Source organism: Phyllostomus hastatus, unplaced genomic scaffold (assembly GCF_019186645.2).
Source record: "Phyllostomus hastatus isolate PE091 unplaced genomic scaffold, TTU_PhHast_1.1 phas_contig_348, whole genome shotgun sequence".
NCBI lineage: Eukaryota > Metazoa > Chordata > Mammalia > Chiroptera > Phyllostomidae > Phyllostomus > Phyllostomus hastatus.
Genome location: NW_025333860.1, coordinates 10,402,583 through 10,474,671, shown reverse-complemented (window position 1 = coordinate 10,474,671; position 72,089 = coordinate 10,402,583). Strand labels below are relative to the sequence as shown.

The window sequence follows — 72,089 nt, the reverse complement described above, 5'->3', positions numbered from 1 at the left end:
CAGGGAAATCAGAGCTTCCTATAAGAGGTCCTCCCCAAACCCTGTGTTTCTAGTATTTCCCACTTCTCTGTGCATCACAAAAGAACCTTTGAGTTCAGAGAGTTGAGATATTTTTACTTCTAGGAGTTATATTAGTACAGGTTACCAGGCCATTTTAGCACTATGAATAGAAACAGTCAGTAGGTGACCACCTGTGCTTTCAGGAAGATCCAAAGAGAAGTTGGGGAGGTGCCACCAGAGGGCCAGCAGTGCTGGGGACAGCATAGATTGGATTGGTGCACTTTCTCATTAGCTCAAAAGGTTGGGCAAGGCTGTTAAAATGCCCTTCCCTTTACAGAAGGGAATGCTAAAACCAGAGATTGTAAACAGTATTCAGGGAATTGCAGTGCTAAAAAGAGGCCAAGTTCCCTATTTTAAGTATGGAGGCAGCACATCAGGTATTGATGTAGCTGATTTGTTCTCTGTGTTAGCCCATCTCCATTTTGAAAAGTGTTGCTTGAGGGCTAATGAAACTTGGTTAGTTTTATGAAGTAGGTATCAGAGATCTTGCCTCAATGGTGAACCAACTTGTACCTGCTTGGGGAGAGCCAGTTTTGTGTGTGTCTTCCCAACTCTGTGCTCAGTGATATCATGTTGGTATCTTGAAATGGGCCATAGAGGAAGTATTTACACCATGGAAATTGGCAGTCTACAAATCAGAGCTAGTTGTCAAACATTTGCCAGCACACAACTGTCTTGAGAGATTTCATTTTAAATGAACAAACTACTTTGGACTAAGGAATTCAGTTTTTCCTGAGTAGATCTGCTTTATGCCTCACAATCTTTGTCACTCACCTCAACTTCTAGTGACACTCCTATTGTTTGCCTCAGGTTAAAGCTCCCTCTCCCCTCTTGATTCTTCCAGCACTTTCCATCTGCAACAGTCTTTGGACATTCATGCCTTTACCTTGTTTGGGTTTGTTGTTGTCATTCATGTTTTGCTGAATTCCCTCTAACTAAAATGTGAAGGAGGAGAGAGTGGGTGCTATTTAGGGGCATCAGCAATGGTGGCAACAACAGCAGATGGGGTTGGTTCAATAGAGAGCATAAGAAGAGAGGAAAGTAACTGGAAAGGTATATGAACACATTTTAAAGTCTAGGGGTGGGGAACAGCCATTCAGTATAAATGATGTGAAGCAGAGGACTTTGTGGGTCTCATTCTGAGAATATTCAAATGTTCTCATAATGTGTCTTTTTTATGAGGCTTAGATAGTGATTATTTAAACAATCGCTGTTGGCTCCCAATAAAAAAGGCTTAAAGAGTGTCTTCTATGGATGGGAGAGGAAACTGTTCAAGAAGTAAATTGGAGCAAGAAACTATTACTACCCATTTGCCGTACATCCCAGGAGATTCTTCAGGAGACTTCTGGAATGAAAAGGTGGAGGGAGTAATAGCTAACTCTAACAGCTTCTGCTGTTTACCTGCTGTGTCAGTACCTCTGCTATCAGGAGGTTTTCCTTCTACCTTTGTCTTCGTCACTCTCCTCTCTATCCACACTCCTACAGGTATCTGGAGACTTTTCTCCCTGGTGCCCAAAGAATCCCCTTTGAGTTACACTCAGAGACTGTGTCAGGGTTTGGCTTTTCTGGTGAATGTGGGCCTTTGGGGAGATTGGTTGTCTTGAGGAATGTACCAGGGCATCTGTCTGTGGGGTGGAGGGAAGGTGGAGGAGATGTGTAGGAGAGGAGAGGTTAGTACAGGTGCTGCTGCCACCCTGGGACTGCCATCTTTGCTCACAAAGGCCCTGGAAGAGTGTGCTGCTTTTGTTCTGCCTCCTCATCCTTCTGGCCAGATTAACCAAGAATCCACTAATATGTGGAAAACTCTATGAAGACAAGAAGATGAGTGAGGGGAATAGTAATAATAAAGAGGTAAGGACAATAGAGTGGGTTTATTTTAAAAGCACTGTTCTTTCCCTGGATGAGCCTTTTTGTCTACCTGGTGCCCTATGCATATGGTATGGAGATGCTTTTTTAAAGCAAATACTGTCTGTTGTGCAATGTCGAACTTTTCCACATCACCATTTTAAACGTGTCAGTAAATTACATTGTGCACCAATGTGCTTGTGCAAGTGGAGTATTACTTTGAAAATACTCAGAGAAGGAAGAGAGGATACCTGACATGCTGATGCTGGTAACCCAGCCCGTGCTGGGAGTGTGAGCCGGGAGCAAAGGGGAGAGGCCACAGGGGTAGTGCTATGTTGCCCTGGTAACCAAACTATTGTGCAAGGCTAGTGAGGTTGATTGGCAAAGGGAAAAGCCCTCTTACTCCCTTCCAGCCCCTGGGTGGGGGTGGGACCAGAGGATACAGCCACATGTGTCAGCCACAGGTCAAGATGGTGGCAGAGGGAGGTACTGTGCTGGAAAGAGACTTATCAGTCAATCCTGGGAAAAAGACAGGATTGGTTGGAGAGCTGGACTCTCCTGGAACACATGAAAGTTTGGGCTGGGAGATAGAGACTGAGAAAATGGTGAGAGGAGTTTGCTCTTGGACCCACTTCCTGGACATACTGGCTGGTGGGCTTGTGGAACTGATTGGCCCTGGATGCCACATGGCCAAAGGCAGTGCAGGCCACACATGTGGACCCCAGGAAGGAGTCTAAAGCAGGACCGTGAAAGGGAACTAGCTAAACCACCTGGATGACCATGCAGTTGCCACCTGCAGTTCCCAAAAGACGATATTTTTACATGGGAGAAGAATCTCTGGATGTGGTCTTGTGTTGGTCTGGTAGAGGATGTCTGGGTTTTCTTCTGGGTTTCCAGAGGGAATGATCTTTGAGGCAGGAGCCTGCCACTCTTCCAGATTATGCAGCTTTTGAATGTAGACATCTTTCTTTTTTCATCAACCTCTGCTTCTGGAATTTGCCTATGGGTGGTTGCAGTCAGCCGAACCCCACTTTCATTTGGTAACAATGCAAGTTATAGACAAAGACATTTTAATTTTTTTAGTTAATAGTGAATTAGCTTTCCCACCTCTACCTAATAAATGCTGAACAAATAGTAAAAGAATATTGGTAGAAGAGACGCTAAATTATTAGCTTATTCAGGGTCCCCACATGTTTTGACTTGGTCCTATGAATGAATGAATGAATGAATTGTGAATAAACATCACTAATGTCAGCCATTCCAGCACTAAAACCTAGAGGAAAAAATATCTCTAGTTTTTGAATGAAGGCAGTAAAATTGTATGTGTGTGGGGGGAGGGGTAATAGACCAATATGTCAAAATAGTTGCTCCTCTCTTTTAAAAAACACCTTGGAATCTATGCTTAATTTTGATTTAGGCTAATCTTTTACATCTATCTGGGTTAATATACCTACATCAAGATTTGAAGAAACCTAATTCTCCACAAACACAGATTCTTTGCTTGAGTTTTTCTTTTTGCCTTTATGTGATCACAGTGCTAGGAAAATGACTAAGACCTGGTGTCTCTTTGTTCAGGCATCTGGATCCCTAACACCATAAACTAAAGCATGCCCTGAAGCACAGGGTATGACAGACACAAGGGCTTTTGACGTCAGGACATACGATCCTGTTTCTGCGTGTTCCACTTAATTGGGCAGCAAACAATGTTTCCCTTCTTCCTCATGATCTTCTGCATTGCTGTGGAAATCCGAGCAAAATTGTGATAATTGCTATGATTGTGCACTTGAAATTCCTGAGCTCAGTAATGATGAAGAATGGGTGGGAAGCTCTTTGTGGTTTTCATGAAATTGAATAAAAGCTGTTTGGGGGTCTGGAACCAGTCACCCAAGATGTGTATCTGTGATATGCAATTGTTTTGTTTTGAGCTAAAGGCAACTTTAGCCACAGGCTCAAGAGAAACTTCTGCCCCTTCCTTTAACTACTTAGCAGAACACGACTTAGAGGCCTTGACATAATAAGAGATTATCAGTGATAACCTTTTGGACACAATCAAATGGCAGGGAAACTTTCATTTACTGAACATCTGCTTTTCTTATCGTCCTGTAATGACCTTTCAGTGCCTCCAGGAGCATTATCTCATCTGTAGCTCGGGATGTCTTACATACATCAATCTCCCTCTCTGTATCCGAACCCTTCCTGCATGTGGTGTCTCTGACCCTCTCATATATGTGGGGTTATCATACATATGTATGTACTAAATTTGGTTATTTTTCTCTTGCTAATATGTCTCATGTCTTATTAGATCAGCCAGAAAAACCTTGATGGTACAGGAAAGTTTTCCTCAACACCTGGAAAGATAGTGGCAAGTTATTTTTTTTTAATTTATTTATTTATTTTATTATTTATTTTAATTTTATTTTAATCATTGTTCAAATACAGTTTTCTCCCTTTACTCCCAACCCTCCCCACTTCCCTCCCATTACCACCTTCCCCCTAGTTTTTGTCCATGTGTCCTTTAAGTTTGTTCCCGTGAACCCTTCCCAATGTCCCCTGAAATTCCCTCTACTCTCCCCTGTGGTCACTGTCAGCCTAGCAGTTGGTACCAGGTACTACACAGTTACATGTTCGAAAAAATACATTTACCAGTGAAATTCTTCTCTCTATATCTATGTTGCCATTAGGGATTGTTCTGTTTTTAACTCCTAAAAAGAGCCCATTGGGTCAAATTTTAGCAGATTGGTTCATGTACAGCTATCACCAATGTCTAAGAAGGAGTTGGCTTTCTAATGTAACGCTATATGGCCTATGTATGTTTTAGACTATGGGGAAAAATGGCCCCTAAATGGTTCTCTAAATTACTATACCATCATGCAGTTGGAATTATTTTGCTGATGGTCAAGGAAATGGGACAAAATCCCTTATGTCTAGGCATTTATGTCATTATACAATAAAGATTCAGCAAGGAAAGGAAACCACTTAATGATGCAGAAAAGGGAAGTGGCTTCCAAACCCCTCTCTAACAGACTCTGGAAAGTCTCTTTAATGCTCTGAACCCAGGGGACACAGGAAGACTTCCCCCTTCACCACTCCCACTGCTAGATACCCCTGAATAGGGCCCAGAGAGACAGCAGCCTCACCTCTGTATAAAGAAGGAATGGTCTCCCCCTCAAAGACCTGCCAGGGCACCCAATTTGGCCAGGGAATGTCCCTATCTGGAGCAAGACAGTGCCCTTAGAGGGAATACCCTATAGGCAGAATAAACCAGGAAGGCCAGCCCACTGGCTACTATTGAGCCCATACTCTGTTTTCCACTTCAAACTCACTGAATTGGAGGAATTTCAACCCCTCATATAGGGAGGATATTCAGAAAATGACAGACCTTCTCACATTCACTTTTGCTACTCATCCTCCAAACAGGGCACATGTATGGGCTCTCCTTAACATCCTGCTAATGGCTGATGAAAGGTGGCTAGTTATGAATGAGGCTGAGGAAAAGGCTCAATGCCTCCATCAAGAGAATCCCAATGGGAACCCCGACCTAGCCAGGACAATTCCCTTGATAGAGCCCAACTGGGACCCCAATAGAGGAGACCTAGGCTTCCTACAATATTAAAAAAGGTGCATATTGGAACGGCTTAAGAAAGGGGTGCCTAAACAAAAGTGCCCAAATATGATACAGGCCATTCAACAAAAACCAAATGAAGATCCTGCTGAATTTTTAGAAAGAATTTATCAAGCCTATTGAAGGCACACTGAGGCTTACCCACAGGAACCAGAAAATGTCCAGATGATAAACATGACTTTTATTGGGCAAAGTTTCCTGGATATCAGAAGGAAACTCCAACGTTTAGATGGGGGAGTGAGAATGAATCCCTCCCAGGTGGTGGATATAGCCTTTCACATTCATAATTCCTGAGAATCAAGGAAGTTAGAGCAGGCCACGCTGTTCTTAGAAACAGTGCAGGAAAACCAGAAGGAGAGGTGAAACCTGAGAGGAAGAGGCAAGACCCACTAGGTGCCAACTAATGTGCCTATTGCAAGGAGGAGGGCCCTTGGAGAAAGAACTGCCTGAAACTCAAAATGAAAAATGGAAAGGATGAAAACCCTTGCCAAGAAATTCTAGACAGGAAAGAGGAATCTCATGACAAATGGGGAGGCCCCATGGCACCCCTATTTCCCCACAGGAGTCCTGGGTACAATTTACAGTGGGAAATACACTAATTGATTTCCTTGTAGATACAGGAGCTACATATTCAGTGCTAAATACAAAACTAACCAATAGAAGTTCAGCTGCAGTGATGGTTACTAGAGTGACTGGACAATTACAGAAAACAAAACAGGTGTTCCTTCAACCTGTAGAATGCCAGCATGGGGATCAAAACCTTATGCAGGTTTCTCTACATGCTAGACTGCCCCATTTTATTCAGGGCTGAGACTTTGTTTGCAAATTTCATGCGCAAGTAACTTTTTCTCCTGAGAAGCAGCAATTTGTGTGGAAGTCCCACTGGAACATGTTATCTGCTCTAGGTGCTCCTGACTTGCCTCAGAGGACCCAGAGGTAAACTCTTTTCACCTGAAAGCTATGAGCAGGTTGATCAAACTGTGTGGGCTTACGGAACCCCAGGTGGAGTGGTTAATGTTCAACCTGTAAAAATTAACCTAAAAGAAGGGCACAGATCCCGTGGAAAAGACAATACCCCCTTAAAAAATGAAGCTTTATAGGAGATTCGACTGGTATGAAAGAAATTCTTAAAATCAGGATTAATTTGGCCATGCTGGTCTCCCTATAACACTCCCATTTTGCCAGTGAAAAAGCTTCATCTAGTCAATATGAATTTGTACAGGATATTAGGGCCATAACTGACATTGTCTAGGACATTTATCTTATGGTGCCCAACCCTTACCACTTTGTTGACCACAGACGGTGCCTGGAGTTAACAAATGGTTTTTGGTCCTAGACCTGGAGGACGCCTTTTTCTGCATCCCAAGATAAACAGGCTCAACTATTTTTTACCTTTGAATCACAAGACCCCAAAACTAAAGCCACACTCCAGTGTGGTTGGACTGAATATGACAAGCATTTAAGAATTCCCTGCCTATATTTGGGGAAATATTAGCAAAAGACTTAAGGGGTGCTTCAATGGACCTCATTAGGCCACACTTTAAGGGCCCTCATTTGAAAAGGACCATCCAGAGGATTATCTAAGCCTGTCAGATATGCTCCTAAAACAATCCTAAGACATACCCCAATGGAAAAGGGAGTGCAACAGAAGGGTTATGCCCATTTGAAGATTGGCAAGTTGACTTGTTACAGGTGCTAAAACCAGAGGAAACTTTAAATTTTTATTAGTTTTTATGGATACTTTTTCTGGATGGGTGGAAGCATACCCCACTAGAACTGAGAAAGCAACTGAGGCAGCCAGACTTCTGCTTATAGAAACAGTCCCTAGGTTTGTACTTTCTCACAGAATTCAAAGCAACAATAGATCATCATTCACTTCAGAGATTTCCCGGAAGATAGGACAAGCACTACAGATTCAATGGAAACTACATGCATCTTGGAGACCTCAATCTACAGGAAAGGCTGAGAAAATGAACCACACAATAAAGAAGACGGTGGTGAAAATATGCCAGGAAATGCATTTGAAATGGGACCAGGCTCTTCCTATTGCCTTGCTCCAAATTAGGGTAGCACCCAGAAGTGGGCCTAAATTAGGCACTTTTGAAGTAGTGTATGGAAGACCCTTCCAAATCTCTGTTTTAGGAATGCTCCCATTAGATTTAAAGCATGAATTAAAAATCAAACAATATATACAACATTTAGGGCAAACACAATTTTGCAAAAGTTTGCTCATTGCAGGTCCATCTATCCATCTGGTGAACCCTTATACTTATTCCATCCAGGAAACCAAATCTTACTAAAAACCTGGAAGACTCAAGGTCCTGAATAGCAATTGGCTGAGTGATGGACCATTTCCTGTGACATCCTGCTGACAACACACTCTTTCCTAAAGCTCATGGAAATCAAGCCTTGGATCCACCACATACAGATAAACCAGGCACTGCCTGAGGAGGACTTAGATCTTGCTGCTGTTGATACTGCAAGGAAAAGCTGGACTTGCACTCCTGAAGGAGATTTAAAATTCCTCTTTTAGAAAGGGACAGCAGCTCCCCAAACTAAGTAACAATGATTACTTTTATTTTATTTTTTCCTTTATTTCTTTTGTTGCATTCCCCAGACAGTGGTTTCCTCAGCAAATTCATTCTGTTGGAGTAAAGGGGGATGCCACCCAAAGCCTCATTCAGGGCTAGTTCATGGGGATCCTTTAATCTCTTTCTGGTTTCTGACCCCTCACTAAACACTCGACAATTAGTTTGACAATAGGTCTCACTTTGGAAGCCTTTCTGCAACCCTGCTTCTTGAAACATGAAGCAGTCTACCAGCTTCACTCATCCAGCAATTCGGGCATTGTGTACACGTCTTCCCAGAAATGGCCAGGGGTGACCTGGACTTTGCAAGGTCCTTCTCCCTTGTGTAATTTCTTCCCTCCATTCCTTACCACCATACCCCTTCCCCTGTTGGATAGTAAAAATCTCTGGACCCGGGGTTAGGTAAGACAGTCCTTTGCCAGCAGCAGCAAATGTTACAGAAGAATGAGACCTTTGTTCATTTGCCCTTGTAAGAATACAAGGGTCCAGAGTTTTGAAGGGGGTAGTTAATACTGACAGCCTGGCCAGGCTGCAGGGAGCAGGAGGAGGGCAGAGAACGGGAGGGGCTGCTGGAGGAGATTATGCACCGCCTGAGGCGGTTACCAGCTAGGTAATCAAGCTGGTGCCTTGTGAATGCCCCACCTCCACTGATCAGATGTGTCCTGCTCTGGGTGAAATATCTCCCACCCCCAGAAAAGATGGTGGCAGGAGGAAGTATTGCAGTAAGCACATGCAAAACTAGCAAGATAATTGGATAGAGGAAAAGCCCTCTTGCCCTATTCTGGTACCTGATTAGAGATGGAAACAGGGAAAGGCAGGCACATGGGCCATGGAGGTCAGAATGGTAGCAAGGAAAGTAAGGGATGTGCTCTGACCCACCTGGTGAATGTACCTTCTAGCCCTGGAAGCTGCATGGCCAGTGGCAGTGCCAGCCACAAATATGGGGTCTAGGAGGGAGTCTGAAGCCAGACAGTGGCCGGAAGAAAAGTTGAGCCACCTGAGGTTCCCAAAGGATGGTACTTTAAATGGGAGAAGATACTTTGGACCGCTGCCTTTAGTTTTGGTCTGGCTGAGGATGGCTAGGTTTTCCTCTGGGTTTCCTAGAGGTGATGAGCATTGAGACAAGAGTCTGCCATTCTTCCAAATCATGCAGCATTTGAATAAAAACCTCTTTCCCTTCTCCCACCCTTTTCCTCTAGAATTTGCCCGTTGGTGAAGACAGGCAGCCAAACCTTACTTCAGTTTAATAACATATTGATATGTGTGAAGTACTCTTTCACTTGCATTTGTTGGAAAAGGGCATATAAGTGCTCTTTGGGCTCCACGATGTGCAGCATTCTAACCAGTTAGCCCACTGTGAAGGAGAACAGGTTGTAGGCAGAGACACTAACTGGCTTGACTTGCAGCCTCTCCCTGCTGTAGCCCTACAGCTCTGTTCAGGATTAGCTACAGAATTTGTGGGACTCATTATGTTACCAAACTAAAGCATTCTATTCACCTGTGCACATCAATGCTCAATCAAACATGAACAAGAGTTTGCAACAAAGAAAGTAGAGGATTATTAGTTGGGGAAATGGTACCACCCTCTGGAGTCATGGATAAGCTAATGCTAAAAGACCTGGCTCCCCGATGGCTTCCAGTGCATGCATTACCTAGGTAGATGATCATTAATCATGGTGGTTGAAGGAGCTGGGGTCCTGGGCTCTTCTCATTGGTTGGGGGCAGGTAGGGAGATGTTGCTTATTGTATCAGGTTCTGAGGTCAGTCATAGCATTGTTCTTTCTGGTTTTGTAAGGGTGTGGTCTTTCTGGTTTCATGGGCCTGGGGCTGAAACACAACTGAAGTCAAGATGTTATCTTTAGCTGGACTGAGACTCTGTTTCTGTGGTCAATAGACCTGAGGCTTTGTTCTTAAGACAGGTTGATATTGACCAGAATCTGTTGTCCTCTAGGCTTAATGATAAAGGAAGGAAATGGAGTGACAGAAAGGAGAAAGGGTCAGTTTAAAAATGGAGTTTCTGTGCAGTTACAGTTACAAAATAAAAAGGCTGGATCCCTTGTTAAAAAATTTAAGATTTCAAGGCATCCATAGTGGATCAGCAAATCAAACATGGGACACTAGGAAGAGAGGGGCCCTGTGTGATTCAGAGGTCACAGGGCTATAAAGCCGGCCCTGGCTCTGACTCTCCTAAATCAGAATGTCTTCATGCCATTACCTGGAAGGGGACCTGGCCCTGAGTGGGTCTGCCTAGGGCCAGCCCATAGAGTGTGGGTTTTTGACTGTATGTAGGAAAGATTTCACACACTAGTCCAGGTGACTTTTAGAGGATGTTTATTAAAGCTGGGGACAGTACAGGAAGGGCTTAGGATATTGGAAGCAACAGGAGAGCCTAAGCAGGGTTGCCTTCGCTCTCTGGAAATGTTTTAGGATACAAACGGGCCTTGGTGGGGCTGCTTTAGCTCACTAAGAAGTCAGAGAAAAGGGGTCCTTGGGGAGACTTTGAAGGGGTTAGCCCAGGATGAGAGCTTCCACTGCCCATTGCTCCCTCAATGCAAGGCTCCTGGGGTCCCTAGGGTTTAGGAGAAGCATGCCTATGGGGAAGGAGAGGGGGAGGGGGAAGGAGAAGGAAGGTGTGCTCTCAGGAGGGAGCATGTGCCCTGCCCAGGGAAGAGGTTTTAAAGGATGGGAGTTTAGAGGAGGTCTTAGGGGAGGATCTCAATAGAATATTCATCAGCTTTGTGTTGATGTGCCAAAATGAGATTAATTCCCTTAACTTCCTCTGTCCTTGAGCGTGGTTGGCAAATGACACTAATTGGATTTCTGCTATCTATCTCCCTGAGTAGGGTGATTTAAGCTATTTACCCTCTGGTTGGGGAGAAGTGCAAACCATTTACTCTTAAGTGTCCTTGATTTAGGGAAGATAGGATTTACTAGGTGGCTGCAAACTGCTTGTTTAACTATCTGTCTCTGTTTCACTATTCCGCTTGCCCTGGCTTTCTGGCTCATCTCACTGGGATGAGAAAAGAAGGGCCCTAATCCCCCCCCAGCACAATTTACAGCATGTGCCAAATGTTCACTTGGAAGAGCTGATGTTTCGCTAAGGGCCCAGGGATTCATTTCTCCCAATTTTGGTGAATGGGAGACAGAGAAACTTGGAGTGAATGACTAGGTTGCCTTGAATATCCCTTCTAATCCTCAGAGTCCATTACCTTGAAGCCCTTTGCTGGAGGAACTCATGTCTAAGGTGCTGCATCTTCTTTATGCTCTTCAAAAATTGAGAATTACAACTTTACCACTTAATAACAATTTGACCTTGGACTGGTGATTTATCATCTCTGTGCCTCAGTTTCCTTGTTTGTAAAACAGATAATACACACCTTCTAAGGTGGCTGTAAGGATTAAATTAAATGAGAGATGTGAACTGTTCAGGAGAGTTCTAGGCACACAGTCAACTCTCAGTAAATGGGATTGTTATCACTATTATTATGGTATCCCCTTGCATTTGCAAAAGTGTGTGTGTGAGAGAGAAGCTTTCTTTGTGTACTACCCACTCAGGTCCTGGCTACCCAAGTAGGTCTTCTCTGACTCTTTTTTTTCCCAGCTTCTTCCAGCTTAACTCTTTTCAAATGTAGAGTCTTTGAAAAGATGAAAGTCCACACACTAACAAAGCCACTGCTGCCAGCAAGGTTACCCAAGGAGAAGCAGCCTTGTCCTCTGGGCATGAGGAACAACGTGCATTTATTCAGACCCTTTGGAGGCTGGCAGGGCTACGCTGAGCCCATGCATATTCCCTTCACAGCCTCTTTCCAAGCGGGGTAAATGGAGTCTCTTAAATTCTTGACTCAGCTTGGAGGGGTTGTCAAGATTCATCTGTTGGCATTGCTGGTGACATGAGACCGTTTCACAGACCCTGTTCTGTTTGGAGCAATTGGCAGGCTCTAGCTTCCTCTTTCTAGAGAGATGGAGTCCCTGTCAGTCATCACTCTGTCCTCTTGCCTCACACACTGGGCATGGAGTCACTGGTCTGAGTCAGGTCCCTGCAGCATTTTAGGTCAGGGTGCTGAAATCTTTTTGAAATCTCTCTGCTATCCACACCTGCTCCCTCAGGATGGAAGGAACCTCTTGGACCCTGTAGACCTCCCCACTCCATTCCCTGGAATTTCCATTGCCTGTGAAAGCCCAGCCTGGCCCCTACCATTCTGTCACTGTGGGATCTTATTTTTTTGCCTCCAGATCCTTCAGGATGTGATCCTTCTTTCCATGAAAGAGGGCTTTATTTCAGCAAATTAACTTCATTGCAACAAATATTCTGTACCTTTGCTTCTGTCTTCTGAGTCGAAGGGTCATAGCAGATTTGTCTGAACAGAAAGGAAAGTAACATTTGTCAAGCAACTTTTGGGTTCCCAGCACTGGACTAGGGTTACTGTTATTTATTCTGGGTAGGTGAAAATTATTTCATTTTGTCATTGTTGTTTGTGGGGAAACTAAGGCTATTTCAGTATGTTGCCCAAATGTGCATAGCTAGTAAGTGGCAGAGCCAGCATCTAAATGCAATGCTGAGTCAGTTATCCCAGGTATTGCTCATTGCCTGATCAGACTAGCATCCTCAAATGGGAACATTCATCCTAACATGTGGGGCATCAGCTGCGAGGTAGGCACATGTTCTGTGCACACAGGCAGGGAGGGGCAGGGAAGGGCAAGCCTGCTGGCATGTCTGCTCTAGGGACATGGGTTTCTGGAGGTTACAGAAGTCCCCAGAGGTGTTCACGAGCACTTGGCTTTCGTTAGAAGACAGGATGAACATGGGGCACAGAGAACCTTGGGTACTGCCTAAACGTGTGGTTCCCTCGTGATTAGTTAAAAGTAAAGAAGCAACTAAAAGTCAAAAGTTCTTCTGGAGAACTGAGGGCCTCTACTGAGATCCCTGACAAAGCTCACCAGGTGACAGCCAGCACTAACTTGCTAGTCATTTTGGGAGTGGATTCTCCAGCTCCAATCAAGTACCCCAGCATGTCACACAGCACAGAGATGAGCTGCGCACCAAGCCCTGCCCAAATTATGAGTTCATCAATAAAATAAATGATTGTCATTGCTTTAAGCTACTAAGTGTTGGGGGTATTTTCTTACCCACCAGTGAATACCAGGATACACGCATTGAGGCCCCAGTAGAGGGACACAGATAACCCATGGAAATTTGGCAGCACCATGGTAACTTGGCAGGACAAACACTCGGGCCTCTCTCCTCTCCTGCCTGCTTATCTACTGCCAGTGGCCTCCACTGGATAAACCCAGTGAAAGCCAGAGGACAAGGAACTTGTTGATGCTGTCCTTGTAGGTCAGCACCCTGGGAGTAGTGCACAGAGATATCTGGAGGGACAAATGGAAGATGTCCAGGACCGGCACCAGGCAATTTGAAGTAGATGTCTTGGCATTGGTCCTATTTGATAAAACTCAACAGCCCAACAGAGCATAACACAAACCTTCAATGACAAAAGCCAGCATCAGTTTTATAAGGTAGCCAGGTATATGATCAATAAACCAGAAAGGAGAAAAATTTGCTGAAGACATTTCTTAATCAAACAGGTAGGCTATAAAACACAGTGATACCCCATGAATGCTGGCCCCTCAGGAGCAGTGCTATGGGTGAGCTACCTGCTCCCCAACTTCCTGAGTGGCTGTCTGAGGGGAGCCCTTGGGAGCATGATACCCAGTGGAGGAAATGGGAATAATTTGGTTAAGGAGGAGAGAGACCCCTTCCAGGGACTGAGAGCCCCAGGTGGAAACATCCTGTGTAATTTGCACAGAATCAAGACTGGTGTTACCTTGCTCCTCAGAGGTGGGTGACAATGAACTGACTAGTTTCTGGAGAGATTCCTGGAGCAGTACACAGAGAGGGAGGAGCCCACTCAGATCTGCCTTTGGGAGGGTAAGACGACCACTCACTGGACTCTGGGGCCAGCCCACAAAGCCAGAGTGGTTCTCACTCAATGTCCAGCAGGAATTTTGTAAACTCTAGTGAGTGGAAGCTTTGGAAATCGCCCTGGCTTAAAGGGAGGGGGAATGATGATTAGATGATGATTAGAGCTGCCCTTCGGGACTTTAGCTACTTGGACTCAAATTCTGGCTCTGTGTCTTGTTAGCTATATAACTTTACTTAACTCCTCTATGACTCATTTTTCTTATCAGTGAAATGGGAAACTAGCACATAGGTGCAGCTTTTGTGAAGGGAACATGAGCTCACACTACATACTGAGGCAAGCAACAGGATGAGTAGTTTAAGAGCACAGGCTCCAGAGCCACAGGCCAGGGTTTGAATCCTGACTCTACCACTGATGATATGCATGATGTAGGGCAAGTTATTTAATTTATCTGTCTTGGTGTCCTCTATTTTGGTGGTTATGACGGCACCTCTTTCTTTGGGTTGTCACCAAGACTAATGAGTTAATCTATGCAAAGGGTTTAGAGTGGGTGGTGGCTGCACTTGGCTGCACTCCCTCAGTGGTGATGAGCACAATGCCTGCTACATCCCAGCGTGGGTGTTTGGCATGTAGTAACTGCAAAAGTATTTGCATTCTGCTGGGAGCACAGACTGGAGGGAGAGACCTACGTGCTCAGTTCAGATTCAGCAGGAGATCCCAAACTGCCCTGCTTCCAGGTTGGAGGCTCTGTGGGTAGCTGAGCTAACTATTCCCACAGGTGTGGTCACAGTGGCTTTTTTTTTTTTTTGCTCTGCTCCAATCATATCTTAACTTCTGGGCTGCGCACTAAGCCATTGCTCCCCCAGTGACACTCTGAGACCCAGTTGGGCTGGAGGGGGCTGCCACTGTGAGTGTGTGGAAACTAATGGCTTACCAGGAGCTGGGCTTCCCTTCTGCCCCGGGGCTTGGTTGTGAAATAAGGCACATGAAAAATGGTAGTAATAAAGAAGACTGTTCTTGTAGACAATGCTTCTTTGTTTCCAGGTAAATGATAAGACTTAGGCCTAAGATCCTGGGGTCTGGAATCTGAGCACCTGGAACCCACTCGTGACACTGCTAACCCCCTGTGCCTTACAAAGGCCTCCTCACAATTTGCCTGTTCAAGCCTGGCTTGCTCGGGCAGGAGGTGGCTGAGACCCACAGCAGCTGCAGGTAAATACCCCAGAGCAGCATCCACAGTAGAAAAAAACTTCAATCCTGGCCCGCGCTGACAGGCTGGGTGAAGTCCCACTCACACTTAAGCTCTGTGGGACTCTTTTTGCAAAATGAAGGCAGTATTAACTGATTTGAGGAGCATCCCGAGACTAAGGAAATCCTGCAGAAGAGCTAAGGAAAATCAGGTGGTGGTGTTTATTGTGCTGACAGAGCAGTTGTGCTCATCTGACATTAGGGCCTGGGAGCCATCCTCAGGTGGACAGCTCTCCTTTCTGCCTCTACTCCTCCCCTCCCTCCCTGTCCTCACCCTTCTGCAGAGACCGGGAGGATCTCAGGAATATCTGCCCCTTGGGCTGGTGGAGGAGCAGGATTTCTGGGAAGCCTGACCTGCTCTGGGAGTACAGCGGGTTTTCCTTTGGGGTGAGTCCAAAGGGCTGCCCTCATCCTCACCCAGGCTGACCTGGAAACACTGCAATCCACAGATCATGGCCTGTTTCTTAGCTCTGCCCTTTCTGTAAGATGCCATTCCTCTTGAGAGGGCAAAGCTACTGTTTCAGTCTTATATACGGCGTGATGAAAGAGGTGATACAAAGCACAGCAAATAAACTTATAATTTTTAACATCCAGCTGAAGACCCTGACTGCAAAATCAAGCCATTCCTGTTAAACTGCCATTTTTGCAGGTAAAATGTGCAGTCAGCCACCAGAGGGTGCCCATGGTGCTCTCTGAAAATGACCCAAACCTGAAGAATTAGAGGAGAAAGAAAATTTCCAGTGCCTTTAAGACCAAGACAAAATATAGCTCACCCACACCTGATGTGAACAGATGTGCAGGACAGCTCAGGAGCTGGAAGAAGAGCCAGGCTGGGAGGGACAGAAACTGCTTGAATTTTAGCTCAACAAGTTGCTTCTTGATTTTAAATTGGCAATTGCAATAGCACTTTGAGGATTGGCCCAGGGCGCATTTTCATTCCTTGGCAAAACTCCCTTTCCCACCCTTTCTCAGTCCATGTGTACAAAAAGAAAATGCAAATCCATGTAAATATTAGCTGAAACCACAGGCTTCTTGGAAGGCAAAGCTCCTACACTCCTGCTGCTGCTTTAAAAATAAAATCCTACGATGCCCCCTGGCTGGGTGGCTTGGTTGATTGGAGCATTGTTCCATATACCAAAAAGGTTGTGGTTTGATCCCAGGTCAGGGCACATACCTAGGTTGTGGGCTCGGTCCCCAGTCAGCGTGTGTACGGTAGTTAAGTTATCAATGTTTCTCCCACATCAGTGTTTCTTGTTCTCTTTCTCTCTCTTTAAAAGCAATAAACATATTTTGGGGTGAGGATTTTTTTAAAAATTCTATAAAGCAAATAAAAGGACAGAGATTTCCCAAGCTACTGCCTCTGCACTGGGGTGAGGCTGCAGAAAGAAGACACAGTTCTCTGAAGAGATGGCCTTGTGTGGAATGTGCCTGGAGTGAGAGGAACAGAGGGACTCCTACCCTGTCCCCAGCAGCGTCTGGCAAGCCGGCTCTATCTGGCATCCCTGCGTCTCCAGGGTCTGGCGCAGGGACTGACACACAGCAGGAGCCTGGATGTTGGTTGAACAAATGAACAAATGAATGAGAAGTGAGCTGGAGTGGGTGGGACACTGCCTGGGCTGGCTGGGAACTTTCACTGGGTGAGGGCAGAATTGGGAAAGGTGTGGGTGAGGGCAGAAGGGCAATTTTTCAGGGAGGAGAGGTCCATGTTCCGTCTTAGCTGCCTCTGCCTTAGGCCTTTTAGGTGGGTATCCTCGACTCTAGGGTAAAATGTTTTGACTTTGTCCTAATGCTGGTGAAATTACCTAGTGGCCTCATTCATTCATATGGTCCACTTGTCCACAGTTTTTGAATACCTGATGGAGACCCTGACAGTTATCCCTTGTCCACATGCAGGTGACGCCTGTCTGTCTTCGCCATTCTTTGGTGAACTGAGGAATAAATGATGGAGGAAGTGAGCGTATTAATATACTGGGCAGGAGTTTTGGCTCTCCAGATAGCCAGCCAGTGAGGAACTGGACTTAGACACGGGTTGCCAGGCAATTGCACCATTCATCTCTCTAGAGACGGGCAGGCAATATGTGTGTATAAGCTGTGTGTGTGCGAGTGGGAGTGTGGGCTGTGATAATGTTTTGCCATTGCAAGGGGTTTACCATTTATGCAGCCCTTTGGCGGCACAAAGGACCTCTTACAAACGAAGAGGAGAAGAAGTGATTAACATTTGAATTTAGAAATGCCTGTAGTTTGGGGACAAATTATTTGACTTAGGTTTCTGCACTTCCAATTTGTCACAGAAGGAATTATGATGTCCATGCCTTATAGGGTATGAAGCAGTCTCTACATGCTCCTGTTGTAATATTTCTCCCCTGGGGTGCCTTGAGTGATACTTTGGGAGGTCTTCAGATGAACCAGGAGGGATGCCTGACTTGGAAAACAGAGAATGGTTTTAGGAATTGGCCTGTCTCTCTCCTCTCCGGCCCATGGCTAAGTCTGCCCATCTGATCAGCACTGGAGGATCATCTTTCCCCCACCAGGCAGAGGGGATGATTTCTAGGGCTCTGACCCTTTGGTTTGCATAGCTCACACTCCTGAGGCCTGATGACTCTCGGGTTCTCTCTGTGCAGTGGCCCAGCAGGGTCCCACACTTCATGAGCTCTGTGATGGCAGAGGCATGTCTTCTAGCCCTTTTTTATTTCCAATCTGCAACAGGCCCTAGCACAGCATTGTGTATTCAGGGTTAAACCCTGATGAGAGGCTGCTAGGACAGGGCCTCAACACATCAGCTAAAGCAAAGGAAAATTTTCTAGAAAGCTAAGCAGCCTTGTAAAAGAAATTTCATCAGGTTATTTTTTTTTGTTTTTCATATGTCTTTTTAAAAAAATATATTGTACTGATTATGCTATTACAGTTGTCCTATCCCTCCCCCTTTATTTCCCTCTACCCTGCACACCTCTTTCCACCTGCGTTCCCCACCCTTAGTTCATGTCCATGGGTCGTACATATAAGTTCTTTGGCTTCTACATTTCCTATACTATTCTTACCCTCCCCCTGTCCATCAGGTTGTTTTTGTTTTTGGTCAAAATAAGATTTTGGGAATAAAATAATGCACTTTTGAAAAAGGAAATTAAAAGAAACTGGTAACTACCACCAAAAGATGCCCATATAGTCTCTTTCTTTGCCAGAGCTCTCTGTCAAGGAGGTTCTTCATGCAGGCCAAAAGATTGTGGGGTTTGGATGTCAACAGAGAGAGTAGAGAGCAGTGAACTGTTTACTTTGGAGACACTGATCCTGCTCATGGTGAGATTGTGTCAAAATTCCTGCTGTTCCTTGGTTTGTAAATGCACTGCTCTGATCACGGCCTTTGTCTTCATGAGGTTCTCCCATGTCTGCAATTCTCTGCTTCGATCTCATAAGAATACTTGTCATTGGCTTTAGGGCCCACCCTCATCCAGGATAATCTCATCTAAAGATCTTTACATTGGTTACATCTGCTAAGGCCTTAAACTAAGATCATATTCTGAGGTTTTGGTGAATATATCCTTTTGGGGAACATCATTCAACCCATTACAAACAAGGTGTGAATGTGTTCATATTATTTAACTGGCGAACCATGCAGGTGCTTAAATAAGCAAAAAAAGCAGGGGAAGAGAGTGGAGAGAGAGATATTTGGTGAAAACAATTGATATTTAAACAAATGAAGTCCTTGTGAAAAAATTGTGATTTATGATCGTTTTAAATTTCTATTGAAATAGAAAAAAATCATACTTTCGGTGCCTAGGGTTTTAAACATATTAATCAGTATAATTAGTGAATTATAAGTTGTTCATTCAGTCTAGTTGGAAGGTAGAATGTGTGAGAGTCTTTTTTGTTGTTGTATAAAGGCCAGTGGTGACCTTAGCAGGAGCAATCAACATAGTACTAATATCAGTGGGTTGGGGCTGAGGTTGAATGAAGGTAAGAAGATTGTTCGTGCAGATATCTTTGACAAGAAGCTTGATTGATAAGTGAGACAAAGATTTAGGGGTCTCTGAGGTGTGGTTTGTGATCTAAAAAGGTTAATTAATAATCTGCTGATTGTGTTTGAATGCTACAATTAACTTTACCCGCTGTCAGAACTTCTCAGAGATGGTATCCACTGATCCTGTCTCCTAAGCAGTGCAAACTGTGGTTGCTGACCAGGCCCAAAGCCTCCTCCCTGGTGCCTGCATGCGCTGGGTAAAACAGCACCCTGCCGCCATGCTCACCCAATAACTTGACACACTCAACACTTACAGTAGCCTGAGCATGCCATGCCAATGCCCTTTCCATCTGCTGTGTAAGCTAGTTCCCCTGCCTGGATGTCTTTCTTTTTTTATTTTCTCTATATCTTTCAAAATGCAGCTAGAATATTCCATTTGTTCTACCCTCTCCCCACGAAGTTGCACATTTTTTAGAATGCCCAAAGCACCCTTAAATTATACACATATCACTTATCACTGTAGTATGGAATGGCCTAATTTTCTGCCTCTCCCATTAAAATAATTGAGATTAGGATCCCTGCCTTCTTCCAGTCCTCAGGTCTTCACCCAGTATTGGGTATATAGTATGGGTGCAATAAGTGTTTATTGAGTGAGCCATGGTCAGTGTGGTTCAGTTGGTTGGAGCATTGTCCCATAACCAGGGGTTTGCGGGTTCAATTCCCAGTCAGTGCACAGACATGGGTTGCAGTCTGATCCCCAGTCTGGGTGTGTACAAGAGGCAACCAATTGATATTTCTTTCATACTGGTGTTTCTCTTTCTACTTTCCTCAAAAAAGAAAAAAGGCCCTCAGGTGAGGAAAAAAAGTATTTATTGAATGAATAAGTTCGTAATTAATATGTTACCAAATGCTAAGTGTGTGTGAGTGGGAGCACTGTTGGATATCTAGCATAGGAGCTAGCCAGGAGAGAGAAATGGGACAGACCTCTTGTTAACATCCATTATGCACTTTCATTGCTACTAGAACCCAGGTTTTGTGCAGGTATCTACCCTATTCCAAGCAGCCAGTTGCCTTAGAGGAAACTCACACTTCCCCAGCCAGGGGTGAGTTTGATTGTTCTAAAAAGGATCACATTGCTGTTGTCAGTGATTGCTCTGGGAATGGGGATGCCACCCAATTCTGGCCAATGAGACACAGGAGACTTCTGAGAAATGTTTCTTTCCTTGTAAGAAAGAGGACAAAAAGAGATGCTGTCTCTTCTTTCTCAAAGTGTTGTCATGTCTAAAGAGGATACCTGGAAGTCCCGATGCCATCTTGCCATCAGCCTGAGAATGGAGCCGATGCCTGAGGATGGCAGAACAGAAAATGCCAAGAGCTGAATGTGTAATGACATGGCCTGGCTGCTGGAACTGCCTACCTAAGCCCCTGTCCCTTGAGAATTAGTTATCGAATTTCCTTATTGTGAAAGGCTGAATCTGTGTCTTTGACATAAAGCCAAAAAGGATCCGAATTGAAACAACTTGTCATACAGTAAATATTTATTAAATAGAACTTGATTTTAAAATTACAGCCTTAGAAAAAGGGAGTTTGTTCCCCTGTGACCCTGTTATACACTAGAATTTAGGAAAGTAAAGTATGGTATTCCTTTGGTCATGGCCTTATAAACCCGAGGTTATTTTATTTATTTGACTATGATAGAGTCTATTTTTTTTTCTGGAAAGTTAAGAAAAATATGGTTACCAGCTATCTGAGGGAAAGTAAACAAATTGTCAGATACAGATAGAAAACCTCATTTCTATTGGATCACTGACCCAAAAGGAAAGTCACTTTGGGAGATGCTTAAAGTTTAAAAAATTAAAGTACAATTAATTTTAGTTAAGTTTTAAAATTTTAAAACAAGGTGCCAGTAGCACATGAATAGAGAAGTAAAACAGAATAGAGTCCTGGCATGGTAGCTCAGTTGGTTGGAGTGTCATCCTATGCACCAAAGTGTTGCAAGTTCAAGCCCCGGTCAGGGCACATACCTATATTATGGGTTCGATCCCTGGTCAGGGTGCATACAGGAGGCAACTGATTGATAATGTTTCTCACATCAATGTTTCTCTCTCTCTCTTTTTCTCTCTCTCTCTCTCAAATCAATAAAGTAACCTCAGGTGAGGATTAAGAAACAACAGAATAGATAATCAAGAAGTAGGCCCAAATACATATAGGGATTTTGCCTATGATAAATGCCTCATTTCAAATCAGTGGGGAAAACTAGAAGTTTTGTCAATACTGTTTGGACAACAGGGTATTTAGCCAAATACCCTGTTTATTTGTTTATTTATAACAATAAATAAACAAATAGGAGCCAGACCTCACACCCTACCAAAGAAATTCCAGATGGGTCACAGATTTTAAATATAAAAATGTTAAATCATAAAAATATGAAAATAAATATAAAAATTTTTCTCATTATAATTTATGACTAAATAAAGCCTTTAAAATATGATACAAATTACAGCAGTCATAAAATGAAAGAATGAAAAATTCAACCACGTTTTTTAAAATGTCTGTATTCAAAAACAACCATAAGCAGAATCAAAAGTCAATGGACAAATTGGAAAACATTTGAAACTTGTTACACAACTAACAGGAAAAGAATAGAACTACTATATGACCCAGTTACCTCACTTCTAGGCATTTATCTGAAGAATATGAAAACACTAACTCAGATCTATCTATCTGTCTATTTATCTATTCCTATGTTAATATCCCTATGTACATATCCCTATGTATACATTTTTGTGTGTATATATATACATCCCCATGTTCATTGTAGCATTATTTATAATAACCAGGACATGGAAACAACCTAAGAATTTATTGATCTGGAATACTACTTAGCCTTAAAAAAGGATGCAATTTTTCCATTTGCAACAACACAGATGGACCTTGAGGACATTATGTTAAGTGAAATCAGATGGAAAAGGACAAAAATCATATGATTTTATTCATACCTGGAAGGTAAGACGAAAAGAAAACAGAAAGAAAGAAGCAAATGAACAAAAACAAAACAAAACAAAAACCTTATAGATACAGGCAACAGACTGGCAGTTACCAAAGGGGAAGGGATGTGGGGGAAAATGAAATGGTTAAAGGGAATTGAATGTATGGTGGTAGATGGAAACTAGATTTTTAGTCATGAGAATACTATAGTTATATGGATATTGAATTATAATATGGTATGTATGGAACTTATATAATGTTATAAATTGGTGTTATTTCAGTTAAAAAAATAAAAAGAAAGAAAAAGACCAATAATACAATAGAAAGATGGGTACAAGATATTGTGTTAAGTGATATGGATTGGCAATTTGGTAATATCTATCAAAATTACAACTATACATAATACTTCATTCAGCTTTTCTATTTATAGAAATTATTTATAATAATTCTATTAGTAGTTTTATTAAATTATAGACATACTCCTATATGTGGAATTCACTTGTTGAATACAGTTAATAAATGCAGCATTGGTTTGTAATATCAAAAAACTGGAAATAACAGAAATGGTCATCAATGAGAGAGTGGTTAGACAAATGCTGCTATGTTGATATAATGATTACTAGTCATCATTAAAAAAGATTGAGGAGCTCTTTGTCTATTGGTGTGAAATGATCTCTCATACATATTAAGTGAAAAAAAGCGAGGTACAAAATAGTAAGTTAACATTTGTGTAAATAAAAGATGGCAGAGGATGCCTTATGCAAATTCTCCTGTATATTTCTGCAAGGAAAAGTAGGAAGTTGGGATGGTGATGCCTCTGGAGGGATACTAGTGCATGGCTGGAGGTGGGTAGAAGAAAGACCTCACTGTGTATAATTGTGTACCTTTGACTTAAGACTTATGAATGTATTACCTATTCCAGTTCCAAAATAAATAAATTAGACTTAAAATAGATTTTGAAAGAAAGAGAAATAGAAAATCCTCAATGCAAATCTGATTCAATAAATGCAGCACACTCATACCCATGAGTAGAGCTTAGCATTTCCTCCATTTGTAGCTCTCTACCAAGCTCAGGTAGGCTGGGGCTTCATTTGCCATCCTTTATCTCCTTCCCCAGCACTTGCTATTCCCCCCTTCACCAACTTGAGACTGTCTGCTAGGGATTCACCACTATACTTATGTCTTCATGCCCAGGGTGTAGCACTTTTTCTCTGGTGGGCACAACTGATGAGTGCAATTGTTTGTTGGAGAGTGGAAGAGGAGTTGAAATACTTTTGGGAAATTAGACTAAGGTAGAAGAAGAGGAAGCAGGTCAGGGCAGAAGGTTTTCATCTGTAGAGCATTATAACAGGGTGGGTGAGAGGATGTGGTAATAAATCACAGAAGGGAGGAAAACCACCTACTTGCTACACTTCAGCGGAATTTTTCTCTTCCCAGAGCTCTATAGTTGATACTTTATTAACATCAGAGGGAATTTGATGACTTGTCATATTCAGTCCTGACTATTGAAATGAAAAGGAGAAAAAAAATGAAAAGTATAGAAATGAAAATCAATTGCATTCTTTAATTTTAGCCTTTCCATTCCCGGAGCATATTGAGTACTACTTTGGGTTCTTTCATTGGTAAGGTTATTAATAACAAAGAGGCAAAGTATTTCACATTCCTAAAGAATCTTTCATCTCAAAGGAGCCGGTGTAATTCACTAATTCAGTTACCTGAACTACATTTGGTAATTATTTGAGGATCACTTCACCCAGGGGTGAATTTCAACGAGTTGTATGACACAGCCAATAGTCACTTCATTCTCCAGTCAGTGCAAAAGAAAAATGAGTAGCTAATGGGGATGTCCTCCTAAAGGATTTGCCCAGTGAAAACTTCAGGGAGATGAATGCTGAAAGAATGTAATTAACTGCCCAAAATTAATACCTCCAACCTTGCTCAAGGTTTCCTGACCTTTTTACTAGAGTCAAGGTGGAGGGGTGTCTTATCTCAGAAGAGGACTAAGAGACCTGTGAATAGCAGTCTCTCCATTGCTATGTTTTTTGAGTGATTATAAATGGTATTGCATTTTAAATTTTTTTCACCATTAGAATATGGAAATATAATTAATTTTTCTATTGTTACAATTGATTTTTGTATGTTGATCTTGCATCCCCAACCTTGCTGATTTCACTTATTAGCTCAATAACTTTTTTTAAAAGATTTCTTGGGATTTCTTTGTAGACTATAATGGCTTCTGCAAGTAAGGGGAAGTTTTAGTTCTTTCTTTCTTACCCATATACCTTTATTTCCTTTTCTTGCCTTATTGAGCTGGTTAGATAACAGTTGAATAGAAGTAGTGAGAACAGACATCCTCACAGACATCTTTACCTTGTATCTGATCTTAGGGGAAAAATTGTCTTTTACAATGAAATATAATGTTACCTGTAGGTTTTTTGTAGATGTTCTTTATGCAATTGAGGAAGTTTCTTGTTATTCCTAGTTTTCTGAGAGTTTTTAAAAATCATTAATTTTGTTGAATTTTATCAAATGCTTTTTCTGCTTCAGTTGATACAATTGCAGTTTTCCTCTTTAGTTTATGAATATAGTGGGTTACATTGATTGATTTTTGAACATTGAATGAGACTTGCACCCTGTGAACAGCAGTCATTCCAATACTACCTAATTTTGAAGTTCATTTATAAGTAATAGTGTCTCAGTTATTTGACCCTATTTTGTGAAGAATAGGAGATAAGAAACTGAAACTCTTCCAGCCAAGTACATGTGTCTTGATCCACCTTACTGGATCCAAAAAGACTTCTTTCTCTGATCTATTTTCTACTATTACCCAGAGGTCAGGAAATGGCTGCCAGAATGACGGCTGCCCAATATCCATGAGATTGGTCATCAGGGTAGCATGAAATCTTAGCCAATGGCTAAAGGTCACGTTTGTGGGAGCATGCTCATCAGTCACCACTGCCCCAGAAAGAATGACCTCCACCTCCCTCTGCCTGCTGATGGCACATGTAAATTTTAATGGCAGAAGATATCACATCTTCTTTAGATATCACATCTAAAACCTTAGCAGAAAAGGAGTCAGGACAATGTGCTTTTAAGCTTTCTAACCTATATGATCCACAGAAAAAGGTGGAAATAGGTACTGAGGGCCAAGAGACAATATTTAGTGTTCCCATCTGTCTCACTGAATCCAGCAGGCACCAGGACCTTCCATCTATTTTACATAATTACTCCCCCAAAATCTTTCTCTTAATTTTTAATGTCATCTTTCCTATTTTATTTCTCCAATTATCATTCAAAAACCCACTCAGAAGGATATACTTGTAGAGGCCAAGTTGGGGTGGGAGAGAAGAATGGGAAAAGAAAGAGATAATTGTAATGCAAATAGAATATATTCTATTTTAATGATCAGTTTGAATGAGCTGTTTGTGTGGAGATGTTTGAGAACATGAGAAAGGGAGTCAGACAGAGCCTGATGATCCCCAGAGAATCTGGATTTTGGCAGCTGGGAGTGACTGGAATGGGTACATATGGGTTAGAGATGGGGTATGAGTGAGCAAGGGTTAAAGACAAGGGCTCATGAGCAATTTGTGGCTCAGCAAAGGGACATGACCCTAACAGAGTGAGAAAACAGACAGGCAATGATCACACTCAGGGAAACAGAGCCAAAGACTTGAGCAGAACAAACGGCAGCTTGATTGGCAAGTCAAAGTTGAAATCCAAGTTGGTTGAGAAAGAGAATTTGGAGTTAGGGTTTGGGATTGCTCTAGGGGCTGTGATTGTGTAGACACCAGCCCTCCGCCCTCAGCTGTTTCTTATCTGAGTTGGCATAGTGCAGGAGAGACTTCTATACTCAAAGGGCCCTGGGTGTATCATTTCTGGGGGGTTGAAGCTACTTCTGTAGATAGGTGAGGGGTTCAGCGGGACAAAAGCTAATTTCCAAGGTTCCAAGATATTTGTGGTTTAGTTCTTTCCCCAGGGACCATGTGAGACAAACTGTCACAACGCACCTTGTATAGAAATCAAGTTGTCTGAAAGGCCCAGGACTTTTTTTATTTCTTCTTTTCTTTTTACAAATATCAGATGAAAACTTTTTCCCATGTGGAGGGCTACTGACTCCTTGAGTAGATAAGTACCCTGCATCTGATGGGACAGAGAGGTCAGGGTTATGGCAGGTGACAACAGCCAATGAATGAAAAGATACCTTCCTAATGGACACAGCTCCCTAGATTCCTCCTCTTTAACACCTCAGAGAACAGCTGTGCACAGCTCTCAGGTTCATTACTTATTCTTCAAGGGGTTAGAGCACAGCATGAAGGCAGCAGGGATGACTAATTTTATTCCTGAATGGATCAGGACATTTTGCACTGCTCAGTGGCCCCAGACTGATCCTTTAGGTTGGTCTACAACTGGGATATTGGTCTAGAGAAGGATCCAACTGCCATCACCAGATCCATGGGCAATGTTGGAAAAATATAATTTCACAAGCAGTGGTATGCCCCACGTGTTCTTCTCATATGTGAAGGACTAAACTTTCCTATGCTGGTGATTTTCAAATTATTTAAGCCTTTAAACTCTTTTTTTCCCTTCAAATGAAATCTTATTTGGAAACTCAATTTTAAAATCAAATAGAAGAGGAAATGTTCTGGTTGAATATTAGTAGAGTTCAAACACCCATGTATTTACCCCTTCGCTCCTGTGAACTACCTCCAAAAAAGTTTTTAGGGCTTTAAGAAACAATTTTAAAACCACTGTATAATATATTCTTTAAACCTGGTTAATATTTTTACTCAGTTTTAGGGAGGAATAAACTGAGGACAAAGGGGCTAAAAAACTTGCTTTGCCAAGAATATGCCATGAGTTTGTATTAGTCAGGATACTTGGCTGATCTGAAAATTGGTGTAAGTTAGACAAGGCTTTATTCTTCTTTCATCTAATAAGATGTGCAGAAGGGGGCTGTGTACGGCTAGTGGGGTGATGCCATGAGCTTTTGGGGACCCAAGTTCTTTGCAGCTCACTGTTCTACAGTCCCTCAGATAGATCCTCACCCCATGTTTATAGTCTGTTTTCTGGAGTGCTAGCCATTTGATCAGCATCCGGAAGATGTAGAAGAGGGACAGAAGGGCCCACCCTTCCTTTGAAGGGGGCTTTCTGGAAAGCCTCAATTTCCTTTACTTATATCTCCTATAGGTCATTAAAAAAATGGGAATCCTGTCACTCCAAGCAATATAGGAACTCTGTCAAGAAGAAGGAGAGAGTTGATGCTGGGTGAGGAACTAATGGTCTGCCGCAAATATGATGCCCATACCCTCTAGGTGAGCACATGTCCTGGATTTGTGCCAATTGCAAATAATCGACCTGTACTCCTTATTAACCCCACAAAGTCAACATTTTAGCACCTGAATGTATGTTTTTTCTATTCAGAGAGGCTCAAATATCCTTTTTTAGAGTCATGTGTCCTGAGTTTTATTTTAGAAAATGAAGTATTTATATAATAACCTAGTTTGTTATTTGCCCAGATTGTTGACACCTGTAATTTAAAAAAATACTGTACATATTTTAAATTCTCTTCAGGTGCCCAACAGGAAGGTATAGGTTACTAATACATGGGATTTGTGACCAAGAATGGGACTCAGATTATCCTTCAGGGCACACTGATCCCCACCCTTTGACATTTTGCCACACAGGGGTCTTTACTAATTTCTCACTGAGACATTACCATTCTCCAGGTGCTTTCCTGTCTACCCAAAAGGTTGATGGGGGGATATTGGTGCCTGGTGGGCCATCACCACCTGTGGTGTGATTTGGAGGACGAATACTAACCATGAACTAAAAAGATGTGGACTGTGCTTTCCCCCTTCCCATGAGCATAGCTATGACCCTCAGATAAGCTACCTCATTTCTCCAGGCCTCAGTTTCCTCCTCAGTAAAACGAGGGGTTAGACTAGATGAGCTTGTGGACACTGCCGAGTCAAACATTTTGATACTGTGTCTCCTCCTCCTGTCCCCCTTCCTTTGACCTAGTTTGGATTGGAATGCAAAGAACAAATGCTGCCAGTCCCTGGGCAAGGACTTACAAAAGTCATCTGTCCCTTTTCCTCCACCAGGAAGAATTATAGTAGAAACTGGCTTCTTTCTTTAAGTTTTGCTCAAGAAGATTTGCTTTCCAGAGCTCTGTTTCCTAATGTAGGTCTTTAAATGAAATACCTCCAGTTGTAACTTAATGCCTGTTTGCTCTTGACCTGTTGATTATATGATTCTCGTCTGGTTGTTCATAGCAAAACTTCAGACAAAATGAAAATTGTAATGGGGTAAAGAACATTTTTCCAGAAGAAGGTATGGGATCCAGATTGCTCATTGTCTAGTCACGAGTGCATTTATTAACTCATTCACTCATTCAGTCCATCAAAAACCTGGGTGCCTGCTGTGTGTAAATCATTGCATGGAAAATATTGGCTCCCACACTGTCCTGGCCTATATTGTAGATAAAAGTGCCATATGTGCCATGCCTTGCCCCATGTACATGACATTCTTATTTAACCTTCACAACAACCATATGATGGCATCTGTCATGGAATTCTATGCTTTTTCTGCCACCTATTTTGAATGGAGAGGCTGCACAATACTCTTTTCCCTAATTATTTATTTACCTAATTTTGGGGGGGACCTATTATGTGCTAAGCATTAGGGAAATAACTAAACAAGACAGACAGGGTTTCTGACAGGCATGCCAATCTGTAAATCACAGTGTCCTACCTACTCCTAAGCGCATGACACAAGCCTGGCTCATCATGGATCTTCACATCTCTTTTGAGAGTGACTGGGCCAGGGTTGGAAGTGTGACCCAAGTAGGGCAAGTTAGAGTCCTTATACATACGCCATGTGGTCCAATTTCAGTTGCTGGAAAAGAGAGGACTTCCCTTTATTCATCTAAGCTCAAGATTCAGGTACGTGTGTTACATACTCCACTATGATACCTTCTAGTTTCATAAGCCAATAAAATCTTTTTTTTGTTTAAGCTATTGGTTTGAACCATATGAAATTACCATTTTTACAGATTGGATATCAACAGTTTCACCTAGTTTAACCACATGGTTTGAATTTCTACTGCCTGCAATTGAAAGAGTCCTGACTAATACGGTATTGTTATCTTCAACTTAGATGAGGAAAATGAGGTTGGCAGTGTTTATTTGCCCAAGATGATTCAGCCACTGAGCATAGCAAGAACTGAAACCCAGGTGATTTCAAAGTCCATGTTCTTGATTACTCTGGCTTGAGTCCCATACAGTCAGAGAAGGCTTGAAGAGAAAGACTGCTGTTCATGTGTGGTCCACAGGCAGTTTCCTGTCAGTAAAGTGTTTGCTATTGGTCCGCGAGGAGCTAAGAAGTACCGAACAAGACTGTAAACCAACTATGTCATTAAGCACACTCCTTAGTTCAGCTGACATTTTTTAAAACAGCAAGCTTTGTCAGTGAAGTAAGCCATGTGCTGATTTAGATTCTGGTGCAAGCTCCTTGTCGTGGACGGGCATTGGGCTGTTTTGGGGACTGGCACTGAAAGGAGCACTGATCTAGAGGACCTTTGGGTTTGCTTCCTAGGTGACAACCATCATCTAGCCCAGGGGTGTCCAAACTTTTGGTGTCTCTGGGCCACACTGGAGGAAGAAGAGTTGTCTTGGGCCACACATTAAATATACAAATGCTAATGAAAACTGATGAGCAAAACCAAAGTTTTAAGTCAATTTACAATTTTGTGTCGGGCGGTATTCATAGCCATCCTGGGCTGCATGTGACCTGCAGGCCGTGGGTCGGACACCTCTGCCGAGCCTCTGGGGACTTCCACGGGAGCCATGTTGATACCCTCAGACCCCCTTTTCTGGTAGTCGTAACTGATTCACTCTGGTCATTTGTTTGAGCCAAGCTGGACCAACACGATTTTCTTATTTAAGAATATGTAACCTTAAAAAAAGGAAAAAAAGGAACCAGAAGATATTAGTTGCTGAACTGTAAAAACAGCAGAATAAGCCCAGAAACTCTTGTTTGCATGTCTCTTGAATTGCTGTGGTCCTTGCACTTCTGAGGTGTGCCTATTCATATCTTTCTTTCATTTTGTAAGATTACTAATAATTTAAGTAAATTCTTTTTTGTCTTATGCTAGCCAGAGTAGGTTTCCAAAGAACTGTAAATAATTCTATTAAAAATATAGGGAAGGCAACATGTTCATGACTCAGAATTTTATTTATAATTCATTATTTTATAGTCTACATAAGGGCGTCCCCCACAAACCCAGGTAACTAGAATAGCCAGAACCATTGTTACCTCAGCTGGAAGCACCACAGGGAAATGGAAATGAAGATGAACATAATCAATTTTCCCTGATTAATAAAGACCCTGATGAAGACTAAAAATGCTTTAGTAAACTAATAATCACCCTTCATGTGTTTAATTACATACAGATAAATAGAATCCACATCAGTGAATGCACTCATTGCTAACATTGACAACATTAGTTCCTCAGGGCCACAGCACAGACATCTGCCCATCCGTCAAAGAATGACCATTTGCCCTGGGAAAACAAACATCATCTCATACAGCTAAATTCAAACATGGGATTTTGAATTAAAAGTTATTTTTGGAAAAACATGTAATGGAGACACAACCTGAATTTTCTTATGGCTTGGCCACATCTTTTTAGAAGCAAGATTTGATTTTTAAAAATATTTGGATGTATCCTGAGATCATCTCATTATTTGAAGTTGCAGCTGGTGATTGATGCAGCCCCTTCCAAGTCCGTGAAGGAAGTAGTGAAAATGCAGGTTTGACAACGGGAAGGGGCTGCATCCAGTGACAGCAGAAGGGGAAAGGAAGCCAGTGCAGGGCACCTGCTGCTCTTGCTTCAGGGGAGAAAGAACAGTGCTGGGAGGTGTTGGGGGAGGATTCATTAGCTTGACGCTTTCATCATTTATTTCTGAATCCAGAACAATTGTCTCCTACATACTTACTTCTGTAATGGGTTACAGTCCCCCCTCTGAATGGGTTAACCTATGTTTAAAGGGCATCTAAATGCTAGTAAGGTAATTATTAATTCCTTTGCTCTTCCTATTTAAAAATTAAAGTGCTTAGAGTAATAGATATCTCTGCCAGTATAGCCAAGAGGATCACCTACAAATGCTCTCTGAATAGAAAATACTTTGAACCTGAGATTCAGATATCTGTGCTCATAATTCTCCACAATTAAAACCTCTTTTTAGATAGTCTCTGTTTAAAATCTAATGATTTAGGTGGAGAGTTCTTTTTTCTTAATTGTGTTGCTGGACATATATTAAGGATAATCTATAAGATTCAACATGATATCATATATCCAGTATTTTTTATTGTACTAAATTTCAGGGCTAATTTAAGTTTAAACTCTTTATTTTGGGAAATCAGTAACAGCAACTAATTAGCACATCTCATTCTGAATGTATTTGCCAACCAATTTCTGAGACTCATTTGCCTGTTAAGAGATTTTATTGAACATCGGCACCACAGACTCTCCTTTTTTTCTAGTAAACAGCCCATGCTTATTATCTTATTACAGGAATGCCACTGGTTAAATCAGGCTCTGAATATAAATAGCCATATTACTGCCATCAGGCATCAATGTTTATTTAGTGCCTGTGAGTCATGCATACCTCTTTGATCAGGTTTGGAATGAGCTGTTGCAGTTTTTGTTCAAAAAGGTTATTTGCAAAGGCTACAGAAGTATCCGTTAGATTAAACATGAAATCAATTAGTGTGGAATTTTATCAGCCATTTCTGCCACCAAGCACCAGGTGTCAAGAGCATGTGCAAATGAGGGCTGAACATAATGAAGCTGGGGGGACAGCTTAGGAGGGAGATTAGAAAAAATTCCAAGAGGTCCACCATGCTCAGGGAGGAGGATAGGCGGAATGAAGGTGGAAGGAAGGAGAAAAGGAAGAAAGGAAAGAAGGAAGGAAGGAGGGAAGGAAGGAGGGAAGAAAGGAATATTGAAGGCCTGTTGAATCATCTGGAACTCTGGCAGTTGCATGAAGCATATCCCATTGCACAGTAGGTGGAATGGGAGTCAGGTGACCTGAGTTAGCCTGAGCTCTGCCCCGCATTACAACTTTGGAAAACTACTCAATGTATACACATACTGCAAAGCATACATGTTTAATCTATGATAAACTTGTACAAAAGCAGAAAAAAGCACACATTCCACCTCAACATTTCCTTAGACTAAAAATACCAGAGACAGGTAGATAGCTATCATATGGTTTTATTTGATGAAACTATGTTGGTGGAGGAGATGTGGCCGTTTAACTGGAGGGCTCACATCAGTTGAGTCTGTTCATTCACTCAACATTTAGTGAATACTCCAGCTTGTGAGGCACAGGTGCTGAGAGAGGCCTGTAATTATAATATACCATGTTTAGTGCCATTATGATTGCCGCTCTAAATTTCTGGTGACCTCATTCGCAATCCAGTTCTCATCACTGCTCAGCGTTTCTGCGGCATTCCAAGGACGACTCTCCCTGACATTGTTCCCGATGCCTATTTCTAACATTCCCCATTGTCTTCAAGCTTCTGACTCCCAAGCCTCCAGTTTCTCTTCCTCGCAGTGGATGATCTAACTTTCCCTACAGTGAAAATAAATTTACCTACATTCATTGTCATCTTCCTTTCCCCATTCACATCACAGGGGAAGGTTTTCTCTTCTAACAGGCAACCTGTGATTTGGATCCCATTTCTCCCCAGCTTCCTTTTCCTGCTCTTTTTATTGTTTAAGTATATTTTATTGATTATGCTATTACAGTTGTCCCAGTTTTTTTCTACCCTTTATCCCACTCCTCCCTGCACCTCTCTCCCCTCACCTTCCAGCATCCCCCGCCCCCGACACACATACACAGTTCATGTCCATGGGTCATACATATAAGTTCTTTGGCTTCTCCATTTTCTATACTATTCTTAACCTCCCCTTGTCTACAGGTTTGTGCTTACCTATTCTGCTTCTTATTCCCTATGCCTTTCCCCCACATTCCCCCCTCCTCCTCCCCACTGATAACCATCCATGTGATCTCCATTTCTGTGATTCTGTTCCTGTTCTAATTGTTTGCTTAGTTTTTGTTTTTTAAGTTCAGTTGTTGATAGGTGTGAGTTTGTTGTCGTTTTACTGTTCATAGTTTTTGATCTTCTACTTCTTAGATAAGTCCTTTTAACATTTCATATAATAAGGGCTTGGTGATGAAGAACTCCTTTATCTTTACCTTTTTTGGGAAAGTGCTTTATTTGCCCTTCCATTCTAAATGAAAGCTTTGCTGGATAGAGCAATCTTGGATGCAGGTCGTGGACTTTCATGACTTTGAATACTTCTTCCAGCCCCTTCTTGCCTGTAAGGTCACTTTTGAGCTGATAGCCTCATGGGAACTCCTTTATAGGTAGCTCTCTCCTTTTCTCTTGCTGCTTTTAAGATTCTCTCCTTATCTTTAATCTTGGGTAACTTAATTATGATGTGTTTTGGTGTGCTCCTCCTTGAGTCGAATTTTTTTGGGACTTTCTGGGCTTCCTGGACTTCCTGGAAGTCTATTTCCATCACCAGATTGGGGAAGTTTTCCTTCATTATTTGTTCCAATAAGTTTTTAATTTCTTGCTGGTCCTCTTCTCCTGCAAGCATTCCCATGATTTGGATGTTGGAATGCTTAAAATTGTCCCAGAAGTTCCTAAGCCTCTCCTCATTTTCTTGCATTCTTGTTTCTTCACTTTGTTCCAGTTGGATGCTTATTTCCTCTTTTTGTTTCAAATCGTTGATTTGAGTCCCAGTTTCCTTCCCTTTACTGTTGGTTCCCTGTATATTTTCCTTTATTTCACTTTAGGTAGCCTTCATTTCTTCCTTCATTTTACAACTGAGCTCAATCAATTCTGTGAGCATCCCGATTACCAGTGGTTTGAACTTTGTATCAGACGTATTGTGTATCTTCTCATCACTTAGTGCTTTTTCTGCAGTTTTGATCTGTTCTTTCATTTGGGCCATATTTCTTTGTCTTGGCACACTTGTTATATTGCAAGGGGCAGAGGCTTAGGTATTTGCCAGGGTGGGGCAACCCTCTGCTGTGTTGCAGTGTTGTATGTGGGGAAGGGGTCAGAGAGAGAGCATTGCTGCTTGCTCTGCTCTGGTCCCATTTCCACAGCTTCCCACAAGCACTTCATGCCCTTTCAGGTGCTGATCCACGGGTGTGCGTGTGTGCATATGTGTGTATGTTTTAGGACCCTATGGGTCTCTCCAACAAACTCTCCTGTGAGGCTCATAGTTTCTCCCACTGTTACAATCCCCACAGGTTTTTTTTTTACAGCCTGGGGTTTTGAGTCTTTAGCTTCCCTTGGTCTCACTCCCCTGCTGCTCCTCCCCCACTGTTCCCCACAGCTTGTCTGCATATGAATGTGGGATTGCTCGCCTTGTCCTCCGATGGCTGACTTGCCACAAGTCCTCTCCACCTGGCTGCCTGTCTCTGGTGGCCCTCTTACCATCTGTATGAATGTTTCTTTAACTCCTTGGCTGTTGGACTTCTGTGTAAATGTTTGTCTGGCAGTTCTGGCTGTTCTCTGTTTTTAAATTGGTTGTTATCCTTCTTTTGGTTGTGCGTGGAAGCAAAGTGTTTCTGCCTATACCTCCGTCTTGTCCGGAACTGCAGCTTCCTTTTTCTATCCAGAAGTTTTCATTCTTCTCTCTTACCTAGTTCCTTTCCATCAGCAGATAAAAATGCTTAGTCTTTCCAGATTAAAAAAAAGTTCTCATTTGATAATACCTCTCTTTAAGAACCTTCCTTCCTTGTTGCAGACCAGTTTCTTGAAAGAATTCACCTAAAGTTCATGTTCAGGTTCTGCTCTACCTTGGGTTAGGTTCTCTGGGAGACTCTGACACAGAAATTTGCATGCAGGTATTGTAGCAAGAAACAACCTGGGAATGGGATGAAAAAAACAGGATTGGCAGAGAGGAGAGCAGCAATGTAGATGCATCAGTGGTATTATCCAATTCTAGGGAACTCTAGAGCTGGCATGGCCTTTTGAGATGACCTGAGTGAAGGCAAAGGGGATAGGTCTTTGTAGCCCCACATTTACTGATCGTTATGCACTTCTGGGTATGCACAGTTCAGACGCATAAACTTAGGTAAGGTGGCTTCCTTTGATAAAGGGTAATTCTAGACAGGGATTCAGCTGTGAGCCACCAGCAGGCAGCAGTCCCTGGCGATTAGGGGCAAAAGTACTTCAACCCTAAAGTGGAGTTCTGGGTGGTACACTGTGTGCTCATGACTCAGCCTACTGTAACCTGGCCTTCTCTGTCCTGAGCTCCAGATGCCATCTACAGGGTGGGGCAAAAGTAGGGTTACTGTTGTGAGTATACACAACACAGTTTATTCTTGTACTATTGATTAATTATTGTATTATTTTTCATATGAACCACCCTAACCCTACTTTTGCCCCACCCTGTATATTTAACTCTTTATCTGGACATGTCACAAAAGCCAATTAAACATATTCAAATTTAACTGATCACCTTCTACCACTTCACTTACTCCTTCCGTAGGGTTCTTTTTCTTGGTAAATGGAAGATAGGAATTAACTCATGAGATAAAGACCCTCTCCTTTCTCTCTTTTACTTCTGGGTATGTTTTTGGGTTTACTTCTGGGTTACTTTTGGGGAGGTTTTTTCTTTTTAAAGATTTTATTTATTTATTTTTAGAGAGGGAAGGGAGGGAGAGAGAGAGAGGGAGAGAAACATCAATGTGCAGTTGCTGGGGGCCGTGGCCTGTAACCCAGGCATGTGCCCTGACTGGGAATCGAACCTGCAATACTTTGGTTTGCAGTCCGTGCTCAATCCACTGAGCTATGCCAGCCAGGGCTTTGGGTATGTTTTTTCTTTGCGGCCCTTTGAAGGAGACTTGTGTGCTGAATGAACATATCTACTGAGTGATCCACCATCCCTCTTCACATCCTGTTGTGAAACAGGAGCCAGCTGATCATGCAGCCTGCTGTGCTATTGCTGAGCTGTCCTTGCTAACTTCATGGTTTCCTCATTCTCACTTCCTTGGGCTTGCTTCTACCAAATGAATTGTTATGACCTTAACTCTGGCCTCAGGCTTCGCTTTTTGATGACCTGGGAGAAGATATTAGCTTTTCCCTAATGCGCTGTTCCCCATTAGTCATGTCAATTCTAACTTCTCTGTAGCTCTTTAGTCTATCCTTTCCTTAACATTTATCGCCAATTACCCCAAACCAAGCACCATCAGTTCCTCGTGGATCATAATATCAGCCTGCTGACTGGTATCCAGGCTTGCTTCCCTGCAAAGCTATTCACTGCTCTGTAGCCTGACACATAATAAGAATTTAAGTATAGTTATAGGAATGAATGAAAAAATAAATAGGTGTGTCACAGGATGCTGCATATTGTAATTGGGCTACTTCAGAAAACATTGAAATGCTAAGGTAAGAATTTTTCCTGGATTGTGGTTACCATACAACAATTTTTCTGTGATGTTCTTCTATTTCTAAAATTTCATAGATTTTTTAGGGGGTTTAAACGAGTGGTATATGTAAAGCAATCAGAGCTTGGATGACTACATACTAAGGAGAAAATAAACTTTAGTTATCATCATCATCATCATCATCCTTTCATGGACTCTTTTCATTCTGTTTCCTTTCCCTCATCTGCCAAAGGTTAAAGTAGTTAAAAATATTTAATTCAAAGTTGAGTAAATTCCATTTTCTATACTTAGTACTCCTATGAAACAAAATACAGTGGAAATCTAAAGGATCATCAACCTAGAAATGAGTATAGTCAAGGGGAGTTAGTGCCTGTGCAATATGTTTTTGTGAATTCAAAATACTAGTTAAACCTTGAGATTTTAAAATTACTATTTAACTTGGAAAAGTTAAGATGTAAAAATAAATCTAGTTTTTCTTAAGCTTTCAAGTTCAAATTACAATTTTTATTTTATAAATAAATATAATAAGCCCAGGGAATTACTTGATTATAATTTGATTGATTAGCTGAACAGACCAAACTCCCTGAAACAATCTGCCCTGTTTATATCTTAATTTATAAAATTCCCTCAAACATTTTAAATTGCATTCATAAATTGAATATATTTGATCTTTTAAGACACTTCCAACCTACCTATCAAAAGCTTCCCACTCTAATAAGTCTAATTAAGTTAACAAATGTGGTCCATCTCAAGTTAATCATACCCATTCCAATTTTGTTTACAGACTCATGGACATGGACAACAGTGTGGTGATTGCCAGAGGGAGGTGAGGTTGGAAGGAGGTGAAGGAGGGTAAAGGGGGGATAAATGGTGATGGAGGGAGACTTGACTTGGGGTGGTGAACACACAATACACTGTACAGATGATGTGTTGTAGAATTGTGCACCTGAAAGCTGTGCAGTTTTGTTAACCAGTGTCACCCTAGTAAGTTCAATTAAAAAAAACTGAAGTCTAAAATAAATTACTTAGTTATACATTTTAAATTTGAATAAAGATCAAATCTATCAAATTCCTTAAAATCTTTTAATACTCCAAATACTTAAAATATAAAATATACACAGATCACTACTAAACATATGAGCAAACTCTTAGGAGCATGGTTTGTTTTATTTCATTGTCTCTGTATTTAATTCTAAATATCTTGTAGTGGACAGATATTTCCTACCATCTCAATAAACTGGGGTTGCTTTTGGCCAAAAGTTTCGGCTGGGGTACAGTTGTAAAATCTGATGCCAGGGTACCGTGTGCACTGATGGAGATGCTGAACACCTTTTAAATAGTCACAGTGATAACAAAGGACTCCTTGTTCATGCCCTACAAACAGGGCTATTTTCACAGCTGGCTTTCTGGTTTCAAACTAGACTATTAGCCAATTCTTTCATCTGCTTTCTGCCTGTAGCTCTGGCTAGTTTACCTCTTGACTAGAGTTAACTAATCAATTACCACTGATTAATGTGGAATTTTTCTCATTTACATTTCATATTTGGAAATTGGCCACAATCCTAAAGATATGTATGCTGTTAGGCATATTCTTGTCATCTGTGGCAAAGGAAAAGAAAAGATACATTAAAGATAATTTGGCATAATTTAGGTGCTGTTTACATGTCATTGTATATATATGTGTTATTTACTCTTTTCATAGTTGTATGATGTTGGTACAATTATGTCCATTTGACAGGTGAGTAAACTGAGACTCAGAAAATTAAGTAGCTACTAAATTGCAGAGCAGAGATACATGCCTAGTTGTGACTGTATAACCCATAGTCTATACTCTGTGGGGGAACTTCGTGTAAGCACCCTGTGATTTCAAGCTAGAAAACAAGCTTGGCATTGTGTGCAGAAGACTCTTGGGATTGCCTTCTTCAAAAAAATATTTCTCCTGCTATTTTTTTGTAACAAAGCAAAGTCATGGATAGTTTGAACTTATGACAGTCTTCCCTTCTGTGATGGATCACACATTAGTGGGCCAATTGGTGACCTCATAGAGACCCGAGGGCTTTAAGGTAGGAGACTAGAATTCTTTATGGCAGGCTCTTGTTCGAGGTTGCCTTCAGATCTCAGGGCTTTCCCATGACCCAACTGGTCATTACCAAGCTCCACCCAAAGCCAAGAACAATCTAGGCAGTTCCGACTGTTGACTAGGGGGATGCCTGGGTGATTCCTCCCTCCCTTCCTCCCTTCCTTCCTCACTTCCTTCCTTCTATCTGTAAAAAGAACTTTTTATTTTGAAATGATTTCAAATTTATATAACAGTTGTAACAACCCCAGTTGTAACAGTATAAAAAACCTCCATACACCTTTCATCCAGATTTACCAGTTGTTAATTTTTATCCTATTTGCTTTATCATTGTCTCGAACTATGTTAGAGTATGTTGAATAGATTATACTTTTTGATTCCTCAGTTTTTCAGTGTATATTTCCTTAGGGTAAGGATATTCAATTACAAAATCGTAGTTCAATGAGCAATTCAGGAAATTTTGAAATCAACACAAAATTGCTTAGTGATTTTACTTTCCTATTCTGAAAAATCCAATGCAGAATTAAGTATTACATATATTTAAATGATTTTTTAGTTTGGAATGATTCCTCAGCTTACTCTGCCTTTCATGTCATTGACTTTTTTTTTTCCAGAGTACAGGTCATATATTTTCCAGAGTAACCCTCGGTTTGGGTTTGTCTGATGTTCACCTATGATTAGATTCAGGTTATATCTTCTTGGCAGGAGTCCTACATAAGTGATATTGTGTCCTTCTCAGTGCATCCTATAAGGAGACATTTGAAGTCAGTTTGACCCATTATTGATGACATTAACTTTGATAATTTACTTAAGGTGATATCTGCCAGATTTATCCACTACAAAGTTACTACTTTTCCCTTTGTAATTAATGAGTAATTAATGAGTAATGGGTGAGTTATTTTCAGACTATGTAAATAAACTGTTTCTCATCAAACTTTACACCACTGATTTTGTCATTCATTAATGATTCTTACCTAAATCATTAATTATTATGGCAGTTGCAAAATGTTGATTTTTCTAACTCCATTTTTTTCTACATGTATTAGTTGGCATTCTGTTATAAAAGAGAACTTGCTGGCATCATTAATTATCAGTGTGGACTAACAGATTCTTATTTTTTGTTCAATGGGTTATTATTCATTACTACAATTATTAATTTTGATGCTCAAATTGTCTCAGATTTGACCAGCAGAAGCACCTTTAAGTTGGTTTATGTGTTCTTTTGACATGTCATTTTCATTTTTAAAGATTTTATTTACTTATTTTTAGAGAGAGGCGATGGGAGGGAGAAAGAAGAGAGAAACGTCGATGTGTGGTTGCCTCTTGTGTGCCCCCTGCTTGGGGACCTGGCCCACAACCCAGGCATGTGCCCTGAATAGGAATCAAACCAGGGGCCCTTTGGTTTGCAGGCCCCCTCTCAATCTAGTCAGGGCGTCCTCCTCACTTTTGAGCTCTTGTTTACTTTTGCCCTCCCTCCCTCCCTCCCTCCCTCCCTCCCTCCCTCCCTCCCTCCCTCCCTCCCTCCCTCCCTCCCTTCCTTCCTTCCTTCCTTCCTTCCTTCCTTCCTCTCTCTCTCTCTCTCTCTCTCTCCCCCTCTCTCTCCCTCCCTCCCTCTCTCTCTCTCTTTCCTTCCTGCCTTCCTTCCATCCTTACTCTAGGACATCTTTTTCATTGCTTTTAGAGAGAGAGGAAGGGAGAGAGAGACAAATCAATGTGAATAACCAGCCTGGATTGGTTGCCTCCTATATGTACACAGACCAGGGGTTGTTCATACCCAGACTTGCGCCCAGACCAGGGATCAAACTCGAAACCTAGGTATGTGCCCTGACCTGGAATTGAACCAGCAACTTTTCGGTTATAAGACAATACTCCAACCAAGTGAGCCACACCAGCCAGGGCTTGTTTACTTTCGACACAAGGCAGACCGGTCTTATCTTGTACTTTCTCTGCCTGTGTACTATACTTAGTAATTTCTCCAGGACCTCCAGTCCCTTTTAGTAGGGAATGGCATATAGAAATCAAGATTTAGATGCTACTGGAGTGTCAAGGCTTCTAGGCCCTTTGAGCAGAGAATGAAGAAAAATGCACACACACACAACCACACATCCACTTGTAAACCAAATATATATTAAAAACTATAAATTAATACTATACCCAATTTCAATTCAACAACACAGGATTCTTCTTAGCCTACTATCCCTTCCATATTTGTATCTCTTCTCTACAAGTGAGCAAAATGGTTCCTAGCATCCTTCAAATATTTATTTATTTGTGTAATCCAACAAGACAAAATAATTTTAGAATTATACACACAAATCACTGAGAAAAATGACATACTACAGTAGAGGTTGATATTTGTTGTTCTTTTTGTTTTAGAGCAAGGTTATAGAGGCAAAGTATTATGTTCAAAAGTTACTTGGGGTTAAATTATTTTTCTTCAGTATACTTATGTTGCTTATTTGAAGTACAGTAAGGCTCTTTTTTTTTTGTTTTTATTCTGTTGTTGATTTCTCATCCGCCTCCATTCTTGTTAGTTTAACTTTATGATTTTGAGTAAATAAAACAGTAACACACTGCTGAAACTTGAAATGATACCTTAAAAGTACATTCCAAGAACTCTCACTCTTTCCTTATCCCTTATATGCTGTTTTTACTCACACTCTGTGGATAACCAAACTTATTTGTTTCTTGTTTATGCTAACTGTGTTTCTTTTTTGCAAAAATAAGTAGATAAAAGACTTCTGGTCAAGATGGTAGCATAGGTACTACACCACCTCTTCTCACAACCACACTAAAATTACAACTAAAATATAGAACAACCATTACTCAGAACCATCAGAAATTGAGTGGAATGGAAATCTGACAACTATGGAATTAAAGAAATCACATCCAAGCAGACTGGTAGGAGGGATGGAGACACAGAACAGGCCGGTCCCATATCCATGTGTGGTGGATAAAAATTCAGGAGGGATATCTCAGGAACAAAGATTCCCAGCCCCATACTAGGCTCCCCAGCCCAGGGATCCAGTGCCAGGAAGATAAGTCCCCATAACTTTAGGCTGCAAAAACCAGCAGCAATTGAGTTAGTGGAAGAAACTTCTAGGGCCCCAAGCAGTTGCCCTTAAAGAACCCACACATAGACTTACTGAGACTCATTGCCTCTGAGCTCCAGCACTGGGATAGCAGTTTTAGAGGCACCAGCAGCATTCAGAGAAAAAAGGAAATGTCTGGCATCAAAGTAGGAGCTGGGGTACAGCTTTCTCCCAGGCAGAAAGGTGGACAGAGGCGTTTGTTACTTTTCTGATCCCTCCCCACACAGGTCACAGAACTGGCAGGTGGTGCCATATCTGAGACTCCATCAACCTGGCTAACACTGTTTTCCCTTCCCTAGAGATCCCCTGAGACTCCATCCTACCCAACTAACAACTTATGGTCCCACCCAAACTGTTAACCATGACTTTTCCATATGAATTTCTGGTCTTAGCTGAAGCTTCACAACTTCCTAAATCCTTTCAAACAAGTAACAGTTGGCCTCAGTGAGCCCCTAGGCCCTGTACTTCTTGCTAAGTGGCCCCAGGCCCAGCACTAGCAGTGGCCAGCTTAGATTCATAGCACAGCTTTGTCTGATAAACTTCAAACCCAGCTCAAGTAGCAGCCATTTCAAACTGCCTTGTAGCCCATGTAGGGTGGCCCCAGGTAGAACACAGGTGTAGGCTGACCTTTGCCTGAACCACCTGGGAAACCCCAGAGCCTGTGCATCCAGTGGAAAGCTAAAGACTGTAATGGAGCACCACCATCCTGCCCCTGCATAGCTGATGTTCCACAGAGGGTAGAAGTTGGGTGCCAGTGGTTACAGCCACTCCTTGAGGCTGACTTGCCTGAGTAAATTCCTCCCATTAACCTGCCAACAACAATCAAGGATCAACTACAAGAGGAGGGTGTACTCAGCCCACACAAAGAGTGTACTTTGAGTACCCAGCTTGGGTGATTGGGGAGGCTGTGCCACTGGACCCTATAGAGCACCTACTGCATTGGGCCACAACCAAGACAGGGAGTCAAAACAGCTCTACCTAATACATAGAGACATAGGGAGGCTGCCAAAACAAGGAAACTAAGAAACATAGCCCAAATGAAAGAACAGATCAAAACTCCAGAAAAAGAACTAAACAAAATGAAGATAAGCAATCTATCAGATGCAGAGGTCAAAACACTGATTGTAAGGATTCTCAAGGAACTTGATGAAGACCTCAACAGTGTAAAAAAGATCCAGTCAGACACGTTTGGGAAAACAATTGAAATAAAGAACAATTTACAGGGAAACAACAGTAGAGTGGGTGAAACTGAGAATCAAATCAGTGATTTGGAACATAAGGAAGCAAAAAACAACCAGTCAAAACAAAAGAAGAAAAAGAATTCCAAAAACAAGTATAGTGTAAGCAGCCTCTGGGATAACATTTGCATCATATGGGTGCCAGAAGGAGATGAGAAAGAGCAAGAAGTTGTAAATCTATTTGAAAAAATAGTGAAAGAAAACTTCCTTCATTTGGTGAAGGGAATAGACATGCAAATGCAGGCACAGAGTCCCAAACAAGGTGGATGCAAAGAAGCCCACACCAACACATCATAATTAAAATGCTAAAGTTTAAAGATAAAGACAGAATCTTAAAAACAGCAAGAGAAAAGAAGTTAGTTACCTACAGGGGAATTCCCATAAAACTGTTAGCTGATTTCTCCAAAGAAACTTTGCAGAATAGGAGGGATTGGCAAGAAATATTTAAAGTCATGAAAATCAGGGACCTACAGCCAAGATTGCTCTACCCAACAAAGATATTTAGAATTGAAGGTCAGATAAAGAGCTTCCCAGACAAGAAAAAACTAAAGGAGTTCATCACCGCCACACCATTATTATATAAAATGTTAAAGGAACTTATTTAATAAAAAGAAAAAAGATCAAAACTATGAACAATAAAATGGCAAAAAATACATATATATCAACAATTGACTCTAAAAACACAATAAGCAAACAAGATGAACAGAGACAGAATCATGGATACAGAGAATGTTTTGATGATGGCAAGATGGGAGGGAGTTGTAGGGGAATGGGTGAAGAGGTTAAGGGATTAATAAGTACAGAGAGGTAGTTACAGAATAGCCATTGGGATGTAAAGTATAGTACAGGAAATGGAGCCACCGAAGAATATGCATGACTCATGGATGTGAACAATGGTGTGGGGATTGCCTGAGGGAGTAGGGGATGCTGGGTGGAGGGGCAGAAAGAGAAAAATTGGGACAATTGTAATAGCATAATCAATAAAATATAATAAAAAATTAAGCAGATATATATATGCATATATGAGGCCTGTCCAGAAGGTACCTAGCTATGTAATATGAAAGTAAAGACATTTACTGAAAAAAATATAAGATACAAGAAACATTATACATAAGACAATGATGCTTCAGTCCTCTTCAAAGTAGGCACCTTGGGACCTTACACAGTTCTAGTCACTATCAGCTGCCCTGTTGTATCTTCCTGAATATTATCAAAGGTCTGAAATCTTTTCCCTTTCAAATTGATTTTAGTTTTGAGGAAAGCCAGAAGTCACAGGGCACCACATCTGGGATGTGAGGAGATGAGTCACCTGGGTGTTTTAATGTTTAGCAAAAGAACTCTGCAGGAGACGTGATGTAAGGGTGGGTGCATTGTTGTGATGAAGCTGTCAATCACAAGTTGCCCATAGCTGTGACCTTCTGAATCATCTGAATAGTTTCTGTGGAAGCATGTTCAAACTTAATGCAAAATTTGATGCAGATTTGTTGCTCTACTTGCTCAGTCATTTTGAATGTGACAGTCACACTGTACACATGCTTATTCAACAGTGTCTATTGCCCCCATTGGCTAGTACAGTGAAGTCATCATTGTCCACTCATGTGCATTCCAGTCCACTCTCCTTGGCTGTCAGGTTATATCAATGTTGTACTAACTGTTCTTGTTATATTAACAACTGGAATTTTTGTGGACAAACCTTGTTTTATTATTTCAGTTTTATTTTCTTACACAAGAGGTAGCATACTACATATTGTCTTTGTATTTCACTTGTAACCTGCCTCTATTCTGTAAATCAGTCCATATTATTTCATGGAGATCTTATTCATTTTTATAGCTATACAGTACTCCATTTAATGTACCTGCCACAGTTTATTCAACTACTTTCCAATGTATAAGAATTTAGGTTGGCTTCCAACCTCATAAATATTGCTACTATGAACAACTTTGCTGATAAGTCTTTTCCAATTGTAAGTTATATAGGTGGGGTTGCTGGGTCGAAAGTTAAACTTATATGTAATATAGTTAGATATTGCCAAATTTCCCTCTGTATGGGTTATGCCATTTTGCACTTCTACCAGGAATATACGAGAGATACTGTTTCCCCACAGTCTTGCCAGCAGTATATTTTGCCAAGGTGTTTAAGTGTTGATAACTTGAAAAAAAAAAAGACATTTCAGTATTGTTTGATCTGTATTTCTCTTATTATTTTGAAGTTGAACACATTTCTACATGTTTGCAAATTGTTTTATGTCTTTTCTGTAAATTACCTGTTTATGTCTTTTGCTACCAGATTTTTAGTCATTTATTCCTCAGTTTTGCAGAGTGTATTAGGTAAATATATACATAGTTCTCATATCCCTAATGTTCCAATATATGTCTCTTTGTCTCTATCTCTATCTTTACTTTTATCACTATCTCTATCTACTTTTTTAAAAAAGACCCAATTCTCTCTTTTTCTTTTACTTTTTGGATACATTTTTATAGGAATATTGTTTTAGAGACTCTTAATCTTTGCTTTGGTAACTATTGGTGAACAGAGGTTCTTAATAGATGGTCCTTGTTAGAAAATCACATTGACCTTGGACCCTGAGGTCTCTGCTAAGTGACACATTGCTTGTCCCGCAGTAAAAGGAAAATGTCCATTGGAAAAGAAGGAGGAACTGAATCCAAGGCTGTCACTGGAACACAGCAGGCAACGAGCTGCAGAGGAGCCTGTGTTCTGCAGCAGTCTGCCTCCTGCCTAAACCCTGGGGTTGAGTCTCAGGCCATTGTTCGCAGCAGGGCACCCTGTGTGTGGCAGGTGAGGGACAGCTATGCCATAGGGCCAAGCAATTTGAGACCTTAGGAGCTTGTAGATTACCTGGTCTCAGAAACAATCTAACACCATTTTATAGGCAGGAAACAAGCCCACAGAAATGAGCAGCTTGCCCAAAGTCACAAACTTGGTTATAATCAGTGCCACAGAAGGCGACTTAAAACTTTTCAAAAGTAATGCATGTTGAAACATCTGCATTCAACTGAGTTTTATATTTTGAAGGTGTCATCCTGGTCAGCTGTATACTTAATTCAAGCTGTTTCTGTGGCCAGAAATTTTCTGAAATTCTCTTATCAAAGGGAGCTTAAAATTTGCTTTGGCTGGTGTATGTATTCATTCATTTTTTCATTTTAACAATACTGATACATTTTTCTGATTCTTGTTTTTACGAGTTCAGTCTGACATACACTGTTCTATCAGCACAGGTTATTTATTTATTTTTTAAAATAGATCTTAGTGTAAATAATTAGATCTGGTGTTCTTTGGTTACATTCTAGTTTTAATGATATACCCTAATTAACTTACATGGACTCCTGTGTTGCATAAGTCTCATAGGTAACTTATTTTTATCTAGCTTAGTCCAATCTACTATGTTTGTGTTTCTCAAACTGATAATTACAGAGGGCGCTTGTTAGACGTGCACATTCAAACCTACCTTGACCTCCCCAGTCATACTCTCCACATGACTAAAAATCAAAATTTTAACAACCTTACACAGATGCAACTTTTAGAAATGATGATTCTATGTTAGTTTTGGGAATTTAACTATCAGCTGTCAGCTGTACCCCAAATCCTCATATATATGCCTTATCCATAGGCTCTGAAGGCAATGCCAATAAAACTTTTTGGTCTATGGCAGAATAATTGGAATAAGTGTATAGCCTCCTAACAGGAAATTCATCAGTATTCTGGCGACTACTTTGAAAGGGAGAGAGCTAATCCTCAGGATGATTAGGTACATGTATGCCAAGTCACAGTACTTTACAGTGACAGTCATTCTTCAGGAAATGCAGGAGGCAGTACTTAGTCAGTTTTCCAGGCTGCCATTGCAGGGTTGGGTGACAAAGGCAGTCATCATTCCTTCAGTTATCACCATATGTTGACCCGAGCACTTAATCAAGCACCAGAGCTGACTCACTGATACCAACACTACTGGTGTTATTGTGATAGACTGACATCCTGGTTAGAGCTGCTTATTGTCACGTCTGTCTTCCATTACCTTAGGGCTGTCTGCATCAGCCTCTCATGAATTCATTCTTTGTATTTCCATTGCTCCATGTTGGAACATCTTGGTCTTCTGTCTTTAACACTTAAAATGTAATAAATGTTTGTTGAGTGATTACTTTGTGCAAGGCACTGTGAGGTGGGGGGAACAAGGTAAAAAGCTACTGAGAAAAATAAATACTCAGCCAAGTTGTCAAGGCTATAAAAATGCTTAAGCAACAGTTCTGTCTAAGGAACTTAAGTGCACTAGGGGGAAAAACAAATAAATATTAAAAGTTGGCAATGAGAATAGCCAATGAAGGCAAGTATAAGGCAAACATTTCATTGCAGTAATTAAAACAATTTGGTACTGATGTAGAAATGGATATATTAATGAAATTATGAACATTGAGCACACAAATAGACTTAAACATATATAAATAATTAATTTTTAATAATAGCCTCATTTCAAATTGACAAGGAAAATACAGATTACTCAATAAATTATAGTGGGACAATTGGCAAGTCTTCTGGAAAATAAATTAAGCTGAATCCTTACCTCACTCCTCACACTAAATTAATTCTACATGGATTTATTTTATTTTTTGGATGATTTTAAATGTAAAAAATCAAACCATAAATATATTAGGTAAACAAAGATAAGAGGCTTTCTGATTTTAAGGACACAGTCTTTTCTAAGCATGAATAAAACCTAGAGGCCTTTTAAAAAGGGGTTGTTTTCACTATATAAAAGTCTAAAACACACCCTAAGCAAATTCAAAGACCAATGACAATAGCAAAATATTTGGATCACATATGACAAATAAAGGGTTGCTATTCATAATATTTAAAAATACACAAGTCAACAGAAAGATAAAGAACTCAATAGAAAGAAAAAAATAGAAATGAAATGGAAAGTTATAATAGAAGAATTACAAATAGCCAATAAACAAATAGAAATATACTTCAATAATTAAAGAGAGGCAAATGAAAGCATTTTTTGTCTATTTGATTGGAAAAAACTATTTTTAAACTGATAAAAAATGCCCACTAAGATTTGCTGTAAATGAGTTATAAATTGGTATATACTTTCAGGAACAACTTGGCAACATTTGTTTAAAATGGAAATATAGATTTTCTCTGATTCATAAATTCTATGTTTATACAAAATTATAGGTTTACTGAAATAACTGCTAAGGTTTTTGCACAAGTTCACTGAAGTGCTGTTAATTATGTGAAACACTGGCAACAATCAATAAGGTTAAATAGATTATAGTATATCCATGTGATAAGATAGAGTAAAAATATTCTGATTTTATGTAATCTGCAATTGGCAGTTGCGTAATTGAAAAAATTTAAATGGGGAACCATAACAAATAATACATGTATACCTTAAACGTAAGTATTCACCTAAATTACCTAAATGTAGAATTATTCATCAGTCTTTTGCTGCTAAGACAAGTTCTCTTGGAATAAAGGTTTTCTGACTAGAATTCTACTCACCTTTCTTGCATAAGCCCACAATGTTTTTACCCACCTTCCCATTCTAGTCTCCTACCTCTTTCCACCATTTTCACAATGGCTTCCTCTCAGTTGCTCCACTTGTTAAAATGTTTCCCACTGCCTTGACTCTGCACTGGTTGTTCTCTCTTTCGTTTCTCTGCCCCTTTGCATGGCTGGCTTTCTCATGTGTTAAACTCAGTCTAAATGTCACTTCGGAGTTATCTTCTCTGATAACCCCTATATGTCAGTTAGGATTATTTTTCTTTCGAGTAACACAAATTTCAGTTTAAATTGACTTATATTATTAAAGGGAATTTATTGCCTCACATAACTAAATAACTAGTCATAGATCTGGCCTAAGAGTACACTGTAGTTGCACTTTAAACTAAATGACCAAGATTTGTTTTCTACTTTTTACTCTACTTCTTAGTGTTGTCTTGATTCTTTTGTTCTCTTAAATGGCTGTCAGAAACTTATCCAAAGTCTAGGTATGAGTAAAATACATATTGGCCCTGATAGTCCCAATATGGGTTTTATGATCATTTGTCTCAGAAGCCACAGAGCCTGGAATTCTGGAGCACATGGTAAATGCCCTGTAGGAAATATCTGTGAGGGATCAAGGATCTTTTCTGATCACAATGGTAGGAAACTAGAAATCAGTAACAGAACCCCCCCATGAAAAGTTTAAAAATATGTGGAAATTAAAAAGTCAAATTCCCCAAAAAACAATCATTGAAGAAATCAAATGGGAAATCAAATAATATATTGAAACAAAAGAAACTGGAAGCACAACACATCAAAACTTGTGGGATGTAGCGTGAAGAGCTAATTTATATTGAAAAATACCTACATTAAGAATAAAGAAAGATGGGCTCTTCCCAAAAGTGGCCATGGGTGACCTCTGAAAGTGGTTTGCTATTCACTTGATCCAGAAAATCCCACAAAATCATGCAAATCAAGGTTTAAATCTTTGTGTTCACTTTAAGAATGCTCATGAAACTGCCCAGGTATTAAGGGTATGCATATTTGAAAGCCACCAAGTATGTGAAGGATGTCATTTCACAGTAGCAATGTGTGCCATTTTGTCATTTTAATGGTGGAGGTGGTAGGTGTGCCCAGGCCAGACAGTGGGCCTGAACACAGGGTCAGGGGCCCAAAAAGAGTGCTGAATTTCTTCATTGTTAAGCATGCTTAAAAACACAGACTATAATGCTAAACTTAAGGGTGTAGATGTAGATTCTCTGGTCATTGAGCACACCCAGGTGAACAAAGCTCCCAAGATGCAGCATAGACCTTACAGAGCCCATGGGTAGACCAACCCACACATGAGCCCACCCTGCTGCATTGAGAGAACACTTACTGAGAAAGAGCAGGTTGTTCCTAAACCAGTGGAGAAGGTTGCACAGAGGAAAAATGTATCCCAAAAGAAACTGAAAAAACTAAAGCTTATGGCCTGGGAGTAAATTCAACATAAAATAAATACTAATAAAAATAAAAGCAAAAAAAAAAAAAAAGAAGAAGATCAAGATCCAAGATGGTGGCACAGTACTGGAAGTTACACTCACCTCCTTCCAGGACCAAACTGGAATGACAACTAAAGTAGAGAGTAATCAACATAAACAACCAACTGAACAATAGCTGGACAGAAGTCTTATAACCAAAGATTTACAGAATGAGCCATATTGAGATTGGTAGGAAGTGTGGAGATGTGAAAAGGGCTGGCCCAGCTCCCACAGTTGGTGGCCGAGACCCCAGAGGGATATTTCAGCTGCAAAGTTTCCTCCTGAGCCCTATGCTGGGTTCCCCAGCCCAGAGCACCAGAGCCGGGGAGAGGTACCACACAACGACTGGCTGTGAAAATCAGCAGGGATTCTCTCTACCAGGGAGAGATGGGAATCAGCTAGAAATACAGATGGTCTCTTAAAGGGTCAGAAAACAGCTCTGGCCAGTGTGGATTAGTTGGGTGGCATGTTGTCCTGTAAATGGAAGGGTTGCTGGTTTGATTCCTGTTCAGAGCACATGCCTAGGTTATGGGTTCAGTCCCTGGTTGGGGTACATGTGGGAGGCAACAGATCAATGTTTCCCTCTCACATCAATGTTTCTTTCCCTCTCTCTCTCCCTTCCTTCCCCTCTCTCTAAAATTAATAAGTAAGTCCTTGAGTATGGATAAAAAACAAATAAATGACTATCAAACAAAGTCTCATTCACAGACACTCATTCTGGGGTTCAGGGGAGGGAGGGTAGATGGACTAGAGTCTTGTGAGGAGAGTCTGGGGTTTGTAGTTCTGGGGAGAGAGCTGAAGGGACAGCCACCAGGATCACTGTGTTGAGTCCCTTTCCAACACCATAGGTGCTGTCTTTCTTGGGTGGAGCACAACCTTTCATATGGCATCAGCCTGGAAGAATGCAATAGCCCTACACTGTGTACTTCCTGTCACCCCACTGTGCAGAGTTTGTGCCCTACTAAGGAGTCAGCTGCCTGGTTGGGGTGTAGAGGTCTAGGCAGACACGGAGATGTCAGTGACTGAATTATGTGGCTTTGGGTAGGGGCCATCCCCTTCATTTTCCCATGAACCTGACTGGTGTATCCCCTCATGGGAGATCCACTAGCCTCACCCTCTCGGCTTCTGGTGGCCTCGCTATCCTGCCCCCCAGCACCCTGCTCTGCTGAGCTTGGGCTGGGGCAGAATCTGGGATGAACTAAGTTGTGTAGCTCTAAGATAAGGTCCATTTTTTCCTCACACACTCAATTGGTGCAAATCCCTCCCTTCACACAGCAAAATCTTGGCCCTAATAAACACTTCTGGCCCCATCCGTATGATTCCTTGAAACTCCGCTTGACCACAAATGTCTGCAGACACCTGGCATGTAGCAGCTAGCCTTGCTATACCCTGGGAGTTTTGCTGAGAAGCCTCAGACCCAGCACTGATATGAAATTGCATCACTCTGGTGAACATAATTTTCCCCTACCTGGTGAATCACTGAGAACCTAACTCATGCAACTCAAATACCACCAGAGGCTCTTTCTGTGATGACAGGAGGAGTCAGATGTAGGCAGATGTTGGAGTGCCTTGGGCCTTTTGCTGACCTGCCCCTGGGCTCAGTGCTGGTGGAAGCTGGCCTTGGTGTACAGCTTGGTCCTTCCCATGTATACCCAGTGCAAGCAGAGGCAGCCACAAACAGTGGATGGCTTTATAGCAACAAACAGGTTACCTAGGGCCAGACACAATCAGCATCTGACACTGACCTGCACCAGAGGACCTCCCAAAAGGACCCAGAACCAAAATGCCCAGTGGCCAGCTTCAGACAACATCAGAGCAGGATCCAATTAGCTTCACAAGTGGTATATCCAAAGGGAAATCTCAGCAGGCACCAGACTCTGCTGAGGTGAATTCTGCTTTGTGTGTTCAGCACCTGCATACACTGTATGATCCAGTTGATCTTAAAGTCAGCCAGTCTGAGTGTCTATCCCTTCCAAGAATGGGCCAATAGCAATAAAGACTCAGTTACAACAGTATGGCTCACATAACCCACACAAGGAACGTCATTGGAGCCCTGAACTCAGGTGATCAAGGAGACTGTGCCATTGGGTCCCACAGGAAACCTACCATATAAGGCCACCCTACCAAGTCTGGAAGTCATAGCTGATGTACATAATACATAGAAACAAACACAAAGAGGCAGCCAAAAAGGGGAGACAAAGAAACATGCTCCATAAGAAAGAATAGGAGAAATCTCCAGAAAAAGAGCTAGATGAAATGGAAGCAAGTAGTTTACCAGATGTAGCATTCAAGAAGTGGTTATAAGGTGCTCAAGAGACTTAGTAATAAATACAACAGCATGAAAAAGCATACAACAGCATAAAATAACCAATTAGAAATGAATATAACATCTGAAATGAAGAATACACTAGAAGGAATAAATAGTAGGTTAGATGAAGCAGAGAATTGAATCAGTGATTGGGAAGAGAAGATAGCAGAAAACACCCAATCAGAATAGCAAAAAGAAATAAGTATTTTAAAAAATATGAGGATTATTTAGGGACTTTTGGGACAACATGAAACATAACAACATTAACATAATAGGGATACCAGAAGGAGAAGAGAGTGAGCAAGGGAGTGAGAACTGGGTTAAAGAAATAATGATTGAAAACTTCCCTAACCTGGTGAAGAAAAGAGACACACAGGTCCAGGAGGTCCAGAGTCCCAAACAAAATGAACCCAAGAGGCCCATACCAAGACACATCATAATTAAAATGTCAAGGTTAGAGGTGAAGAGAGAATCTTTAAAGCATCAAGAGAAAGATAGTTAGTTACCAGTTACCTACAAGGAAGCTCCCATAAGACTGTCAGCTGATATCACAACTAAATTGTACAGAAAGCATCCTGAATACTCACTGAACACTAGCTGGAGAGAAGCCTTATAGCCACGTACAGATAGAAGAAATCACTTTACCACAAATGACTGACTGGTAAGGAGTGTTGAGATGCAAGAGGGCTGGCTGGGTCCCCACAAGTGGCAGCTGAAGATCCAGAGGGATATTTCAGTGGCTGGAGCATTCCCCTGAGAAGTGTGGGGTCTAAACCCCAAGCTGGGCTCCCCAGCCTGCAACACCAGAACCAGAAAGGAACCCAGACAACATCCAGCTGTGAAAAGCAGCATGGTTTCTGTCTGCCAGGAAAAGAGAGCTAGAGACTCAGAGAGCCTCTTGATGGGCCAATGCACAAAATTTCTTTTTCAGCTATTTAGCTAGGACTCTGACAGAGGGAGGGAAGAGTAAGCTAGAGATACTTGAGGAGAGTCTGGGGTTGGCTCTGGGAAGAGAACTGAAGGAACAACTGCCAGGATTCCTGTGCTGAGTCATTCCTCATACTGCAGAGGCCATCTTTCTCAGGAAGAGAACTCTCCAAGTGGCATAAGCCTGAGGGGAAGCAAGAACCCTGCCCACAGGAATTACTCTGTCTCACACTATGGAGCTTAAGCTGGACTGCTGACTACAGCTACAGATTAGTTTAAAACCTGTTGAGGCTTAATGATTAGTTTAATAGCTAAGGTGGATAATACAAAGGAGCAGCCAAAATGGGAAGACAAAGAAACAGACCCCAAATGAAAGAACAGGAGAATTCTCCAGCAGAATAACTAGAGGACATAGAGGCAAGCAACTTATCAGACAAAGAGTTTAGAGTAATGATTATAAGAATACTAAACAGCATGAAAAAAGACATAAAAACCATATAAAAGGACCAGTCAGATACAAAGAATGCAATATCTGAAATAAATAATACACTGGAAGGAAAAAATAGTAGGTTAGATGAAGCAGAGGATTGTACCAGTAATTTGGAAGACAAGGTACAAAAAACACCTAGGCAGAGCAACAACAACAACAACAACAACAACAACAACAACAACAACAAAATTTTAAAAAATGAAGAGAGCTTAAGTAACATTTTGGACAACATGAAGCAGAACAACATCTTTATCATGGGAATACCAAAAGGAGAAGAGAGCAAGCAAGGGATCAAGAACCTATTTGGAGAAATAATGACTGAAAACTCCCCTAATCTGGTGAAGGAAAAAGACACACAAACTCCGGATGCTCAGAGAATCCCAAAGAAGTTGGGCCCAAAGAAGCCTACACCAAGACACATCATAATTAAAATAACAAGGCTTAAAGTCAAGGAGCCACAACAGAAAAGCAGACAGTTACCCTCAAGGCAGAACCAATTAGGATGTCATCTGATTACTTAACAGAAATATTTCAGACCAGAAGGGAGTGGCATAAAATATTCAAGGTGATGGAAAACAAGGATTGACAACCAAGGCTACTTTACTCAGTGAGGCTATCATTTAAAACTAAAGGAGAAATAATGAGCTTCCCAGACAAGAAAAGGCTAAAGAAGTTTGTCAACACCAAACCACTACGACAACAAATGTTAAAGGGTTTGCTTTAAGCAGAGAAGAAGAAAAAAAAGAGAAAGAAAAAAATCAGAGGAAAAGAGCCTAACAATAAAATGGTACTACATATGTATGTATCAATAATCATTTTAAGTGTAAATGGCTTAAATGCTCTAACCAAAAGACATAGGATAGTTGAATGGATAAGAAAACAAGACCTGCCTATATGCTGCCTCCAAGAGACCAACCCCAGATGAAAAGATACACACAGACTAAAAGTAAAGGGATAGAAAAAGATTTCATGCAAAAGAAAGGAAAAAAAGCTGGGGTATCAGTACTTCTATCCAACAAAATAGACTTTAAAACCAAGGCTATAGTAATAAACAAAGAAAGACACTACCTAAAGATAAAGGGAACAATCCAACAAGAGGATATAATCCCAGTAAACATTTTTGTACCCAACATAGAAGCACCTAAATATGTGAAACAAATTTTGAAGGATATAAAGGGAAATACCAACAGAAATACAGTCATAGTTGTGGATTTTAACCAATTGACTTCAGTGGATAGATCTTCCAGGTAGAAAATCAACAAGGAGACAGCAGCCTTAAATGACACACTAGATCAAGTGGACTTAATTGATATATTCAGAGCATTTTGACCCCAAACAGCAGAATATACATACCTTTTAAGTGCACATGGAACGTTTTCTAGGATAGACCACATGTTAGGACACACAACAAGTCTCAATAAATTTAAGAAGATTGAAATCATATCAAGTATCTTCTCTGACCACAATGCTTTGAAACTAGAAATCAATCACAGGAAGAACACTGAAAAACATGCAGAGACATGGAAGTTAAATAACATGTTATTAAACAATGAATGGGTCAAAAATGAGATTAAGGAAGAAATCAAAAATACCTTGAAACAAATGAAAATGAGGATACAACAATCCAAAAATCTGCGGGATGCCAGGAAAACCATCCTCAGAGGGAAATATATAGCATATGCTTATCTCAAGAAAAAAGAAAAACTCAAATAATAATCTAACTTTACACTGAAAGGAACTTGAAAAAGAACAACAAATAAAGGCAAAAGTGAGTAGAAGAAATAAAATAATAACAATCAGAGCAGAAATAAATGAAGTAGAGTCTAAAAACAATAAAAAAGATCAATGAGTCCAAGAGCTGATTCTTTGAAAAGTTAAATAAAATTGACAAACTAACCAGACTCACCAAGAAAAAAGAGAAAGGCCCCAAATGAACAAATTCAGAAATGAAGGAGGAGAAATAACAACTGACACCAAAGAAAGACAAAGCATGTAAGAAAATATTATGAACAACTCTGTGCCAACAACTGGACAAACCTGGATGAAATGGATAAATTCCTAGAAACATACAATCCTCCAAACTAAATCAGGAAGAATCAAAGAATCTGAATAAACAGATTACACCTAGTGAAATTGAGGCAGTAATAGAAAAACTCCCAACAAACAAAAGCCCTTGACTGGTTGGCTTCACAGGTGAATTTTAAGAAACATTCTGAGAAGAGCTACCACCTCTGTTTCTCAAACAATTTCATAAAATTCAAGAGGAAGGAAGGCTCTCAAACTCATTGTACGAGGCCAGCATTATCCTAACTACAGAACCAGACAAAGACACTACAAAGAAAGATTATTATAGGCCAATATCTCTGATGAACACAGATGCTAAAATCCTCAAAAAATTAGCAAACTAGATACAGCAATGCATCAAAAAGATCATATATCATGATCAAGTAGGATTTATTCTAGGAATGCAAAGTTGGTACAGCATTTGCAAATCAATAAATATGATTCACTACATAAGTAAAATGAGGGATAAAAACCACATGATGATATCAATAAATACAGACAAAGTTTTTGATAAAGTCCAGCACCCAGTTAAGATAAAAACACTCAGCAAAGTAAGAATAGAGGGAACATACCTAAAAATAATAAAGGCCACATATGACAGACCCACTGCCAGCATCATACTCAATGGGCAAAACTACAGGCATTCCCCTTAAGATCAGGAACAAAACAGGGATGTTCACTTTCACTTGTCTTATTCAACATAGTACTGGATGTCCTAGCCACAAGAATCAGAAAAAAAGAAGAAATAAAAGGCACCCAAATTGGAAAGGAAGTAGTAAAAATGTCTTTATTCGCAGATGACATGACTCTGCACATAGAAGACCCCAAAGATTCCACCAAGAAACTGCAAGAACTAATAAGTGAATTCAGCAAAGTAGAGTATACAAAATTAATATCCAGAAATCAGTTGTATTTTATATGCCAATAATGAACTAATAGAAAGGGAAATTAAGAAAACAATCCCATTCACAATTGCTTCAAAAAGAATAAAATACCTAGAAATAAACCTAAACAAGGATGTAAAAGACCTGCACACAGAAAATTATAAGACACTGAAGAAGGAAATTGAAGAAGATACAAATAAGTGGAAGCACATTCCATGTTCATGATAGGACAAATTAACATCATTAAAATGCTATACTACCCAAAGCAATCCATAGATTCAACGCAATTTCCATCAAGATTACAATGAACATGAATTTGTAATTTACAGAACTAGAACAAATATTTCAAAAATTTATATGGAACCACAAAAGGGCCCACATAGCAACAATGATCTTGAGAAAGAAGAACAAAGTTGGAGGAATCATGCTGCCAAATATCAAACTGTACTATAAGGCCATAGTAATCAAAACAGCATGGTACTGGCATAAAAATAGACACATAGATCAATGGAACAGAATAGAGAGTCCAGAAACAAACCCACACTTTTATAGTCAGTTAATATTCAACGAGGAGGCAAGCAGATACAATGGGCTAAAGATAGTTTACTCAGTAAATGGTGCTGGGAAAATTGAACAGATATGTGCAGAAAAAATTAAACTAGACCACTTTTCTTATACCACACACGAGAATAAATTCAAAATGGATCAAAGACTTAAATGTTTGACTCGAATCCATAAAAATCTTAGAAGAAAATATAAGCAGGAAAATATCGGACAGCTTGTAGCAATTTAAAAAATTTTAAAAATTTATTTCACTTATTTTTAAATATATTTTATTGATTATGCTATTACGGTTGTCCCATTTTCTCTCTTTTATTCCCCTCTGCCCTGCACACCCCCTCCCACCCACATTCCCACCCTTTAGTTCATGTCCATGGGACATGGGTCATGTCCATATAAGTTCTTTGGCTTCTACACTTCCTATACTATTCTTAACCTCCCCCTGTCTATTTTCTACCTACCATTTATGCTACTTGTTCTCTGTACCTTTTCCCCATTTCTCCCCATTCCACTCCCCTCCCCACCGATAACCCTCCATGTGATCTCCATTTCTGTGATTCTGTTCCTGTTCCAGTTGTTTGCTTAGTTTGTTTTAATTTTTTTTAGGTTTGGTTGTTAATAGCTGTGACTTTGTTGTCATTTTACTATTTATAGTTTTGATCTTCTTTTTCTTAGATAAGTCCCTTTAACATTTCATATAATAAGGGCTTGGTGATGATGAACTCCTTTAACTTGATCTTATCTGGGAAGTACTTTATCTGCCCTCCCATTCTAAATGATAGCTTTGCTGGATAAAGTAATCTTGGATGTAGGACTTTGACTTTCATGACATTGAATACTTCTTTTCAGCCCTTTCTTACCTATAAGATTTCTTTTGAGAAATCAGCTAACAGTCTGATGGGAACTCCTTTGTAGGTAACTGTCTCCTTTTCTCTTGCTGCTTTTAAGATTCTCTCCTTCTCTTTAATCTTATGTAATGTAATTAAGATGTGCCTTGGTGTGTTCCTCTTTGGGTCCAACTTCTTTGGGACTCTCTGAGCTTCCTAGACTTCCTGGAAGTCTATTTCCTTTGCCAGATTGGGAAAGTTCTCCTTTACTATTTGTTCAAGTAAGTTTTCAATTTGTTGCTCTTCCTCTTCTCCTTTTGGCATCCCTATGATTCGGCTGTTGGAATGTTTAAAGATGTCCTGGTGATTCCTAAGCCTCTCCTCATTTTTTTGAATTTTTGTTTCTTCATTCTGTTCTGGTTGAATGTTTCTTTCTTCCTTCTGCTCCAAACCGTTGATTTGAGTCCTGGTTTCCTTCCCATCACTGTTGGTTCCCTGTAGATTTTCTTTTATTTCACATAATGCAACCTTCATTGCTGCCTGGGTCTTTCTTATGCTGTTGAAGTACTCAGTGAGTTCCTGGAGCATCCTGATAACCAGTGTTTTGAATTGTGTATCTGATAGGTTAGCTATCTCTTTGTCACTTAGTTGTATTTTTTCTGGAGCTTTGAACTGTTCTTTCATTTGGGCCATTTTTTTTTTGTCTCAGTACACCTATTACGTAGTAAGGGGTGGAGCCTTAGGTGTTCACCAGCGAGGGGCAACCCGCATGGCTGTGTTGTGATGCTGTTGTGGGGAAGGGGTCCAAGAGGGAACAGTGCCACTTGCTTAGCACTTGGCTTTCAGTTGCTTCTGCTGTTCCCCACAATCAAATTGGGTCCTTCCGGTGCTGATTCCCAGTGGGTGGGTTTGTATATGTTCTAGGACCCTGTGGGTCTCTCCAATGAACTCTCCTGTGAGGCTAGGAGTTTCTCCCTCTGCTGTCTCAACCCCCACAGATGTTTTCAGTCAGAGGCTTTGAGATTTCATTTCCCAGTACTTGAACCCTGGGTTGTGTGGTCTATCTCATTCCCTAGTTGTTCCTCCTGGTTTATCTGCATGTGAATTTGGGACTACCCAGTGCTTGTAGCAATTTTTTATCAGATCTTTCTTCCGGGGCCAGGGAAACAAACAAACAAACAAAAAAAACAAATGGGATTATATCAAACTAAAAAGTTTTTGCACAACAAAGGAAATCATCAACAAAATAAAATGATAACCCATAGGATGGGAGAACATATTTGCCAATGCATCTGACAAGGAGTTAATATCCAAAATTTACAAAGTACTTATAAAACTCAACACCAGAAAAACAAAAACCACAATTAAAAAATGGGCAAAGGACCCAAATAGACACTACTCCAAAGAGGACATAGAGATTGCCAATAGACATATGAAAAGATGCTCAGCATCTCTAATCATCAGAGAAATGCAAATTAAAATCACAATGAGATATCACCTCATGCCTATCATAAATAAGTCTATCATAAAGGCTATCATAAATAAGTCAACAAACAACAAGTATTAGTAAGGATGTAGATAAATGGGAATTCTTTTGCACGGTTGGCTGGTACAGCCATTGTGGAAAGCAGTATGGAGATAGGTTAAAAAATTAAAAATGGATTTGTCTTTTGACTCAGCAACCCCACTTCTGGAAATATATCCGAAGGAACCCAAAATACTAATTTGAAATAACATAAGCACCCCTATGTTCATTGCAGCATTATTTACAATCACCAAGATATGGAAGCAGCCCAAGTGTCCATCAATAGATGAGTGGATAAAACAACTGTGGGGCATTTACACAATGGAATACTACTTGGCTATGAAAAAGAAGAAAATTTTAATCTTTGCAATGGTGTGGATGGGCCTAGAGAACATTATGCTAAGTGAAATAAGCTAGTCAGAGAAGGACAAATACCGTATGATTTCACTGGTATGTGGAATCTAATGAATAACCTGGACAAAACAAGCAAAACAGAGACAGACTTAATAGATTGAGAACAGATGACAGCTAGTCGGGGGAGGTGGAGGTTATGGGGTGGAGGGATTGAACAAAAAGGAAAAAGAACTCATGGACATGGACAACAGTGTGGTGATTGCTGTGGGGAGGAGGATATGAGGGGACTAAAATGTAATGTAAAAAATACAATAAAAAATAAAAATAAATAAATAAAAACAACTGAAAAAATCTGCAGTGATTCTATTTCCATTTACAGGTCACTCACACAGGCTGTAGGTGGATGTGAATTTTGGGGCGTTACTAGTCAACCCAGTACAGGTGTGGTTGATATTTTCTTCTTCAAATATTTCTATTTCATCTAAGTGCCTTTTTATAATCTACATGTATTATTTCTATACCAGAAAAAATACCCCCCAACCCAAACAAAACAGAAAACAAAAATGTGTAATCCCCACCACCAATATTTTGAAAAATAAAACCAACTGCGTTTGGTGAAGGGGGCAGTGCCAACCTGGAAGGTAGAGGAAAGTTACTCATGCCAATGACAAAGCGCTGTGCCAGGAGCCCTCCCTACAGGCCCAGCCCGGGAGGAGGGTTGGGCTGGGGATGCCTGGGAAAATGTCAGCATCTCTGCTCAGTCCAGGGCCCAGGGTGGAGGCTTATCTGTCTTGCTGTGGGATGGGCTGCTGGCTTCTTAGATATGAGGCTTACCCAAATAGACCACTTAGACCCCTTAGGGCAGCTTCCCTTTCCTGAACAAACACAGAAGGGCAGCTTAGAAAAGCATCAGTGTGATAACTGAAGACACCCTCACCCTGGCTGGGTAAACACTGCCTGGGAGTCAGAAGTTGTTTTCCTGAACTCTCTTAGGTACTGGGGCCCTGTGGGGAGGTGCTTTCTCTCATGGCAACCACACCCCAGGTCCTCCTTTATTAGTCACAGCACATGCTTAACTCTGCCTGGTTATGTTCTCCTGATGTTCTGCACGTCCCACCATTCAGCAGTACGTGTTTACCCCTCCCCAGGGCTAGTTGGATTGAACAACATCTCATGCAACCCGTTCTGAAGGAGCAGCTGGGAATCCAATTTAAATCATGGATTTTCAGCATGACTGAGTTAAAAATCCCTTAGACATTTTTGTTTATGAGTGCCAGGGAGAAAGCAACCAAGGGAGAAGGAATTTCTAGTGGGTTTCACTTAATCAAAAGTTCTGTTTGCTTCCTTCAGAAAAGATCCTGGTGTCTGGGTGATGTTTTGAAATATAAGAGCATCCTGTTTGGAGACAGGGGTAGTCAGCAAGTAATTTTGGCTATTAAGAAACAAAACCACAACTGGTTCTTTTAAGGAGTGAGGGAAGGGGTGAGTGCTCTTGGAACAACTGTTCCTGGGCCTAAAACTCTCTAAAACATCAATATCAAGTTCAGTTCCACGTGACTGAGGCAAGGGTTTTCATCATTTTTCTACACAGCTATTTAACCCTTTCCTAGAGTAAAATGTTGCCATAGGATAAGAAATAATCTCCTCTTTAAAACCATTTCTGTTACTCAAATCCTTCTCTTTCTGATCCACACCTAGGCACCATTGACTGAGGGCTCCCACTCAGTCCTGTGAGCATCATTCTTATCCTTACTTCACAGGAGAGGAAACGGAGGCTCAGAAAAGTTGAGTAACTTGCCCCAAATCATCATTGGCATCTGGAGCCTAGATATGAGTGACTGCAAAGCTTGGAATCTTGACCACTATGCTGAGCTGCTCCTAAAGAGGGCAACACCGGTAAAAATGTGCTCAGCAGAGGCTGGGGAGAAGAGCAGGCATTCAAAGATGAGACTTGGGTGTGCTTTCCAGTTTTGCCTTTACCATTGTTGTATGATAGTAGCTTACTTAAAGTTTCAGTATTGTAGGTGACACACAGAGAACAGTGCTCTCGCTCAGGAGCTCTGCAGTCACCCCATATTTCATCAGGCCCTGGAATGACATATTTTGTTGAGGCTCAAATTCAAAAGAAGAACCTGCAAAGCATAGGCACCAGCAGCACCATGCTAGGGAAGCCCTGGCCCAGACCCCTGTCTAGTCCTGGTATGCCAGAGGTACCCACTCCTGCCCAGGGTGCAGTTAGAACACAGGTCTTGGGAAGCAAGCTTAGTACATTGTTGTGACCAAAGGCTCTGGACATGCAAGCCTAGCTTTCCCCAAGACATGACCTCCAGACTCACACCTTTCTCTGCAAGGTTGTAATTATTTTTAATCTATGCAGAAAAGTGCAAATGAAAAAATAATGATCACTCATATTCCTGCAACCCAGAATCAGCCAGTGTTGACATATTTGCTTCTAATTTAATTTTATTTCTATACCTTTAAAAAACCCACAAAACTACATGATATATAAGTACATTGGCTTTTTGAAGCAATCAGTACAATAAGGAATAAGCTAATGACCACCATTTCAAATCCCAATTCCTGCTTTCCATCCAGAGGTACCATTGAATTTGGTTGTGTAGTCTTCTGGCATTAAAAAAAAATACATACATGTATAAAATACAGGGAAAATACAGGGAATCATGCAGCATGATTTCTTAATATAAATGGCATCATGCTGCATGTATATTTTGAAAGTTACTGTTTCTTATTCAATAATGTTTGAGATGTATCCATTTTGATACAATAGATGGAACATTGCTTTTAATATCTCTAATAGTATTCACTTGCATGAATGTACCACATTTTATGTCTAAATAAATGCATTTGAATTTCAATTTTTTGTGATTAAGAACAGACATATTTGTACTCAGGACTACATTGCACAGCTCTGGCAAGTTCCATTCACATCTATTTGTATGTGCCTTCTGGAGTTGTACAAATACCTGTTGCACTTGGCCCTGCCTGTCTTCTTTACTCATTCTTTTAACAATATTTAGTGAGTGCCCTAGTGGATGCAGGGTATTGTTTAAGTGCTTTGCTTGTATTGATGTAGTTAGTTCTGTGAAAAGTCCTAAAAAGTACTGTTTTCCCCATTCTCATTCTTCAAACAAGGAAAATGAAGTGGGCTGGGGGCAATCAGTTGGTTAAAGTCACAGAGCTGGCATAGGAACCTGGACATCCCAGTTCTTGCCTGGGAACCATCGCATTGTCTCCTGTGGTGACCCCCTGAGAGCAGGGACCCTGGCAAACCACTTATTTTGCATCTCCAGTGTCCAGACATGCCTGAGCTCCATTCGGGGTTCAGTAATGTTTTGTTCATCACTTTACTCATTGTTCTATGCTCCTTACCTAATTAACTTTCCTTTTCCCCTTCCCCAGTATCCATCTCTTCATAAACATCCTTCTCTTGTGTCCCTCTCTGTAACATTCTCACCCCTCAAACAGGTTTTGAAAAAGTGACATTGTTATATTAAAGATGCATGGAGAGGAAAACTTTAATATGTCCTAACTTGGGAAATAATTTTTTACCAAAGGGCAAAAGAGGCCTTGAAATTTTTCCTGCCCTCAACCTAGCAGGTCTAGAGCAGAACAGGAGGCACTGCTATGTTCACACGTTTAGTCAAGAGTACTTCCAATTCTGTCCTTCAGCAGCCAAGCACGTAGGCAACTTCCTCTTAAAAAGTTGGTGGCTGTAGTTAAACAGGTGCAGAGGTGAGGAAATGCAGACTGACTCGAGTAAGTCCCCGATGCACAGGAGATGAAGTTGATAAGGGAGTTCCCCCTTAATTTGCTGCCCTCCGCCTCCCCCGTCTGCCCTGGGCACGACCCCGGCAGCGCCCAGCCCCCGCCAGTTCCTTTTCCATCCGCCTACTCAGGGGTAGGGAGGAGGGGTGGGAAACAACTGAGTCGGGTGAAACGAGAACCAGCAGTGTGCTGCTCAAACAAGGAAGCACACAGGGACGAGGAGTAGGTCGAGTTCCCGTGAAGAAGGACCACGGGCCTGGATCTGTCCTGCCCTTCACCCTGTCTCCCCCCCTTTCTTCTGGGCCAGCAAGCGCCGATGGGAACCAGGCTTTCGAGGGGCCACCTTGAGGCCAGGCAAGCCGCGTAACCCAGATGCCCCTCCCGCGGTCGGGCCCACCGCGGAGGCGAGCCGCTCGGCAGCTGGGCGGCGGGCAGAGAGCGGCGGCAGTACGTGCCGGCGGCCGGCGCGGCGCGAGGGAACCCTCCCCCGGCTCCCGGCTGCGGTCGAAGCGCTGACTCACGCTGTCGCTACGTGAGCTGCGAGCCGAGCCAGGCCGGGCGGGGCGCCAAGCCGGGGGCTGGGGGCCGCCGCCCGCCCGCGCGGTTATTTATTTATTCCGAGACAGCTGCGCGCGCAGGCGCCCTGGGCCTGGCCTCTGGCCCAGCCTCGGCGCTGGCGGGCGCGGGGACTTCACCCTTCCGCCTCGCTGCTCGCTGGTAGTTTCAATCCCCTTTATAGTTTTATAGCTGCAGCGGGACTGTGGTCTTTGGTCCGCAGCGATAGTACCGGGCCATTTCTGCTAGGTAGGCGAGGGCAGCCAAAATCACATTAGGTGTGAGGTGGCTAACGGGCTGCTTGGGTTTAGCTTCTTGCTCCCAGGGAGTCCGGGGAGGCCCGAGGCCCAGCCTCTGGGTTTGCATTTTATAGCATCTTATCTAAGAAAAGAGCAGCTAGTAGGCCAAGTGCTCTTTCACATGTTTGTTTTTCCCCTCAGTTGATCCCTAAACAACCATGACATGGCAAGGGTGGGAAGGGCAGACACCTTTCAATCCATTTGACATATGATGAAGTCAAAACAAGTTTAAGCCTTTTATCTGTTGATAAGAGGGCGATTTACCATCTTGTAAAATTTATATACAAGAACTAAGTACTATATATTGATATAAAAGTACTTCTTTTATATGAATATATATGAATATAAATATATAGAAGTACTTAAGTAATTCCTGTGTATAAATTTTAGTGCTGGCACAGCCTATTTTGGTGACATCCCCCAGTGTCCTGTGTTCACTGGAAAGGGGAGTTACAGAGGGGAAGAAAGGAGGGCGGAGGGTGGGGGAAGAGTTTGTATTACCTACTTGCTTTATCACCTCAGTCTCCAGTGAATTGCACTGTCTCTGCAGTGTGCCTGCAATAGGTGTGAAATCTTACACAGGTGTTACCTTTTGATAGGTTTAAACGGACACAGCTGAGCTTACAGTAAGACACTGTTAGCTGAATAACTGACCAGTCTTCCTCAGCTTTACCAATGAGGTCCTTGGATGCCTGCCATAGATAAAGGCTGGGCCTGCAGCACCAAAGCCGCGTTTTGAGTCCTGAGGCTCTGGTCATGACCAGTGACCCAGGGCAGCCCGATTGACATCACAGATTATCCTCACTTTGCCTTTTCAGTGTTGCTATGAGGCTCAAGATGAAAATGTACTGGAAGGAGTCTCCTGAACTGCTGTGGCCCATAGAAATGAGAGGGAGGACTATTTTCCTTGGTCATACAATACCAAGGAATAGGGGAGAAGGAGAGTCACTGTCCAACTCAGAAAAGTCTGTGTCACTTTTGTTTGCTTATCTTGGGTCAACCATAAGGACTGTAGTTTCTATAGAGTTAGTAGGAATAAAAATGAGATTCTCATGGAAATTCTGCCTTTAGACGTAGCACGAGGTTTCAGGATCTTGACTGCAAATAGAACTAAGCCACTGTACAGCACTTTTCGCCTTTGCCTATTTCATGGTTGTTTTTGTTCTGTTTTCCTTCTTTTCCTTTTTGGAGGGAGTAAGGGGTTGCCAAACTCTAGATTATGAAATTTATAAATGCTCTCATAAAAACACCCTAAGATATAAAGAGAAAAAACCCTTGGTATTCCAACATTCATATACCAATAATGTTATCATTTCAAATATATTTCTAGGTATTTTAAAAATCCATTTTAACATAATTGAGATGACAGTCTACATTATTTCATATTTACTACTATATCATACACATTTTCCCATGTCATTAAACTTTTTATAGTCAACTTTTTGAAGGCATTATAGTTTTTCTTCTACAGTTCCTTTACTGTTGGAAGTTTAGGTTGTTTCCATTTTTTGGCTAAGCAGAACTTCAGTGAGTATCTTTGTATATAAATATTTGACCACTTTATACATTATTTCCTTAGCATGGGTTACCTGAAGTGGAATTTTTAGGTCAAATGATATAAACATTTTCATGAAGTAGAGGCTGTTTGATCCCCTTGGGAGGGAACGAAACTCTAATGAGAGGTTGGACTAGTGATCTTTAAGTTCCCTGAAAACCTTGAGATTTTACGATTCTATCACTTGTCCAAGGATATAAGGCTAATAAGGCTTTGGGAGCTAGTTTTCTTTCTATTACTTTTTAAGATTGCCCAGATCCTAAAAGAGCCAAAGGATGATTTACTGAGTCTGTTGCCTTTACAGTTGACACTTGAACAATGTGGGGGTAAGGACGCCAGCCCCCTCCTCCATGCAGTTGAACTTTGCATATAACTTTGACACCCCCAAAACTTGTAATAGTCTAGTGTTGACAGAAGCTTTACTGATAACATAAACAGTTAACACATATTTTACATGTTGGGTGTATTATGTGCTGTATTCTTATAATAAAGTAAGCTAGAGAAGAGAAAAATGTCATTAAGAAAATAATAAGCAATAGAAAATTCCTTTACAGTACTGTATATACATTATTTATTGAAAAAAATCCTTATATAAATGGACCTGTGCAATTCTAACCTGCATTGTTCAAGATTCTTACACTGTTTGAGAGAAGTCCAGGGTGGCTAAAGAGTGTGAATGTGCTTTGCATTGCAGCTGTATCCTGGCCCTTTGGCACTTTATCAGAAATAAACATGCATATCTACTGAAAGTTTTTACATGAAGAACATTGATTTGGCAACCTTTTTCTAATCCAACTTTTGGTCTCTTTGTACTGTATAATAAAAATACATAAACTTATATATTTATTTTTATTAAGTGTTCTTTATATTATGGATTATTTATTTACATACACATAACTATACATGGTTGTACATCAAAACCATGTGTAGTTTGTTTTATGGGTAATTTAGGGATTTTAAAAGATGTGAGTGCTTATGTGGTTCTCAGTTATGTGTGCAACTTTGCAACTACTCTCCACATTAAAACCAGCTCCATCATGATGTCTTTTGTGGATTTCTATTGAGGGTGTATTTGATCACTGAGTCTTGACACAACATAAATTATGTAGATCTCATATATGCATTTACTATGGAATATGCTACATATGTTCTGACAGCTCATGTATTTCCTTTATTGGAATGCTCACTACCTGCATATTTTGTCACTAGTCTCCACTGTAGGCTACAAGTTTTAGGGGAGAGGGAGCAAGTGGGATCTGATCTTATTGTATCCCTAGCACTCAGTTTAGTGCTTGGCATCCTATAAAGATCTTTGCTGAATTGAATTAGATGTAATAAATTACAAATAAAAAGTAGACATGCAAATGTGCAAGAAGTTATGGATTTAGTGTGTGTTGAGAAAGCTGGCTGAGCATGCTCTGGGGATGTGCTGGGGTAATGTTTAAGATTTGAGTATCTACTAAGGAGCTAGACACTAAAATGGTATATCACACGCATTACCTTTTTAAATCCTCAGAGCTACTCTTCGAATTTTTGTTTGTTTGGTTTTGTTTTTTTTACAGAGGAAGAGTCCATGGTTTACAGAGGTCAATTATTTTGTTTAGTAAGTGGTAGAACTGGCTTGAAAAATCCAGGCTCATTTCTCTCGACTGGGATGCCTGCAGTGAGCAGCCCAGTCTGGACGGGGGCAAAGCTGGGGTGGGAAGGTGTGTTGATTTAGAAAAGGACTCAGTTCCATCAACCTAGATGACTTCTGTCTTTGCAGCTTTCTTCTCCATTCCCTTCCCATGTCTCTATTCTCTGTGCTTCAGCTTCCCTTCCCGCTCAGGGCCCAGTGCTCTTGCCATGCCTCCCCTTGGTACGGAGTCCCCTTTTGACCTGCTCCTCTGAACAAGCCACCTACTCTCTGCTCCCCATCCAGCTTAGTTCCTAGTTTCCTTTTATCTAATCTGATAAACTCTTTTGGAAAAAGAATGGGACAATTATTTTATAATATTTCTCCTCCTCTTCCTGAGCTCGGTTAGATACAGATGCTAGTTGTACGGATTGTAAAGTTTGAGAGGGAGGCTCAAAGTTGATTAGCTTAAGTGAGAACATCTGCAATGAGTAGCGGACTTAGTGAGGAATTAGGGAGTAAATTAATGGTCCCTCCATACGATGGGGTATTATTTACCATCTAAGTCTTACTCAGCAAGCAGGGTAGTGAAAGCACAGTCTTTAGAGGCTGATGGCCTGGATTGGAACCCAATTCTGCCACGCACTAGTTGTGGCAGAATAACTCCCTTGGGGGAGTTATTTAATCCATCTGTAAGGTATTTCCTTCAACTATAAAGTGGGTATTATAACAGTACACATCTCAAAATTCTTATGAGAGTTAATGAGTTAACTCATAATGAAGCTAAAGAAATTATAAGTACGACACATGGACATGACTAAAGGGGGGATATGGGTAGGAGAGGGTGTACAGGGTGGAGGGGAGTGAAGGGGGAAAATGGGACAACTGTAATAGCATAATCAATAAAATATATTAATAAAAAATTTAAAAAGAATATATATATAAAGTATTTAGTGCAGTGCTTGATATGTAGTAAATAGAGAGTACTGTGTCTAAATTCTTTACATATATTGACTCTTAACCTCACAACAACCAATGAAGTAGGCACTGTTATGATCCCCTTTTAATAGTAAGTGATGTAGAACAGTAATTTCTCTGAATGTAATGAGTAGAAATTGGAGGACCTTGTGGAGAGGCATGGCATGATAATTTATAGTTTAACAGATCACTGTGCCTGCTTGTGTTAAAAACAGACTGAGGCTGAAGGAGGAAAGACTAGGACCAAGGAGACTGCTTAGGGGACTATAGCAAGAATCCAGGTAAGATATAATGTTGACTTGCATCGGGTGGTAGCAGTGGATGTGGTGAAAAATAATCCGATTTGCGATAGCTTTTGAAAATAAAACTCAAAGAATTTGCAGATGGAATGGATGGAATATATGAAAGGGACAAGTCATGGATGACTGCATGATTTGAATCCAATCAACTGAAAAGATGGAATTGCCATTTATTGAACAAGGAAGGATTGCAAGCAGGCAGGGCTGGAATGTACAGTTTAAGATGCCTGTTTGTCACCTGAGCTGAGATGATGAGTGGGCAGTTGAAAATATAAGTTTGGAGTTCAAGGGAGAGTTCTGGGCTGGAGATAGAGATGTGGGAGCCATCAGCCTATATTAAAAGTCATGTGACTGAATAAGATCATCAAGGGTGTAAGCAGAGATGGAAAGCAGAAGTCCAAGGATTGAACTCAATCTGTAGAGGTTGGAAAGATAACTGAGGTGGACCAGCCAGTGAGGCAGGAGGAAAATCAAGAGCATATCAGTTCCTGGTAGACAACTGAAGAAAATACTTCAAGTGTTTTTGAATTTAATTTTGGAAACACCATTGTCAATTGCTCCTATGTCCATGTTAGTGATGTCCCAGGTGAAGGAACTAAGGCTCACAGAGGTTGGGCCCAGGATGCACGGTTTGAGCAGAAATGGATTAGAGACCAAGCCTCTAATCTGAGCCCAGTGCTCTCTCACTGCGCCTTAACTCACTGCACCACAGCCCCCTCTTGGTCAGAAGAGGGAGACTTGCTCATGTGTTTTGTTAAATGCTCCCCCTTCCCATTCTAAACTAATTATTCAACTTGTCTGCCTTGGTATAGGTATTAAAGTAAGAGGGCTGTAAAAAAGAAGACCAAAAGAGAGAGAGAGAGGCAGAGAAAGAGAGAGAGATTAGGCAACTCCATTGTCAACAGCTGAAGGATACGATAGAATTAGTATAACCTGCTTAGGGATTTCAGTTTGGAATTGCCTGACCTCAGGATAGTTAATGAGAATGACTGTAAGCCTGTGGTCAGGGCCACAGAGGATCAGTTATATAGAAGACTGTGTGTGTGTGTGTGTGTGTGTGTGTGTGCAAGAAAGAGAGAAAGAGACAAAAATCACATGCCAAGCTGATAAACCCTTTGGCTCTGTGAACTGACCCTGGGATGCCAAGACATCAGCAGGCCTTCTGCAGGGAGAGTTTTGAGGTCAGGCAGATGAGGAGTGACTGGTATGTTCCACCATGGCGAAGAGTGCATTTTTTCTTTGCTTATTCCCTGATCCTTATGGAGAGGGAAGTACTATGGTGAAAGCCATCTAGAAATTTAAATATGCTTTATCTACTCTATCTTCTACCTGTCAGTGTAGAAGTGGTGTGAACTTGGAACCATGAAAACAGAGTTGGACAAAACTGTAAGGAATTCCATGGGGTGGCACCGAAATATCTGTAAGAGCTATGCTAAAAGGATTAATGAGTTAATAAGAAAAAATTCAAAATAGAATGGAGCCACATATAGATTGGTTGAAACTAACCAAGTAGTGAGCTGGGAGAGAAAATAATTGAGTATGGCATTACCTGAATCTCTGGGAGGTAGGCTGTGGGACAAGGCAACTCAGAAACAGGCCCAAAGTGACAGTGGGGTGAGGTGTTGCCACCAGGTGCCTCTCTGGTTGTTAACCTAATCCAGCTGAGGTGGCACCCCCAAAATTGTCTGGGAGTATAACCCAGGGCTACTTATGATGGTATTATTTCCTTAGAGGGTAGGAAATATTCACAAATTAAGACTTAAGTTTTTAAAAAGATTTATTTGTTTTTGAGAGGGGAAGAGAGGGAGAAAGGGGGAGAGAAACATCAATGTGTGGTTGCCTCTTGTGTGCCCTCAACTGGGGACCTAGCCTTTGACCCAGGCATGTGCCCTGACTGGGAATTGAACCAGCAACCCTTTCGTTCTCAGGCTGGTGCTCAATCCACAGAGCCATACCAAGCAGGGCTAATTAAGAGACCTTTTAAAGGTGATTAACATTTCCATGTTTATAAAGAGTAACAATATCTCTAAAGTGAACTTAAAAGTTTAAGGAAGACCTGGATTTTTAAGTTTGCAACTTTGATGATTAAGTTTTAAAAATCAAAGAGCTCTCTCTAATCTTTTCTATGCAAAGAGAGGGTCCTTGTGATTACCAAAACTGTCCTGTTACTCTATCAAGGGCCCTATGACAGCTCCTGGATGTCTTGTCCCTCCACATGGTCAGTGGCTCCTACTGCTAGGTAGCTTGCCCTTGGAAGACAGCTGGCTAAGGCAGGAGCCCATGAGGAAGAGGAGGGCCTTGGTGTGTGGTCCCTGAGGAGGCAGAGGCAACTCTACTCTCTTTTTGCTCAGGGACTTATCCTGCACCTGGAGATGGGGCAAGAGGACTGAGAACTACCAAGATAATAGGGGAAGCAAAATGCGAGAAGAGACTACAGAGTAAGAGGAAGCTCTGGAAAACCAACAGAAGAACTGAAGATGGTAGAAGCTATGAGCACGTGTTCAGAAGAGGATTGTTCCTTTTGCATGAAACTAGTGTGGCTACTGTCTCATTTTATAGATGAGAAAACTGAGACTCAATGAAGTTAAATGACTTGCCAAGATCTCAGGGCTAGTCAGAGGCAGAGATAAGACTGGGAATTGAGTCTTCTAACCGTTCCTAGTTCAAGATTCTCTTTAGAGCATCTCTTTGCATCATTGCAGGGCAAATGGCTTTGATGGTGAGGAGCTAGTCACAGAATAGGTTGGTGGTTCAGGATTTACCATTTGGCTGAAGGGCCACTGACTGACTTCCAAAGCTTTGGATGAAAATTATTTAATTTTTAAATACACTCACTTCCCACTGCAGACTTAAATCCTGGGACTTTCAAAGCAACCTAGTTCTAAGAGGAATGTCCTCAGGAGTAATGCCTCTTATGCTTGCAGAGGTCCT

General features: G+C 41.2%; 1 pseudogene; it reads left to right on the top strand.

Annotated features, from left to right (window-relative positions):
• Positions 1-45,743: 45,743 nt before the first annotated feature.
• LOC123820428 lies at positions 45,744-50,092 on the top strand (annotated as a pseudogene).
• Positions 50,093-72,089: the final 21,997 nt, after the last annotated feature.